The sequence below is a fragment of the Hordeum vulgare genome, chromosome 3H (genome assembly GCF_904849725.1).
Source record: "Hordeum vulgare subsp. vulgare chromosome 3H, MorexV3_pseudomolecules_assembly, whole genome shotgun sequence".
Lineage (NCBI taxonomy): Eukaryota > Viridiplantae > Streptophyta > Magnoliopsida > Poales > Poaceae > Hordeum > Hordeum vulgare.
In genome coordinates, this window is record NC_058520.1 from 389,328,212 (window position 1) to 389,400,300 (window position 72,089).

The 72,089-nt window shown below is 45.8% G+C and overlaps 1 protein-coding gene across 1 annotated transcript; it reads right to left on the reverse strand.

Moving 5' to 3' along the window:
- Window positions 1-42,089: 42,089 nt before the first annotated feature.
- On the reverse strand, window positions 42,090-48,505 carry LOC123443944 (cinnamoyl-CoA reductase-like SNL6). Its single transcript, XM_045120511.1, has 4 exons — window positions 47,958-48,505; window positions 45,742-45,917; window positions 43,041-43,241; window positions 42,090-42,954 (listed from the first exon to the last, which is right to left on the reverse strand). Exons 1-4 carry the CDS (start codon window positions 48,223-48,225, stop codon window positions 42,475-42,477), a joined length of 1,125 nt encoding a protein of 374 aa, XP_044976446.1. The 5' UTR covers window positions 48,226-48,505; the 3' UTR covers window positions 42,090-42,474.
- Window positions 48,506-72,089: the final 23,584 nt, after the last annotated feature.

The window sequence follows — 72,089 nt, forward strand, 5'->3', positions numbered from 1 at the left end:
AGGTTAATCATAAGTGGGATGCTTGTCCAAGTAAGGGAAGTACCCAAGCGCCGGTCCAACCACATATCAAACTATCAAACTAACGAACGCGAATCATATGAACATGATGAAACTAGCATGCATGACAGAAATTCCCGTGTGTCCTCTCGAGCGTTTTTCCTCCTATAAGACTTTGTTTAGGCTTGTCCCTTGCTACAAAAGGGATTGGGCCACTTGCTGCACCGTTGCTACTACTTGTTACTTGTTACTTTTTGCTTGCTACGTTTCACCTCGCTACACCATCACTTGTTACCGCTACTTCGAGTGCTTGCAGATATTACCTTGCTGAAATCCGTTTATCAGAGCCTTCTGCTCCTCGTTGGGTTCGACACTCTTACTTATCGAAAGGACTACGATTGATCCCCTACACTTGTGGGTCATCAAGACTCTTTTCTGGCGCCGTTGTCGGGGAGTGAATCGCCTTTGGTAAGTGGAAATTGGTAAGGAAACATTTATATACTGTGCTGAAATTTATTGTCACTTGTCACTATGGAAACTGTTCCTTTGAGGAGTTTGTTTGGGGTATCTTCACCATGAACGGAAGCACGAGGAGTTGTTCCTCGACCTGAGGTACCTACTGAAAATATCTTTTATGAAATTCCTTCAGGTATGCTTGAGAAACTGCTGGCTAATCCTTTCACATGAGATGGATCTTCACATCGAGACTTGCATCTGATCTATGTAGATGAATTTTGTGGTTTATTTAAGCTTGCAGGTTTGCCCGAGGATGATGTAAATAAGAAAGTCTTTCCTTTATCTTTGAAGGATAAGGCGTTGACATGCTATAGGCTATGTCATGATACTCGATCATGGGGCTACAATCAGTTGAAATTGGAATTTCATCAAAAGTTCCATCCTATGCATTTAGTACATCATGATCGGAACTTTATTTATAACTTTTGGCCTCGTGACAGGGAAAGCATAGCCCGAGCTTGGGGGAGGCTTAAATCAATGCTATATTCATGCCCTAATCATGAGCTCTTGAGAGAAATCATCACTCAAAACTTTTATGCTCGGCTTTCTCATGAAGATCGTACCATGCTTGACACTTCTTGTACCGGTTCTTTTATGAAGAAGGATATTGATCACAAGTGGAATTTATTGGAGAGAATCAAACGCAACTCTGAAGATTGGGAGCTGGAGGAAGGTAAGGAGTCAGGTATGAATTTCCAGTTTGATTGCGTTAAATCTTTTGTTGAGACAAACACTTCTAGAGATTTTAGCGCTAAGTATGGACTTGACTCTGAGATAGTAGCTTCTCTATGTGAATCTTCTGCTGCTCATGTTGATCTTCCCAAAGAGAAATTGTTTAAGTATCATCCTCCTGTAGAAAGCAACATAGCCAAGACCAATCTAGTTGAGGAGAAAGTCATTACTTTTAGTGATCCTGTTGTTCCTTGTGCTTACACTGAGAAACCACCATACCCTGCTAGGATAAAGGATTATTGTAAAGCTCCAACCGTGATACGTAGGGGTTACATTAGACCACTTGCACCCCCTGAGGAGATTAGAGTTGAACCTAGTGTTGCTATTATCAAAGATCTCTTAGTGGAAGACCTAGATGGGCACTTTATCAAATTCTGTGAGGACTCCGCTAGAATTGCTAAACCTCACGCGAAAGACAAATACGGACCTGTAGTTGGCCTGCCCGTTGTTTCTGTCAAGATAGGAGATCATTGTTACCATGGTTTATGTGATATGGGAGCTAGTGTTAGTGCAATACCCCGTTCCTTATATGATGAAATCAAAGATGAGATTGCACCTGCTGAGTTAGAACCCATTGATGTCACTGTTATGCTAGCTAATAGAGACACTATCTGCCCTCTGGGAATTGTGAGAGACGTGGAAGTCCTGTGTGGTAAGCCGAAGTATCCTACTGATTTCCTCGTCCTTGGTACTGCACAAGATAGCTTTTGTGCCATCATATTTGGTAGACCCTTCCTCAACACTGTCAATGCTCACATTGATTGCACTAAGCAGACCGTAACTGTTAGTTTCGAGGGTGTGTCTCATGAATTTAACTTCTCCAAGTTTGGAAGACAACCCCATGAAAGAGAGTCGTCTGGTAGGGATGAAATCATTGCTCTTGCCTCTATTTCCGTACCTCCTACGGATCCTTTAGAGAAATATCTGCTTGAGCATGAAAATGATATGCATATGGAGGAGAGAGATGAGATAGATAAAATTGTCTTAGAACAATATCCTATTCTCAAGAATAATCTGCCTGTTGAACTGCTTGGGGATCCTCCCCCACCAAAGGGTGATCCTGTGTTCGAGCTTAAACAGTTGCCCGATACTCTTAAGTATGCCTATCTTGATGATAAGGAGATATATCCTGTCATTATTAGTGCTCTCCTCTCAGAGCACGAAGAGAAGAAGTTACTAAAACCTTTGAGGAAGCACTGTGCTGCTATTGGATATACTCTTGATGATCTTAAGGGTATTAGTCCCACTCTATGTCAGCACAAGATTATAACTGATCCTGACTTCAAACCAGTTGCTGATCATCAAAGGAGATTGAATCCTAAGATGAAAGAGGTCATTAGAAAAGAAATATTAAAGCTTCTGGAAGCAGGAATCATTTATCCTGTTGCTCATAGTGATTGGGTAAGTCCAGTACATTGCGTACCTAAGAAGGGAGGTATCACCGTCGTTCCTAATGATAAGGATGAACTAATCCCACAAAGGATTATTACCGGCTATAGGATGGTGATAGACTTCCGCAAACTGAACAAGGCCACCAGGAAATATCATTATCCTTTGTCGTTTATCGACCAAATGCTAGAAAGGCTATCAAAACACACACACTTCTTCTTTCTAGACGGTTATTCAGGTTTCTCACAAATACCTGTTGCACAATCTGATCAGGAGAAAACCACTTTCACCTGCCCCTTTGGTACATTTGCTTATAGACGTATGCCTTTTGGCTTATCCAATGGACCTGCCATCTTTCAAAGATGTATGATCGCTATATTCTCCGACTTTTGTGAAAAGATTGTCGAGGTTTTCATGGATGACTTCTCCATTTACGGGTCTTCCTTTGATGATTGCCTCAACACCCTTGATCGAGTCTTACAGAGATGCGAAGATACCAATCTCGTCTTGAACTGGGAGAAGTGCCACTTTATGGTTAATGAAGGTATCGTCTGAGGACACAAAATCTCTGAAAGAGGCATTGAAGTTGATAAGGCTAAGGTTGATGCAATTGAGAAAATGCCTTGCCCCACAGATATCAGAGGTATACGAAGTTTCCTAGGTCATCTTGGTTTCTATAGAAGGTTCATTAAAGACTTCTCTAAGATTTCTAGGCCTCTTACCAACCTCTTGCAGAAGGATGTTCCTTTTGTTTTTGATGAGGATTGTGAGGAACCTTTGAAATAGTTAAGAAGGCTTTGATAACCACACCTGTTGTTCAACCACCTGACTGAACTTGCCCTTTGAAATCATGTGTGATGCTAGTGATTATGCTGTTGGTGTTGTTCTAGGACAAAGAGTTGACAAGAAGTTGAATGTTATTCACTATGCCAGTAAAACTCTAGACAGTGCCCAAATAAACTATGCCACTACGGAGAAGGAATTTTTAGAAGTCATGTTTGCATGTGAAAAGTTCAAATCTTATATAGTTGACTCCAAAGTCAATATTCACTCTAATCATGCTCCTATTAAGTACCTTATGGAGAAGAAGGACGCTAAGCCGAGGTTGATCAGATGGGTTCTCCTGCTACAGGAATTTGATTTGCACGTCGTTGATCGAAAGGGTGTTGATAACCCTGTAGCAGATAACTTGTCCAGGCTAGAGAATGTCCTTGATGACCCACTACCTATTGATGACAGCTTTCCTGATGAGCAATTGAATGTCATCTGCACTTCACATAGTGCACCGTGGTATGCCGATTATGCAAATTATATCGTAGCCAAATACATACCACCCAGTTTCACCTATCAGCAAAAGAAGAAATTCTTCTTTGATTTGAGACACTACTTTTGGGATGATCCTCACCTTTATAAGGAAGGAGTGGATGGTGTTATTAGACGTTGTGACCTGAACATGAACAAGGACAAATCTTGCAGAAGTGTCATTCCGAAGCCTATGGAGGACACCACGCTGGAGATAGAACTACCCATAAGGTCTTGCAATCAGGTTTCTATTGGCCCACTCTCTTCAAGGATGCCCGTAAGTTTGTCTTGTCTTGTGACGAATGCCAAAGAATAGGGAACATCAGTAAGCGTCGGGAAATTCCTATGAACTATTCACTTGTCATTGAACCATTTGATGTCTGGGGCTTTGATTATATGGGACCCTTCCCGAGTTCCAATGGGTACACTCACATCTTAGTTGCTGTGGATTACGTCACTAAGTGGGTAGAAGCTATCCCCACTAAAAATGTTGATCACCACACCTCTATTAAGATGCTTAAAGAAGTCATTTTCCCAAGATTTGGAGTCCCTAGATATTCGATGACTCATGGCGGTTCACACTTCATTCATGGTGTTTTTCGCCAGATGCTCGCTAAGTATGATGTCAACCATAGAGTTGCATCTCCTTATCATCCTCAGTCTAGTGGTCAAGTGGAGTTGAGTAATAGGGAGATCAAATTGATCCTACAAAAGACCGTCAATAGATCTCGAAAGAATTGGTCTAGCAAACTTGACGATGCACTATGGGGTTACAGGACTGCTTATAAGAATCCCATGGGCATGTCGCCGTATAAAATGGTTTATGGTAAGGCATGTCATTTACCTCTTGAGCTGGAACACAAAGCTTATTGGGCAATCAAAGAGCTCAACTTTGATTTCAAACTTGCCAGTGAGAAGCGGTTGTTTGATATCAGCTCGTTAGATGAATGGAGGGCCCAGGCATATGAGAATGCCAAGTTGTTCAAGGAAAAGGTTAAGAGATGGCACGACAAACGAATACAGAAACGAGAGTTCAATGTAGGTGATTATGTCTTGCTATACAATTCTCGTTTGAGATTCTTCGCACGCAAGATTCTCTCTAAATGGGAAGTTCCTTATGTTATCGAGGAAGTATATCGTTCCGGTGCCATCAAAATCAATAACACAGAAGGAAATTTTGCTAGAGTGGTAAATGGCCAAAGAATCAAGCATTACATCTCTGGTACTCCCATAAATGTTGAGACCAATATCATCAATGTCATAACTCCAGAGGAGTACATAAGGGATGTTTATCCGCCTGTTTCAGACCCTGAAAACGAAGAGGTATCTGTTTCGATAAGAAATTGGACTCCGATGCTTTTCCAATAGGAAATTTCCTCCGTTATGGAATTTTTGGAAAATTAGAAAAATAAAAAGCAGTCCGGAGAGCGCACGAGGCGGCCACAAGCCCTGCCACCGCCCCCTACCCCCCTGGTGGCGGAGGGCAAGCTTGTGGGCACCTCGTGTGCCTCCCGGACTCCATTTTCTTGTGGAGCACTCCTTCTGGTCCAGAAAAAATCAATATATATTCGCCCGAAGGTTTTGATCTCCGTATCGTGCAGTTTTCCTCTGTTTTCGTTTCGAGCCTGTTTTTGTGACAAATCTAGATCATCATGACTTCCCCAAACGCTCCTAAGGACAAGATCTTCGAGAAGGTCATCAATCCCTACCTCACGGAAGTGCTGAGACACCCTCAATCTATCAAGATGAGCGAGGGGATGTTGCACATCCATGATGTTGAGGGGCCTAAGAAGACCGGAAGCATGGAGACGAGGCTCGAAGCAATGGAGCAACAAGGCAAGTGCCAAGGGATGGTGGAGCGTGGACTCAACGCCAACCACATGATGATCACGGAGTTCACTAGCAATCACAAGATGGATGCCATTGACATTGGGAAACACCTCTCCAGGCTCTATGACAGGGTTGATCAACTTCAAGGCCAGATCTATGATCTGCAGAACCAAAACTGTGAGTATGAGTACAGATTTAAATCAATAAGGTTGGCTGCAGATTTGAGGATTCTGGCTACTCGTTCATCCTGCCATGATGGAGCACCTATGCCTTGGAAGACGGAGGATCAGACTACTCCAACAACTCCACCACCTTCACCACCAAAGGAAGACAACTAAGCATTGGTATGGGCAATCCCCTTGGCTTCTGCCAAGCTTGGGGGAGTTGCCCTGGTATCGTATCACCTTTATATCTTTTGCTTTTACCTTTGTTTTAGTTATTTCCTTTTCAGTTTTATTTCTTCTCTTGGAGGAATAAGTCTTTAGTGTTTAGTTTGAGTCTTTTGCTTTTGTCTCTCCCCCGATGTATTCGAGCTTGCGAGCTATATAATAAAGAGTATCTTAGTCAAGGGCTTTGCTTTGTGCCATGATCAAAAGTATGAAAAGAACGATAGCATGAAAGATCATGAGACGATCTTATGGAAAGTGATAACTTCACTTATGACACGTATGATGATTGAAACTTGTTGAGAATAAATCAACATAGACCTCAGTCATTGTTGCAATTAATAAGAAGTAATAAGGAAAGAGAGGTTCACATATAAATATATCATCTTAGACACTTTTTACAATTGTGAGCACTCACCAAACTATTACATGCTTAGGAGTTGATGTTGGACAAGGAAGACAACATAATAAATTGTGTTTGCTTGGTTCCAAACAATGTTATATGATTAGAGATCCCTTAGCATGTGACGATTGCTTCCACCTCATATTAGCCAAAACTCTCGCACCAAGTAGAGATACTACTTGTGCATCCATAAACCTTCAACCCAGTTTTGCCATGAGAGTCCACCATACCTACCTATGGATTGAATAAGATCCTTCAAGTAAGTTTTCATCGGTGCAAGCAATAAAAAATTCTCTCTAATATGTATGATGTATTAGTGTGTGGAAAATAAGCTTTATACGAACCTGCGATGAGGAAGACATAAAAGCGACAGACTGCATAATAAAGTTCTTTATCACAGGAAGCAATATAAAGTGACGTTCCTCCACACTAAAAGGACACGCATTCAAACCTCAAAAGCGCATGACAACCTCTGCTTCCCTCTCTGAAGGGCCTATCTTGTACCTTTACTTTTTACCCTTGTAAGAGTCATGGTGATCTTCACCAATTCCCTATTTTGCCTTCGTCTTGGCTACCGTCACATGCTTGGGAAAGATCTATATTCATATATCAACTTGGAGTTGAGTACTCATGCTTTATTATTGTTGACTTTACCCTTGAGGTAAATAGTTGGGAGGCAAAACTATAAGCCCCTATCTTCCTCTGTGTCCAGCTGAAACTCTGACACCATGAGTACCACGTGAGTTGTAACAATTGTGGTAAACAAAAGAGATGATTGAGTATGTGGGTTGGCCTTACAAGCTCTTATTTGACTCTTTCTGTTGTTGTGATAAATTGCAATTGCTTCAATGACTATGGACTATTGTTGGTTACTTCTCGATAAGGTTTTTCTTCATGCTTTGCTTTGTGAAGGAATTGTTACTTTCCAATAAGAATCTTTATGATGTATTGTTGTTCTATGTGTGATCATGATGCCCTCATGCCCGTATTATGTTTTTTTCGGCACCTTCGTCCCTCAACATGTGGACATGTTTATGGAACTTGGTTTTCGCTTGAGGAGAAGCGAGGTCTAAGCTTGGGGGAGTTGATACGTCCATTTTGCATCATGCTTTCATGTTGATATTTATTGCTTTATGGGCTGTTATATTACTTTGTGGTACCATTTTTATGCCTTTTCTCTCCTATTTTGCAACGTTTATTTGAAGAGGGAGAATTCAGGCAGCTGGAATTCTGGACTGGAAAAGGAGAAAATCTTAGTCCACTATTCTGCACATCTCCAAATGCCCTGAAAAGTTACGTGGATTTTTTTGGGATTATATAAAAATACTGGGCGAAAGAAGTACCGGAGGGGGGCTGCCAGGGCGCCACAAACCCTGCCACCGCCACCCCCTGGTGGCGGAGTGGGGGCTTGTGGGCTCCCTAACGGCCCACTAGCTCCCCCTTTTTCTATATGAAGGGTTTCGTTCCAGAAAAAAATCAATCGGGAGCTTTTTCGTGGTTTCGCCTCCGCCACGAGGCGGAACTTGAGTAGATCCAATCTAGAGCTCCGGCAGGACGATCCTGCCGGGGAAACTTCCCTCCCAGAGGTGGAAATCGTCGCCATCGTCATCACCAACACTCCTCTCGTCGGAGGGGAGACATCTTCATCAACATCTTCATCAGCACCATCTCCTCTCCAATCTCTAGTTCATCTCTTGTAACCAATCTCCGTCTCACGACTCCGATTGGTACTTGTAAGGTTGCTAGTAGTGTTGATTACTCTTTGTAGTTGATGCTAGTTGGATTACTAGGTGGAAGAGTTTATGCTCAGATCCTTGATGCTATTCATTACACCTCTAATCATGAGTATGATTATGCTTTGTGAGTAGTTACTTTTGTTCCTGAGGACATGGGATAAGTCATGTTAATAATAGTCATGTGAATTTGATATTCGTTCAGTATTTTGATATGATGTATGTTGTCTTTTCCTCTAGTGGTGTTATGTGAATGTCGAATACATAACACTTCACCATATTTGGGCCTAGAGGAAGGCATTGGGGAGTAGTAAGTAGATGATGGGTTGCTGGAGTGACAGAAGCTTCAACCCCAGTCTATGCGTCGCTACGTGAGGGGCTGATTTGGATCCACTAGGAAAAATGCTATGGTTAGACTTTGTCTTAATTCTTCTTTTGTAGTTGCGGATGCTTGCGAGAGAGGTTAATCATAAGTGGGATGCTTGTCCATGTAAGGGCAGTATCCAAGCGCCGGTCCAACCACATATCAAACTATCAAACTAACGAACGCGAATCATATGAACATGATGAAACTAGCATGCATGACAGAAATTCCCGTGTGTCCTCTCGAGCGTTTTTCCTCCTATAAGACTTTGTTCAGGCTTGTCCCTTGCTACAAAAGGGATTGGGCCACTTGCTGCACCGTTGCTACTACTTGTTACTTGTTACTTTTTGCTTGCTACGTTCCACCTCGCTACACCATCACTTGTTACCGCTACTTCGAGTGCTTGCAGATATTACCTTGCTGAAATCCGTTTATCAGAGCCTTCTGCTCCTCGTTGGGTTCGACACTCTTACTTATCTAAAGGACTACGATTGATCCCCTACACTTGTGGGTCATCAAGACTCTTTTCTGGCGCCGTTGTCGGGGAGTGAATCGCCTTTGGTAAGTGGAAATTGGTAAGGAAACATTTATATACTGTGCTGAAATTTATTGTCACTTGTCACTATGGAAACTGTTCCTTTGAGGAGTTTGTTTGGGGTATCTTCACCATGAACGGAAGCACGAGGAGTTGTTCCTCGACCTGAGGTACCTACTGAAAATATCTTTTATGAAATTCCTTCAGGTATGCTTGAGAAACTGCTGGCTAATCCTTTCACATGAGATGGATCTTCACATCGAGACTTGCATCTCATCTATGTAGATGAATTTTGTGGTTTATTTAAGCTTGCAGGTTTGCCCGAGGATGATGTAAATAAGAAAGTCTTTCCTTTATCTTTGAAGGATAAGGCGTTGACATGCTATAGGCTATGTCATGATACTCGATCATGGGGCTACAATCAGTTGAAATTGGAATTTCATCAAAAGTTCCATCCTATGCATTTAGTACATCATGATCGGAATAGGACTACGATTGATCCCCTATACTTGTGGGTCATCAGGAGGCATTACCGTTGTCCCTAATGATAAGGATGAATTGATCCTACAAAGGATTATTACTGGCTATAGGATGGTGATCGATTTTAGGAAACGAAATAAAGCCACTAGGAAAGATCATTACCCTTTGCCTTTTATCGACCAAATGCTAGAAAGACTTTCTAAACACACACACTTCTGCTTTGTAGACGGTTATTCTGGTTTCTCCCAAATACCAGTTGCACAATCTGATAAGGAGAAAACCACTTTCACCTGCCCTTTCGGTACATTTTCTTATAGACGTATGCCTTTTGGCTTATGTAATGCACCTTCCACCTTTCAAAGATGTATGATGGCTATATTCTCTGACTTTTGTGAAAAGATTGTTGAGGTTTTCATGGATGACTTCTCCGTTTATGGGTCTTCCTTTGCTGATTACCTGAGCAAACTTGATCGAGTCTTACATAGATGTAAAGATACCAATCTTGTCTTGAATTGGGAGAAGTGCCACTTTATGGTTAATGAAGGCATCGTCTTAGGACATAAAATTTATGAAAGAGGTATTGAAGTCGATAAGGCTAAGGTTGATGAAACCGAGAAAATGTCATATCCCACAGATATCAATGGTATAAGAAGTTTCCTTGGTCATGTTGGTTTCTACAGAAGGTTCATTAAAGACTTCTCTAAGATTTCTAGGCCTCTTACCAATCTCTTGGAAAAGGATATTCCTTTTTTTTGACGATGATTGTGAGGAAGCCTTCGAAATACTTAAGAGGGCTTTGATAACCGCACCTATTGTTCAACCACCTGATTTGAACTTGCCTTTTGAAATCATGTGTGATGCTAGTGATTATGATGTTGGTGTTGTTCTAGGGCAAAGAGTTGATAAGAAGTTGAATGTTATTCACTATGCTAGTAAAACTCTAGACAGTGCCCAAAGAAACTTTGCCACTACGGAGAAGGAATTTTTAGCAGTCGTGTTTGCATGTGAAAAGTTCAGGTCTTACATAGTTGATTCCAAAGTCACTGTTCACACTGATCATGCTACTATTATGTACCTCATGGAGAAGAAGGACGCTAAACCTAGACTTATCAGATGGGTTCTCTTGCTACAAGAATTTGATTTGCACGTTGTCGACAGAAAGGGTGTTGATAACCCAGTAGCAGATAACTTGTCCAGGTTGGAGAACGTTCTTGATGACCCACAACCTATTGATGTTAGCTTTCCCGATGAGAAACTGAATGTCATCAATGCTTCACGTAGTGCACCGTGGTATGCTGATTATGCAAACTATATCGTTGCCAAATACATACCACCTAGTTTCACGTACCAGCAAAAGAAGAAATTCTTCTTTGACTTGAGACATTACTTCTGGGATAATCCTCACCTTTATAAGGAAGGAGTAGATTGTGTTATTTGACGTTGTGTACCTGAACATGAACAGGGACAGATCCTACAGAAGTGTCACTCCGAGGCCTACGGAGGACACCAAGCGGGAGATAGAAATGCACACAAGGTATTGCAATCAGGTTTCTATTGGCGCACTCTCTTCAAGGATGCGCGTAAGCTTGTCTTGTCTTGTGATGAATGTCAAAGAATAGGTAATATTAGCAAACGTCAGGAAATGCCTATGAACTATTCACTTGTCATTGAACCATTTGATGTCTGGGGCTTTGATTATATGGGACCTTTCCAAAATCCAGTGGGTATACTCACATCTTAGTTGCTATTGATTACGTCGCTAAGTGGGTAGAAGCTATCCCCACTAGTAGTGCTGATCACAACACCTCTATCAAGATGCTGAAAGAAGTTATCTTCCCTAGATATCTAATGACCGACGGTGGCTCACACTACATTCATGGTGCTTTCCGTAAAATGCTTGCTAAGTACGATGTCAACCATAGAATTGCGTCTCCCTACCACCCTCAGTCCAGTGGTCAAGTAGAGCTAAGCAATAGAGAGATTAAACTGATTCTGCAAAAGACTGTGAACAGGTCTAGAAGAAATTGGTCCAAGAAGCTCGATGATGCACTGTGCGCTTATAGAACTGCCTATAAGAATCCCATGGGCATGTCTCCGTACAAAATGGTGTATGGTAAAGCATGTCATTTACCTCTTGAGCTAGAGCATAAATCTTATTGGGCAATCAAAGAGCTCAACTTTGATTTCAAACTTGCCGGTGAGAAGAGGTTGTTTGATATTAGCTCGCTTGATGAGTGGAGAACTCAGGCATATGAGAATGCCAAGCTGTTCAAAGAGAAGGTTAAGAGGTGGCATGATAAGAGGATACAAAAGCATGAGTTCAATGTAGGTGATTATGTCTTGCTATATAACTCTCATTTAAGATTCTTTGCAGGCAAGCTTCTCTCTAAATGGGAAGGTCCCTATGTTGTTGAGGAAGTATATCGTTCCGGTGCTATCAAGATCAACAACACGGAAGGTAATTGTCCCAGAGTGGTAAATGGGCAGAGAATCAAACATTATATCTCAGGTACTCCCATTAATGTTGAAAGCAATATCATCAATACCATAACTCCGGAAGAATACCTAAGGGATATTTATCAGCCTATTTCAGACCCCGAAAACGAAGACGTATGTGATTCGGTAAGAAAACAGAGTCCAAAACTTTTCTAGTAGGAAATTTTATCCGTTTTGGAATATTTGAAAAAATACAAAAATTGGAAGTAGTCCGGAAAGTGTGCGAGGAGGCGACAAGCCTGCACGGCGCGGGCCCACCCCCTGGTCGCGCCGTGAGGGCTTGTGGCCACTTCGTGCGCCTCCTGGACTCTGTTTTCGTGCGGGGTACTCCTTCTGGTCTGAAAGAAATAATTATATATACTTCCGTTTGGTCTGACCCCTGCATCACACAGATTTCCTGTGTTTTTCGTTTCGAGCATGTTTCTGTTGCAGATCTAGATCGCTATGACCTCCCCAAAAGCTCCGAAGGAAAAAATCTTCGAGAAGGTCATCAATCCCTACCTCACGGGAGTGCTGCAACACCCTCAATCTATCGAGATGCGTGAGGGGATGTTGCACATCTGTGATGTTGAGGGGCCTAAGAAGACCGAAGCATGGACACGAGGCTCGAAGCAATGGACCAACAATTCTTCAAATGCCAAGGGATGGTGGAGCGTGGACTCAACGCCAACCACATGATGATCATGGAATTCACCAACAAGCACAGGATTGATGCCAATGACATTGGGAAGCACCTCTCTAGGCTCTATGATAGGATTGATCAACTCCAGGCTCAGATCTATGACCTACAGAACCAAAACTGTGAGTATGAGTATAGATTTAAATCAATATGGTTGGCTGCAGATTTGAGGATTCCGGAGACTCGTTCATCTTTCCATGATGGAGCACCTATGCCTTGAAAGACAGAGGATCAAACTCATGCTGCAACAAATCTACCATCACCACCAAAGGAAGGCAACTGAGCATTGGTATGGGCAATCCCCTTGGCTTGTGCCAAGCTTGGGGAAGTTGCCCCGGTATCGTATCACCATCACATCTTTTGCCTTTACCTTTGTTTTAGTTTTCCTTTTTAGTTTTATTTTTCTCTAGTAGTCTAAAAGTCTTAGTGTTTCAGTCTTGAGTTTTCCTTTGTGTCACCCCCCCCCCTATGTATTCTTGCTCGTGAGCCATGTAATAAAGAGTGTCTTAGTTGAAAGGCTTTGCCTCTTGCCATGATCAAAAGAGTGAGAATAGAACAAAAGCATGAAAGATCATGTAATGATATTATGGGAAGTGATGTCTTCACATATAACAAGAATGAGGATTGAAACTTGTTGAGGGTAGGCAAACGTAGACCTTGCTCATTGTTGCAATTAATAGGAAGTGATAAAGAAGGAGAGGTTCACATATAAATATATCATCTCTGACACCATATATGATTGTGAACACTCGCTAAACTATTACATGCCTAGAAGTAGATGTTGGACAAGGAAGGCAACGTAATGAATTGTGTTTGCTTGGCTCTGAACAATGTTATATGATTAGAGATCCCTTAGCATGTGACGATTGCTTCCACCTCATATTAGCCAAAACCTCCCGCACCAAGTAGAAATACTACTTGTGCATCCATAAACCTTCAAACCAGTTTTGCCATGAGTGTCCACCATACCTACATATGGATTGAATAAGATCCCTCAAGTAAGTTGTCATCGGTGCAAGCAATAAAAATTGCTCTCTAATATGTATGATCTATTAGTGTGTGGAAAATAAGCTTTGTACGAACCTGTGATGAGGAAGACATAAAAGCGACAGACTACATAATAAAGTTCTTTATCACAGGAGGCAATATAAAGTGACGTTCCTCCGCACTAAGAGGACACGCATCCAAACCTCAAAAGCGCATGACAACCTCTTCTTCCCTCTGCGAGGGGCCTATCTTGTACCTTTACTTTTCGCCCTTGAAAGAGTCATGGTGATCTTCACCAATTACTTATTTTGCCTTTGTCTTGGCTACCGTCACATGCTTGGGAAAGATCTATATTCATATGTTAACTTGGAGGTAAGTATTCATGAATTATTATTTTGACATTACCCTTGAGGTAAGCAGTTGGGAGGCAAAACTGTAAGCCCCTATATTTCTCTGTGTCCAGCTGAAGCTTTGATCTCATGAGTACCACGTGAGTTGTAGCAATTGTAGAGAACGAAAGAATGATTGAGTATGTGGATTTTCTTTAAAAGCTCTTATTTGACTCTTTTTTATGGTGTGATAAATTGCAATTGCTTCAATGACTAAAGGCTATCGGTTGTTACTTCTCGGTAAGGTTCTTGATCCATGCTTTACTTTGTGAAGGAATTATCACTTTAGCATGAGCGATTATATGTTGGTATTGTTGTTCTGATCTTGATCATGATGCATGCATGTTTGTATCTTGTTTTGTCGACACCTCTCTCCCTAAACATGTGGACATATTTATTGAGCTCGGCTTTCGCTTGAGGACAAGCGAGGTCTAAGCCCGTGGGAGTTGATACGTCCATATTGCATCATGTTTTCATGTTGATATCTATCGCTTCTTTGGCTGTTATTTCCCTTCACGGTACAATTCTTATGCCTTTTCTCTCTTATTTTGCAAGGTTTACAAGAAGAGGGAGAATGCCGGCAACTGGAATTCTGGCCTGAAAGTGGAGCAAAGTTGAGATACCTATTCTGCGCACCTCCAAACGCCGTAAAAATCAACGAGGATTTTTTTCCCGATTTATCAAAAATACTGGGCCGAAGAAGTGCCGGAGGGGCACCAGGGGGTGCCCACAAGCCTGCACGACGCGGCCACCCCCCAGGTCGCGCCATGAGGGCTTGTGGGCAGCCCACTGGCCCACTTGCGCCCCTCTTTTGCTATATGGAGGGTTTTGTCCAGGAAAAAATCAAGGAGGAGCTTTTTCGTGGTTTCGCCGCCGCCACGAGGCGGAACTTGAGCAGAACCAATCTAGAGCTCCGGCAGGACGATCCTGCCAGGAAAACTTCCCTCCCGGAGGGAGAAATCGTCGCCATCGTCATCACCAACACTCCTCTCATCGGAGGGGACTCGTCACCGTCAACATATTCATCAGCCCCATCTCATCTCCAAACCCTAGTTCATCTCTTGTAACCAATCTCCGTCTCGCGACTCCCATTGGTACTTGTAAGGTTCCTAGTAGTGTTGATTACTCTTTGTAGTTGATGCTAGTTGGATTATTTGGTGGAAGAGTTTATGTTCATATCTTTGATGCTACTCATCACCTCTCTGGTCGTGAATATGATTATGCTTTGTGAGTAGTTACTTTTGTTCCTGAGGACATGGGATAAGTCATGCTAACAGTAGTCATGTGAATTTGGTATTCGTTCGATATTTTGATGTGTTGTATGTTGTTTTTCCTCTAGTGGTGTTATGTGAACATCGACTACATAACACTTCACCATTATTTTGGCCTAGAGGAAGGCATTGGGAAGTAGTAAGTAGATGATGGGTTGCTAGAGTGACAGAAGCTTAAACCCTAGTTTATGCGTTGCTTCGTAAGGGGCTCATTTGGATCCACTAGTTTAATGCTATGGTTAGACTTTGTCTTAATTCTTCTTTCGTAGTTGTGGATGCTTGCGAGAGGGGTTAATCATAAGTGGGATGCTTGTCCAAGTAAGGGCAGTACCCAAGCGCCGGTCCACCCACATATCAAATTATCAAAGTAACGAACGTGAATCATATGAGCATGATGAAACTAGCATGACAGAAATTCTCGTGTGTCCTCGGGAGCGTTTTTCCTCATATAAGACTTTGTCCAGGCTTGTCCCTTGCTACAAAAGGGATTGGGCCACTTTGTTGCACCATTTCTACTTTTGTTACGTGCTGCTTGCTGCGAATCATCTCACCACACAATCACTTGCATATATTGGGCCAACAATTTCAGTGCTTGCAGATATTTCCTTGCTGAAAACCACTTGTCAGATCCTTCTGCTCCTCGTTGGGTTCGACACTCTTACTTATCGAAAGTACTACGATTGATCCCCTATACTTGTGGGTCATCAAGGCCACAAAGCTCCTAGACAATATCATGACGAACTACTCTCAGTGGCACACTGAAACGTCACCTACTAGTAAGAAGGTACATGCTATAGAAGAAATTAACTTGTTGAGTGCTAAGATGGATGAGTTAATGAATTTGGTTGCTAGTAGAAGTGCTCCTTTATATCCTAATGATATGCCCTTGTCTTCTTTGATTGAGAGTAGCAACGCTAGCTTGGACGTTAATTTTGTTGGTAGGAATAATTTTGGCAACAACAATGCTTTTAGAGGAAACTATGTTCCTAGGCCTTTTCCTAGTAACTCCTCTAACAACTTTGGCAACTCCTACAACAATACTCATGGAAATTACAATAGATTACCCTCTGATCTAGAGAGTAATATCAAAGAGTTTATCAACTCACAAAAAAAATTCAATGCGTCCATAGAGGAAAAACGACTCAAAATTGACGATTTGGCTAAGAGCGTTTATAGAATGTCTAGTGATGTTGATGCTTTGAAAGTTAGATGTGCTCCTCCCAAGATCAATATGGATGAAACTTTGAAAGCTATGTGTGTTTCCATGATTGAGAGCAAAGAAAGAACCGCCCAAATTCGTGCTAGACATGAATGGCTTAATAAGGCGTGTTCTCGTGATAAGAATCACGAAGATCTTAAAGTGCTTGGTGTGACTCCCATTGAATCTTTCTTTTCTTGTGTCAAACCTAATGATTATGGGGCTGGATATGAATCCACTTTGGTTGAAAAGTGCCCCAATGATTTGGAGTCCATCTATCTTGATGCTAAAAGCATTGAAAGTGGAGTAGAAGATATTAAAACTTTGAGCAGTAATGAAACTACTACCATGGATTTCAAGGAATTAAATTATGATAGTTGCTCCTTGATTGAATGAATTTCCTTGATGCAATCCATGTTAAACTCTCCACACGCTTATAGCCAAAACAAGGCCTTTACCGATCATATCATCGAAGCTATGATAAAGTCTCTTGAAGAGAAACTTGAATTGGAAGTCTCTTTCCCTAGAAAGCTTCATGATGAGTGGGAACCTACTATCAAAATCAAAATCAAAAACTATGGATGCAATTCTTTGTGTGATTTGGGTGCTAGTGTTTTCGTGATTCCAAAGTCTTTATGTGATGTTCTGGGTTTTAATGAGATTGAAGAGTGTTCTCTTAATTTGCATCTTGCGGATTCTACTGTCAAGAAACCCATGGTAAGGATCAATGATGTTCTTATTATTGCAAATAGGAACTATGTACCCGTGGATTTCATTGTGGTTGACATTGATTGCAATCCTACATGCCCTATTATTCTTGGTAGACCTTTCCTAAGGACTATCGGTGCTATCATCGATATGAAGGAAGGGAATATTAGATTTCAATTTCCTTTAAAGAAGGGCATGGAGCACTTTCCTAGAAAGAAAATAAGATTGCCTTATGAATCCATGATGAGGGCCACTTATGGTTTGAGCACCAAAGACGACGATACGTGATTCTATCACTTTTATGCCTAGCTAAGGGCGTTAAACAATAGCGCTTGTTGGGAGGCAACCCAATGAATTTGTCCTTTTCTTTCTATTTTGTTGCGTCCACACTTTCATAATTCTGTTGTGATTGTGTTTTTTGTGTTTCTTTTTGTGTTTGAGCCAAGCAAAACCTTTATGATTAGTCTTGGTAATGGTTGTTTGATCCTGCTGGAAAAAGACAGAAACTTTTCGCTCACGAGATGATTTTTCATTTTTATTCAGAGAGATCGTTTTAGTTCATTCTTTTTGCTGCTCGTTGATATGCCTTTTTCCCAGGCATTCGTAATTTTTCAGAATTTTTGAGGTACCATAAGTATACGAAGTATACAGATTGCTACAGACTGGTCTGTTTTTGACAGATTTTGTTTTTTTTAGTTGGTTGCTTGTTTTGATGAAACTACGGTTAGTATCGGGGGTTACTAGCCATGGAAAAGTGATAATAGAGTATCCCAACACCAATATAGATAGAATTCAAGTTTGCTACAGTACCAAAAGAGGTGGTAGTTTGTTTTCTTATGCTAATGTTATCACGAGCTTCTGTTTAAGTTTTGTGTTGTGAAGATTTCTAGTTTTGGGTGATGTTCTCATGGCCAAAGAGATAAGGAATGGAAAGAGCTCAAGCTTGGGGATGCCCAAGGCATCCCAAGCCAAATTCAAGGATACCAAAAAGCCTAAGCTTGGGTATGCCCCGGGAAGGCATCCCCTCTTTCGTCTTCAATCCATCGGTAACATTACTTGGATCTATATTTTTATTCACCACATGATATGTGTTTTGCTTGGAGCGTCTTGTATCGTAGGAGTTTTTTCTTTTTTTGTGTCACAATCATCCTTGCTGCACACCTTTTTTGAGAGAGAGAGAGAGACATGCACTCATCGTGATTTTGCTAGAATGCTCGCAGTGCTTCACTTATATCTTTTGAGCTAGATAATTTTGCTCTTTGTGCTTCACTTATATCTTTTAGAGCACGGCGGTGCGTGACTTGGTAGTTTGCTGATGCTATGAAAGCAGTACCAAAGGTGATAGGTACCCCAAGAGGATACAAAAACCTCCATCTTCATGTGCATTGAGTAGAAAGAGAAGTCTTGATTCCTCTCAATTAGTTTTGAGACGTGGATTCGGTAATATTAAGAGTTATGTTAGTAGGGTGTTGTGAATCTAGAAATACTTGTGTTGAAGTTAGTGATTCCCGTAGCATGCACGTATGGTGAACCGCTATGTTAGGAAGTCGGAGCATAATTGATCTATTGATTGTCATCCTTTCTGTTGAGGTTGGGATCGCGCGATGCTTAACACCTACCAACCCTTCCCCTAGGAGTATGCATTTAGCACTTTGTTTCGATTAATAATAAAAACCTTCGCAACAAGTATGTGAGTTCTTCATGACTAATGTGAGTCCATGGTATAGATGCACTTTCACCTTCCACCTTTGCTAGCCTCTCTAGTGCCGCGCAACTTTCGTCGGTACACAAACCAACCATATGCCTTCCTCAAAACAGCCACCATACCTACCTACTATGGCATTTTCATAGCCATTCCGAGATATATTGCCATTCAACTCCCACGTTCCGTCTCATGACTTGTGCCGTCACTCTCATATTTCCATTGCATGATCGTAAGATAGCTAGTGAGATGTTTCAACGTCATACGCCAAGCTAGATCGTTGCATATGCCGGTACACTGTCGGAGGCATTTCCTATAGAGTCATTTCTAAGCTTTGAGTTGTGAGTAAAAAAAAGTGTGATGATCATCATTATTAGAGCATTGTCCCATGTGAAAAAAGAGGCCAAAGAGCCCAAAAATAAAAATAAAAAGAGAAAAGAGAAAAGAAAAAAAGGAGGCCTAAGAGCCCAAATAAAAAAAGAGAGAGAAAAAGAGAGAAGGGACAATGCTACTATCTTGTTTCCACACTTGTGCTTCATAATAGCACCATGTTCTTCATGATTGAGAGCTTCTTGCTTTGTCACCACCATATGCTAGTGGGAATCTTCATTATATAACTTGGCTTGTATATTCCAATGATGGGCTTCCTCAAAATTGCCCTAGGTCTTCGTGAGCAAGCAAGTTGGATGCACACCCACTAGTTCTCCTTTTGAGATTTCACATACTTATAGCTCTAGTGCATCCCTTGTATGGCAATCCCTACTCATTCACATTGATATCTATTAATGGGCATCTCCATAGCCCTTTGATACGCCGAGTCAATGTGACCATCTCCTCCTTTTTGTCTCACAACCACCACCACACTCTATTCCACCTATAGTTCTATATCCATGGCTCACGCTCATGTATTGCGTGATAGTTATAAAAAGTTTGAGAAAGTAAGAGTGCGAAAACAATTACTTGGCCAATACTGGGGTTGTGCATGATTTACATTAGTTGTGTGAGGATGATGGAGCATAGCCAGACTATATGATTTTGTAGGGATAACTTTCCTTGGCCTTGTTATTTTGAAAGTTCATGATTACCTTGCTAGTTTGCTTGAAGTATTATTGTTTTCATGTCAATAGAAAATTATTGTTTTGAATCTTACGGATCTCAACATTCATGTCACATGAAAGAAGTTGCAAGGGACAACTATGCTAGGTAGCATTCCACATCAAAAAATCATACTTTATCACTTCCCTACTCGCGGACGAGCAGGAGTTAAGCTTGGGGATGCTTGATACGTCTCCAACATACCTATAATTTATGATGGTTTCATGCTATTATCTAGTCAAACTTTGGATGTTTTTTATGTCTTTAATATATTTTTTGGGACTAACTTATTAACTCAGTGTCGAATGCCAGTTCCTGTTTTTTTCCATGTTTTTGACCCCTTTCAGAGGAGGATTTTTGAACGGAGTCCAAACGGAATGAAACTGCCAAAAAGATTTTTTTCCAGAACAGAAAAGATCGGGAAGCCGGAGAATCGGGGGAGGGGGCCACCAGGGACCCCACAAGCCCTCATGGCGCGGCCAGGGGGCCCGCGCCCCCTGGCTTGTGGGCTCCCTGAGGCTCCTTTGCCCTAGGTTTTGCGCCTATATATTACCTAAAATTCCATAAAAAATCAGGAGATCATCGAAAGTACTTTTTCGCCGCCGCAAGCTTCTGTCTCCGCAAGATCCCATCTGGGGCACGTTCTGGTGCCCTGTCGGAGGGGGGATTCGGATACGGAGGGCTTCTTCATCAACACCATGACCTCTCCAATGATGCGTGAGTAGTTCACCATAGACCTACGGGTCCATAGCTAGTAACTAGATGGCTTCTTCTCTCTCTTGGATCTTCAATGCAAAGTTCTCCATGATCTTCATGGAGATCTATCTGATGTAATCTTCTTTTGCGGTGTGTTTGTCGAGATCCGATGAATTGAGGATTTATGATCAGATTATCTATGAATCTTATTTGAGTTTCTTCTGATCTCTCTTATGCATGATTTCGTATCCTTTTAATTCTCTTCGAGTTGTGGGTTTTGTTTGACCAACTAGATCTATGATTTTTGCAATGGGAGAAGTGCTTGGTTTTGGGTTCATACCGTGCGGTGATCTCACCCAGTGACAGAAGGGGTAGCGAGGCACGCATCGTGTTGTTGCCATCAAGGGTAAAAAGATGGGGTTTCCATCATTGGTTTGAGATTATCCCTCTACATCATGTCATCTTGCTTAAGGCGTTACTCTGTTCGTCATGAACTCAATACACTAGATGCATGCTGGATAGCGGTCGATGTGTGGAGTAATAGTAGTAGATGCAGAAAGTATCGGTCTACTTGTCTCGGACGTGATGTCTATATGTATGATCATTGCCTTAGATATCATCATGACTTTGCGCGGTTCTATCAATTGCTCGACAGTATTTTGTTCACCCACCGTAATACTTGCTATTTTGAGAGAAGCCTCCAGTTTACACTATGGCCCCCGGGTCTACTCCACACCATATTTTCAGCCTTACACTTTTTACTTCGTTGCACTTTCTGCCTTCAGATCTCACTTTGCAATCAATCCTGAAGGGATTGACAACCCCTTTATAGAGTTTGGTGCAAGCTCTTTTGTGTTTGCGCAGGTACTCTGGACTTGACGAGATTCTCCTACTGGATTGATACCTTGGTTCTCAAACTGAGCGAAATACTTACTGCTCCTGTGCTGCATCACCCTTTCCTCTTCAAGGGAAAAACCAACGCAAGCTCAAGAGACGACAGAAGGATCTCCGGCACCATTGCCAGGGAAGTACTTTTGTTGACGTAGCAAGGTGGTGTCGCAAACTTACTCATAACTGAAGGTGAATCAAGTGCAGAGCTAGATGGCAGTTCCTTACCTGTCCTCGTAGTTGAGGGCAAGACTTTAGTTTTTGGATCTCTCGGATTCCTCATAGTGATCAGCACACGTAAATCCCAAGTGACTCACAGAATATAGCTATGCTTCCCTGGTAACGGCCCCAAAAGAGGTCTTGATAACCCACAAGTATAGGGGATCGCAACAGTTTTCGAGGGTAGAGTATTCAACCAAAATTTATCGATTCGAGACAAGGGGAAGCCAAAGAATATTCTCAAGTATTAGCAGTTGAGTTCTCAATTCAACCACACCTGAAAGATTTAGTGTCTGCAGCAAAGTATCAGTAGCACAGTAGTGTGATAGCAACAGTAGCAAGAGTAACCAGTAGCAACAAAGTAACAGCAGTAGTGACAGAGTAACAGTAGCAGCAGCGACAGCAATAGCGATAGAGTAAGAGTAGCAGAAGTGACAACAGTAGCGGAAAAGTAACGTAGCAAGGACCAATAGGAAAAACTCGTAGGCATTGGATCGGTGATGGATGATTATGCCGGATGGTATTCATCATGCAACAGTTATAAAATGGAGAGATAAGTAACTAGCTCGAGCTCGTCAATGTAATATAGGCATGTATTCTGTATGTAGTCATAAGTGCTTAGGGAAAAGAACTTGCATGACATCTATTGTCCAACCCTCCCGTGGCAGCGGGGTCCTAATGGAAAGTACAGGATATTAAGGTTCTCCTTTTAATAAATAACCGAACCAACGCATTAACACTTAGTGAATACATGAACTCCTCATACTATGGTCATCTCCGGGAGTGGTTCCGGCTATTGTCACTCCGGGGTTGCGGGGTCATAACACATAGTAGGTGACTACAACTTGCAAGATAGGATCAAGAACACACATATATGGGCGACAACATAATAGGTTCAGATCTGAAATCATGGCACTCGGGCCCTAGTGACAAGCATTAAGCATGGAAAAGTAGTAGCAACATCAATCTCAGAACATAGTGGATACTAGGGATCAATCCCCGTCAAAACTAACTCGATTACAAGATAGATCTCATCCAACCCATCACCGTCCAGCAAGCCTACGATGAGATTACTCACGAACGGTGAAGAGCATCATGGAATTGGCGATGAAGGAAGGTTGGTGATGACGATGGCGACGATCTCCCTCTTTGGAGCCCAGAACGGACTCCAGATCTGCCCTCCAGAGGAAGAACACGTGGTGGCGGCGCCTCCGTATGGTAAAACGCAATGAACTCTTCTCCTTGATTTTTTTTCCGGACGAAAGGGACTAAATAGAGCTGGAATTGGAGGTGGTGGAGCAACGTGGGCCCCACAAGCCTGCCAGGCGTGACCAGGGGGGCCCGTGCCTGGTGGGCTTGTGGGCTCCATGCTCCACTTCTCCGGTTGATTCTTGCGCCAGTATTTTTATATATTCCACAAAAAATCCCCGTAAATTTCCAGGTCATTCCAAGAACTTTTATTTCTGCGCAAAAACAACAACATGGCAATTCTGCTGAAAACAACGTTAGTCTGGGTTAGTTCCATTCAAATCATGCAAATTAGAGTCCAAAACAAGGGCAAAAGAGTTTGAAAAAGTAGATACGACGGAGACGTATCATAGGCCCATGGGTACCGCACCCTTAGTGGTCTGGTGAGGCCCGCCCAATAAGCCTATTTCGGCCAAAGCAAAAAATAAAGGAAAAAGAAAAGAAAAAAAGGAAGGGGGTGGACAAGAAGGAAAGGACTCCTCCACCAAACTGAATTGGAGGAGGAGACCTTCCTCCTTGGCTCGACCGAGCCCTCCTACTTGGAGTAGGAGGCAAGGCAGCCTCCCACTTGTTCCTCCTATATATAGTGGAGGTTTGAGAGGGTTTTTGCACCAAAAGCCTTTGTGCAAACCTCTCTCCCTCCACTACTTCGTGGCACCTCGTAGCTAGATCGGTACGGCATGGCGAGGCCCTGCCTGAGTAGCTCCTCCAACATCACCGCCACGCCATCGTGCTGCCGGAGAATTCAGCTACCTCTTCGTCTCTCTTGTTGGATCAAAAAGGCGGAGATCGTGATCGAGCTGTACGTGTGCTGAACGCAGAGGTGTCGTCCATTTGGTGCTAGATCGGGACGGATCGTGGGACTACAACTATTTGGATCACGAAGACGTTCTACTACATCAATCGCGTTTCTTAACGCTTCCCGCTTAGCGATCTACAAGGGTATGTAGATCCAATCTCCCTCTCGTAGATGATCATCACCATGATACGTCTTCGTGTGCGTAGGAAAATATTTGTTTCCCATGCAACGTTCCCCAACACGCCTATCTCCCGTCTCCAGGTCGGGGATCCCTCCAAAGGCAATAATCTCCTCGATGGTGGGCCTACTCAGACCATGGCCTCCTGCATCCTGTCTGACAGGACTAGCATGTGTAATGCCGGCACACGCGATCGTCCATCACCTGCCCGACAAGGCTATCTTTCCCACCTCCACCGCTCCCAGCAAGCACGCCCATCGCTGGGTTGTGGTCAGCTACCACGCACCCAGTAGAGTGCCTCGTCGCTGAAGCTGTTCGAGTATGGCCACATGCCAGCATCCCAACCGCATCTGTAGCCCTAAAGCCACCATGAGGTGTAGTAGTAGCCCTACTCATCCCATGCTACCTCGAGGCCGCGATCACATGCCAGGCCGTCCTTCATACCTAACTCCGGTCCCAGGATCATGATGTTCTGCTCACGATCATCCTCGATGAGGCCTCCTCCAACGAGGGCCTCGCGGACGGCACCGGCGTCCTATGTGCCATCGGTGTCACCGGTGGGGAGAGTGGTGGCAGCTCGTACTCCACCGGATCGTCCATCTCCGCTGTGACACTCGAGAGTCGGCCAGGTGCCAAAGAGACCCAAAGGACCCAAACCTTAACTGATTCATCGAGGTGGATACATGTGATTACTCCTTCATAAAGCCAGTCTCAGTTGGTTTGGCCAACGGTGCCGAACCTCTATCAGTATCATCCCCCTAATATGAACCATTATCCTGGTTCCCATCTCTACTATGATCATCCTCGGTATCCATATCGGTATGTTGAGCCATCTACTCAAAGTGAGCACTCTCCTCTATCTCAATATCCAAGTCAAAGCTCCTGCCGTCATATGTCCATCTCACAATATCCAGAATATGCTCAATGCTAATCACGCTAACAAGGAGGCGAGCCACACCCTGCGCACGCGTGAAAGGCATACCCACCTTCTCTGTTTTACCAATCACAGAGCCAAGACTCCAAGTCACCATAAAATCATCTAATGTTGCACGTGGAGCTCCTAGGAACCTGGCCCAAAGCTGAGATAAAGGAGTTCCTCCGTGCTCCTTCTGACTCCAAGCATCAATATCAAGAATACAATTGCTGTTTGGAACCCTCCTCATCCCAAACTTCAGTAGCCTCGCAAGATCCTCCTTAGTAGGAAAGTCCATCCTGAATACTTCCTCGTCGAGTCTGATTGGATCCTACTAGAAGCTAGCAGACACTAACTCGCACAAGCACTGAACAACCTGGTCCAATGTCATCTTCCACGAGTGACCATAACAACACCCGTCCATGAACTCTCTAGAGTCGATGTAGTCGAAGTAGAGAGAGGAGACTCAAAGAACATAAGCTCCAAGCAGCAAGCCCCATGAATAGTAACCACGAGCTTCGACTTCAGGAGTAAGGGACACTCTCCCATCTCATGCCTCGACTTAGGGCAAATGTCACATAGCTCTACCGAGCACTCAACCACAAAATGCCCCGGTCCTCCAGATCGGTAGCAAATCATCTTTTCTTTTTTCTGTTCCCACTTCGTAGCTCTCTCACCATCATACTTATCACTGGCTTTATCACACACTGCAACCCGACTAGCAGCAGCCTTGGCATCGGACACATTAACCACCGCGAGAGCATGAACCGCCTCCGTGGCCGCGCCCGAGAGAGGTGTAGAACTAGTGGGCATACCATCAGCGTAAGCCGTCAGCTATGAACCAACCTCCGCGCCCTCCAATGGATTAGGGCAAGGGTCAATCCGAGTGGGAATTGGGTCCCGGCGCGGTGGTGGAAATCTTCCACCCCCAATCACCATGATTAGGGCGGTACGACAGCCGGTTGCGGCGCAGCGGACCTGATGCTCCCTCGACAAACAGGCCAAGGGGGCATCGAAAACCCAGCCATCTCCATCACCATGACCATCGCCGGTGGAGGAGGACCCTGGGTGCACCCTATTGCCATAGGCATTGTAGCCATTGTCACCCCAGCGTCCATGCGTAAAGTTCCGACTATCGATGTGCATGTGCAAACTCCGCGCCCACGAGCACCCATCTATCCACTGTTCTGCGCCCCATGCCCTGCACCTCTACCCGCCCCAGACCCCGCGGGACCGTCTGTTTAGGCGGCAGCTGCTGGTTACCGCGCCGCCAGATTCACAGGGGAATGCAACGTACAAATTCTGGTCGTCGTGCCCGCATGCAAGACAGGGAACCGAGGATGATTCCTTCGCCAATCAACCCTAGTTACAGCCATCGAAGAACCAGTCCAGGTCGAAGTCCATATACATATGGAGGACGATGGATCAGAGTTGGTAATGACACCGGCTTGTGCTCCAGACTGGGACAAATACCCAGCCTCCACAGAGCCCACCACTGGCACGTTATGTTCCGGCACAAGGGGGCAGCGGATCCGATGCGCTCTCAACAAACGAGCCAAGCAGGCATTGAAACTCAAGCCATATCCGTCACCACGACCACCGCCGGTGGAGGCGGAGCCTTGGTGCACCCCATCGCCATAGGTATTGTAGACATCGTCACCCCAGCGTCCACGAGCAAAGTTTTGACCGTCGATGTGCGTCTGGAAACTCCGCCCGCCGCCATATTCCCCGCACCCATGAGCACCCGTCTGTCAGCCGTTCTGCGCCCCACGCCTGCACCTCCGCCGGCCCAAGACCCCACCGGGGCTGTTCGTTTGGACGGCGGCTATTGGTTACTGCGCCTAGCCATGGCCGGATTCATTGGAGAAGGCAACGCACGAATTCTGGCCGCCCTGCCCTCATGCAAGACACGCAACCCAGGATGATTCCTTCGCCAATCAACCCTAGTTATAGCCGTCGAAGAATCAATCCAGGTCGAAGTCGATATACGTATCGAGGACGCTGGATCAGAGTCGGTAATGACACCGTCTTGGGCTCCAGACTTGGCCAAATACCCAGCCCCGACAGAGCCCACCACTAGCGCTTATGTTCCGATCCATCTAGGCCCAAGAGTGAGCTCAAACGTGTCGATTGCATCTCAGATGTCGTTCTCGCCGGCGTAGCCACCGTCGCCACCCGACGGCGCCTATTGTTTTTGTTCCGGACGAGGAAGAGTTCAAAAAATCTGACAAAGTCAACTTTGGGAGCCGTACCTTGGGAAGTGGACCTTGCCATGGCCGGATCGCCATCGCCGCCGTCCTACGATGCACCACACGCCTCGCCTCCCCGATCTTCCGACGATTGATGTCCTTGTCTCGCCGGATCCTCCTTCGGGACCATCGAGTCCACCAAGCCGGCGACCTCCTCCTGAGAATAGCCAACCTGGAATGCCTTGCAAACAAGGTCAGATGGGGTAGGTAATGCAACCTGCATCCGCACAGATCCAGTGGCATCCTCTTCGTCGTCCTTCTCATCGATGTTCTCCGCCAGCACACAGAAACGCCCGCTCGGCCTCGTGTTTAAATTGGAGCAAGGGCCTTGGACAAGGGCGCTAGCGATCGCCGGAATTGCCTCCCCCATCGTCAGTCCCCTTTTTCGCTCATTTTCTCTCTGGCCGATGGTAGACATGTCTTCCAATGTGATCTAATGAAATGTGAGAAATCCTTTTAGCAGCAAAAAATGTACTCCCTTCGTCCGGAATTACTTTTTTGAACTGAAGGGGTTTCCCCCTGCCCCATTTTATTCAAAATGAAGCAACAGAGTCTTACAGAACCAACAACCAGCTAAAACGAACTTAGCAAAAGACTACCTAAGTAGATTAGGTGAACCAGGGAGTGCAGTTTAGCCAATACAATGAAGAGGCAAGCATAAATCTTTTATTACAGACAGAAACTCAAACTACTAATCCCCCCTGCTCCCTCCCAGCATCATCTCCATGCGATCCAAAGCAATTTCCCACGTCCCTTGTTCAGCAGCCTGATGAAGTCCCATAGTAGAGTTGCCTGAGCATCGGTGAACAAAATCTTCCATTGATTTAGATAGATGTCCAACTTTGCAAGAATGCATTTTACACTTCTACAGGATCGGCCCTGAAAACATAATTCATTTCTCAGTTTCCACATGCTCCACAAGGAGGCAGCAATCATCATGTTAATCACATCATTAGCCTTAGGATTCTTCCACAGCAATGTAATATCATCAAAATTTAAAATCTCTGGTTTGTTAAGCGCTTCAGATAGGAAAGACCATAGTTTTTTAGCGACTACACAGTCAAAAAACAAATGTTGCACTGATTATTTACATCTACAGAACAAACAAGTATCATCTTCCATCGGCCTATGCTTTTCCAGGTTATCCCTAGTGAACACCTTGTTATGCACACATAACCAAAGGAAAATGTGGGTTTTTTGTGGACAGATCATTTTCCACAAATTATCTCCAAAGGTAGAAACCACACCCCCAAAATTAATTTGGCCATAAAATGATTTGACTAAGTATGACCCATTTGACTCTAACTTCCAGATAGGAAGATCAGGATCATTTGATAAAGTTTCTTGGCTCACCACCCCAACAAGGTGGTCCTAGAGAGCTAAACCTGCCCGATCCACACATCTTCAGAATGTCAATCTCAGTATACTACCATCCTAGACCTGGGCTACCGTACAGTCAGTTTGATTGCAAATTTCAAATAATTTCCAGAATTGGACTTTCAGGGAACAATCCCCAACCCAGATATCATGCCAAAAATTAATTGATTCTCCATTACCCAGTTTCCATTTATAAAAGACTTTGGCTCTAGGTAAATCCCATGAGACGCTCTTCCAAAAGGTTGAGCCACTACCACCCCGACTCCAGAGGATGTTTGAGGAGTTTACCATGTATTTGTACTTAATAACTTTCTTCCAGTATCGTTCTAAATCATCCAAATAATGTTTACCCCAAGAAGCCAACAAGGCCATATTAAATTCTTTCAGATTATGGATCCCTAAACCTCCATATTCTTTCTTCCTCAAAATCCTCCCCAACCTAGCTAGGTGATATTTATGCTGGTCATCTAAATATCCCCAAAAGAAATGCGCCATTTGGGCATTGATAGCATTAGTCGCCCATTTTGGGAATCTAACCATAGACATAAGATAAGCAGGAATACTTATAATAGAGGCATGATACGTCTCCAACGTATCTATAATTTTTTATGGTTCCATGCTATTTTCTTGTCAACTTTGGATGATTTATATGCATGAATATGCTATTTTATATCTTTTTTGGGACTAACCTATTAACTCAGTGCCACGTGCCAGTTCCTATTTTTTCGCGTGTTTTTGACGCTTTTTCAGACGGAGTCCAAATGGAATAAAACTTTGCGATGATTTTTTTGGACCAAAAGAGACCCCCGGAGGTTTGGAAGAAGGCCAGAAGAGCCACGAGGGAGTCACAAGCCCAGGAGGCACGACCCCCCCCCCCCCAGGCCGCACCTACCAGGCTTGTGACCTCCTCGTGGGCCCAACCGATGTAATTTCACCGCCATAAATTCCTATAAATACAAAAACCCCAAAAAGAAACCTAGATCGGGAGTTCCGCCGCCGCAAGCCTCTGTAGGCACCAAAAACCAATCGGTAGCCCGTTTCGGCACCCTGCCGGAGGGGGAATCCATCTCCGGTGGCCATCTTCATCATCCCGGCGATCTCCATGACAAGTAGGGAGTACTTCTCCCTCAGGGCTGAAGGTATGTACCAGTAGCTATGTGTTTGATCTCTCTCTCTCCCGTGTTCTTGAGATGTCATGATCTCGATGTACCGTGGGCTTTGCTACTATAGTTGGATCTTATGATGTTCTTCCCTCTCTCCCTTCTTGTAATGAATTGAGTTTCCCCTTTGAAGTTATCTTATCGTATTGAGTCTTTGAGAACACTTGATGGATCGAACGGAAAGAATAGCTTCGTGTTATTTTACTACGAACTCTTGAATAGATCGATCAGAAAGAATAAATTTGTGGTGGTTTCGTGCCCGACAATAATCTCTTCGTTTGTTCTCCGCTATTATGACTTTGGAGTGACTCTTTGTTGCATGTTGAGGGCTAGTTATATAATCCAATCATGTTATCATTGTTGAGAGAACCTCACTAGTGAAAGTATGAACCCTAGGCCTTGTTTCCACGCATTGCAATACCATTCGTGCTCACTTTTGTTACTAGTTACCTTGATGTTTTTGTAATTTCATATTACAAAAACCTATATCTACCATCCATATCGTACTTGTATCACCATCTCTTCACCGAACTAGTGCACCTATACAACTTACCATTGTATTGGGTGTGTTGGGGACACAAGAGACTGTTTTTTATTTGGTTGTAGGGTTGCTTGAGAGATACCATCTTCATCGTACGCCTCCCGAGGATTGATAAACCTTAGGTCACCCACTTGAGGGAAAATTGCTACTGTCCTACAAACCTCTGCACTTGGAGGCCCAACAACGTCTACAAGAAGAGGGTTGCGTAGTAGACATCAAGCTCTTTTCTGGCGCCGTTGCCGGGGAGGTTAGCGCTTGAAGGTATATCTTTAGATCTTGCAATCGAATCTTTTTGTTTCTTGTTCTTTCTCTAGAAAACAACAAAACAATGCAATTGAGGATGCCTCATATGCTCCATCTTTTCAATGTCTTTCGTGAGCATGATGAGAAGGAAAATTGTGCTCAAGTGCTCAAAGAAGAATTACATAGAATGCTTGGCATAGAATATGTGAATGATGAGCATGATTGCAATGTTGTTAGCATGAATTATTTGAATACCCATGATGCTAATGATATGCAAAGCCACAAGCTTGGGGATGCTATATTTGATGAAGATGATCTTTTTAGTTCTTCCACTTTGAATGATCAAAATCATTTTGATGAAAGCATGCCCCCTATATATGATGATTATTATGAGGATACTTATGCTATAAAGAAGAGGGATGATAAAAATTGTCATACTCTCAAGAACCCCTTTGCTAAACCTTGCTAATTCATTGTGGACACAATTTGTAGTGCTCAAGTCTTTTACGATACTCCCACTACTATTCTTGAGAATAGATTTCCTTATGTGGAGAGTAGTAAAATTCCTATGCTTGTATATCATGAAAAGAAAGCCTTAGGTGCTGGTTATATTGTTGAATTCATTCATGATGCTACTGAAAATTACTACGAGAGAGGATCATATGCTTCTACTTATTGCAATAGTATCAAGCTTCCTCTCCATGTGTTGAAATTTTTGAAGCTATGCTTGTTTTGCCTTCCTATGCTAGTTGATTCCTGCTCCAACAAGTTGTTTGTTCACAAAATACCTATGCATAGGAAGTGGGTTAGACTTAAATGTGCTAGCCATATGCTCCATGATGCTCCCGTGGTGCTTCAATCCTTATCTTTTATGTGAGCATCACTGAAATCATCATGCCTAGCTAAGGGCGTTAAACAATAGCGCTTGTTGGGAGGCAACCCAATGAATTTATCTTTTTATTTTCTGTTTTGTTGCGTCCACACCATCATAATTCTGTTGTGCTTGTGTCTTTTGTGTTTATTTTTGTGTTTGAGCCAAGAAAAACCTTTATAAATAGTCTTGGTGATGGTTGTTTGATCCTGCTGGAAAAAGACAGAAACTTTTCGCTCACGAGATTATTTTTCATTTTTATTCAGAAAGAGATTTTGAGTTGATTCTTTTTTATGCTGGTTGATATGCCTTTTTCCCAGGCAGTCGTAATTGTTCAGAATTTTGGAGGTACCAGAAGTATACGAAGTATACAGATTACTACACACTGGTCTGTTTTTGACAGATTCTGTTTTTGTTGAGTTGGTTGCTTGTTTTGATGAAACTATGGATAGTATAGGGGGGTACTAGCCATGGAAAAGTGAGAATACAGTAATCTAACACCAATATAAATAGAAATCAAGATTGCTACAGTACCTAAAGAGGTGGTAGTTTGTTTTCTTGTGCTAATGTTATCACGAGTTTCTGTTTAAGTTTTATGTTGTGAAGTTTTCAAGTTTTGGGTGATGTTCTCATGGAAAAAGAGAAACGAGTGGAAAGAGCTCAAGGTTGGGGATGCCCAAGGCATTCCAAGCCAAATTCAAGGACACCAAAAAGCCTAAGCTTGGCGATGCCCCGGGAAGTCATCCCCTCTTTCGTCTTCAATCCATCGGTAACATTACTTGGAGCTATAAAAGCCAAATTCAAGGACACCAAAAAGCCTAAGCTTGGGGATGCCCCGGGAAGTCATCCCCTCTTTCGTCTTCAATCCATCGGTAACATTACTTGGAGCTATATTTTTATTCACCACATGATATGTGTTTTGCTTGGAGCGTCTTGTATCGTAGGAGTCTTTTCTTTTTGTTGTGTCACAATCATCCTTGCTGCACACATTTTCAAAGAGATATTCACTCATCGTGAATTTGCTAGAATGCTCATCATGCTTCACTTATATCTTTTGAGCTAGATAATTTTGCTCTATGTGCTTCACCTAGATCTTTTAGAGCACGGCGGTGCGTAACTTGGTAGTTGTCTTGTTCTATGAAAGTATTCCCAAAGGTGATAGGTACCCAAAGAGGATACAAAAACCTCCATCTTCATGTGCATTGAGTAGAAAGAGAAGTTTTGATTCCTCTCAATTAGTTTTGAGACGTGGATTTGGTAATATCAAGAGTTATGTTAGTAGGGTGTTGTGAATCTAGAAATACTTGTGTTGAAGTTAGTGATTCCCGTACCATGAACGTATGGTAAACCGCTATGTTAGGAACTCAGAGCATAATTGATTTATTGATTGCCATCCTTTGTGTTGCGGTCGGGATCGCGCGATGGTTAACACCTACCAACCCTTCCCCTAGGAGTATGCGTTTAGCACTTTGTTTTGATTACTAATAAAAAAAATTGCAACAAGTATGTGAGTTCTTCGTGACTAATGTGAGTCCATGGTATAGATGCACTTTCACCTTCCACCATTTCTAGCCTCTCTAGTGTCGCGCAATTCTCGCCGGTGCATAAACCCACCATATGCATTCCTCAAAACAGCCACCATACCTACCTACTATGGCATTTTTATAGCCATTCTGAGATACATTGCCATGCAACTCCCACCGTTCGTCTCATGACTTATGTCGTCACTCTCATATTGCCATTGCATGATCGTAAGATAGCTAGCGATATGTTTTAACGTCATACGCCAAGCTAGATCGTTGCACATCCCGGTACACTGCCGGAGGCATTTCCTATAGAGTCATCATCGTTCTGAGCTTTCAGCTGTGAGTAAATAAAAGTGTGATGATCATCATTATTAGAGCATTGTCCCATGTGAGGAAATTAAAAGAAAAAGAGGCCAAAGAGCCCAAAAATAAAAATAAAAAGAGGCCCAAGAGCCCAAATAAAAAAATAAAAAAAGAGAGAAGGGACAATGCTACTATATTTTTCCACACTTGTGCTTCATAAAAGCACCATGTTCTTCATGATTGAGAGCCTCTCGTTTCGTCACCACCATACGCTATTGGGAATCTATTATATAACTTGGCTTGTATATTCCAATGATGGGCTTCCTCAAATTGCCCTAGGTCTTCGTGAGCAAGCAAGTTGGATGCACACCCATTAGTTCTCCTTTTGAGCTTTCACATACTTATAGCTCTAGTGCATCCTTTGTATGGCAATCCCTACTCGTTCACATTGATATCTATTAATGGGCATCTCCATAGCCTTTTGATATGCCGAGTCAATGTGACCATCTCCTCCTTTTTTTGCCTCACAACCACCACCACACTCTATTCCACCTATAGTGCTATATCCATGGCTCACGCTCATGTATTGCATGACAGTTGTAAAAGGTTTGAGAAAGTAAGAGTGCGAAAACAATTACTTGGCCAATACCGGGGTTGTGCATGATTTAAATTCGTTGTGTGGGGATGATGGACATAGCCAGACTATATGATTTTGTAGGGATAACTTTCTTTGGCCTTGTTACTTCAAAAGTTCATGATTACTTTGCTAGTATGCTTGACGTAGTATTGTTTTCATGTCAATAGTAAACTATTGTTTTGAATCTTACGGATCTGAACATTCATGCCACAAGAAAGAAGTTACAAAGGACAAATTTTTTAGGTAGCATTCCACATCAAAAATTCAGTCTTTATCACTTCCCTAGTCGAGGACGAGCAGGAGTTAAGCTTGGGGATGCTTGATACGTCTCCAACGTATCTATAATTTTTGATGGTTCCATGATATTATCTTGTCAACTTTGGATGTTTTATATGCATGAATATGCTATTTTATATCTTTTTTGGGACTAACCTATTAACTCAGTGCCAAGTGCCAGTTTCTGTTTTTTCTCGTGTTTTTGACCCTTTTTCACACAGAGTCCAAATGGAATAAAACTTTGTGATGATTTTTTGGATCAAAAGAGACCCCCGAAGGTTTGGAAGAAGTCCAGAAGATCCACGAGGGACTCACAAGCCTGGGAGGCACGACCCCCCCCCCCCCCTAGGCCGCACCTACAAGGCTTGTGACCTCCTCGTGGGCCCAACTGACGTAATTCCACCGCCATAAATTCCTATAAATACAGAAACCCCCCAAAAAACCTAGATCGGCAGTTCCGCCGCCGCAAGCCTCTGTAGCCACCAAAAACCAATTGGGAGCCTGTTCCGGCACCCTGCCGGAGGGGGAATCCATCTCCGGTGGCCATCTTCATCATCCCGATGATCTCCATGACGAGGAGGGAGTAGTTCTCCCTCGGGGCTGAGGGTATGTACCAGTAGCTATGTGTTTGATCTCTCTCTTTCGTGTTCTTGATATGTCATGATCTCGATGTACCGCGGGCTTTGCTACTATAGTTGGATCTTATGATGTTCTTCCCCCTCTCCCTTCTTGTAATGAATTGAGTTTCCCCTTTGAAATTATCTTATCGGATTGAGTCTTTGAGAACACTTGATGTATGTCTTGCACGTGTCTATCTGCAGTGATCAACTTGCGGGTTTGTGACATTGGGAACCTATGCATATGGGTTGGCACACGTTTGATTCATGTGAGTACTCGATGTATGTTTTGGTGATCAACTTGCGGGTTCGTGACATTGGGAACCTATGCATAGGGGTTGGCACACGTTTTGACTCTCCGGTAGAAACTTTGGGGCACTCTTTGAAGTTCTATGTGTTGGTTGAATAGATGATTCTGGAATTGTGTGATGCATATCGTATAATCATGCCCACAGATACTTGAGGTGACAATGGAGTATCTAGGTGACATTAGGGTCTTGGTCGATATGTATCTTAAGGTGTTATTCTATTACGAACTCTATGATGGATCGAACGGAAAGAATAGCTTCGTGTTATTTTACTACGAACTCTTGAATAGATCGATCAGAAAGAATAAATTTGTGGTGGTTTCATGCCCGACAATAATCTCTTCGTTTGTTCTCCGCTATTAGTGACTTTGGAGTGACTCTTTGTTGCATGTTGAGGGCTAGTTATATGATCCAATCATGTTATCATTGTTGAGAGAACCTCACTAGTGAAAGTATGAACCCTAGGCCTTGTTTCCATGCATTGCAATACCGTTCGTGCTCACTTTTTTTACTAGTTACCTTGCTATTTTTGTAATTTCAGATTACAAAAACCTATATCTACCATCCATATTGCACTTGTAACACCATCTCTTCGCCGAACTAGTGCACCTATACAACTTACCATTGTATTGGGTGTGTTGGGGACACAAGAGACTCTTTGTTATTTGGTTGCAGGGTTGCTTGAGAGAGACCATCTTCATCCTACGCCTCCCGCGGATTGATAAACCTTAGGTCACCCACTTGAGGGAAAATTCCTACTGTCTTACAAACCTCTGCACTTGGAGGCCCAACAACGTCTACAAGAATAAGGTTGCGTAGTAGACATCAAGGCACAAAGCAGAACAATTTTCCCTCTGTATGTTAAAAACCTACCCATCGAGCTAGATAGATTTCTAATGATCCTATCTATTATTGGTTGGATGTCTTCACGTCTGAGGTTATCATAATACAGGGGAAGTCCAAGGTATTTTATAGGGAAACTACCAAGCTTACAACAGAAAATATGTGCAAACTCCTTAGTTAGATCTTCTTCCACATTAATGGTCATAAGATCACTCTTGTGGAAGTTGATCTTCAGCTCCGATAGATTTTCAAAACAGGACAACAACCATTTGAAATGTCTAGCCTTATCAACAGAATTCTCGAGAAAGAGAATGGTATCATCAGCATACTGCAAGCTAATCACTCCCCCAGGAATGATGTGAGGTAAAAGCCCCACAGTTATCCCCTGATTAGCAGCTTTTTGAAGCATTTTAGTAAACACATCAACAACCAAGTTAAAGAGCATTGGAGAAGATGGGTCTCCCTGCTTAAGCCCCTTACCCCCAACAAAGTGAGGCCCACTGTATCATTAATCTTCACACTAAAGGTGTTGTTAATTAAAATACTTTTAATCCAGGAGATCCATCTATTCCCAAACCCTCTAGACCGAAGCATATCAAAAAGAAATTCCCAGTTCACCCTATCATATGCCTTCTCATAATCAAGTTTAAGAACTAGGCCTTGTGTCCCAGTCTTTTTAACTTCATGAATGACCTCATGAGCCATAACCACACTCTCCAAAATTTACCTCCCTTTAATAAACGATGTTTGGTTGGTGGAGATCAGTCTATGTCCAATAGGAGCCATTCTATTGGTCATAGCTTTGGAGAAAATGTTATCTGCACAATTACTCGGGCTGATGGGTCTAAATTTTTTCATGTCTTTGGCATTTTTCTATTTAGGAATAAGAACAATCAAAGCAAAGTTCAATCTGTGAATATCAAGTTCTTCATGTTGAAAATTTCTAACTAGGTCCATCCATTCCCCTTTGATCACATCCAAAAGGATTGATAAAACAGGAATGATAACCCATCAGGGTGAGGAGCACCATTGGCATAGCTGCCAAAAATGGCAGTTTTGATCTCCTCCTGTGAGAAGTCTCTCTGGAGGGTATGATTCTCCGCTTCAGTCACCAGTTCCTCCTCCTCCCAGAAGGAAGCCCCCAAATTAATGTTATGTTTTGGTTCAAAGCTAAAAAGCTTCTTATAAAAGGAAGTTGCAACTTCCAGCATCCCCTCAGTGGACTGAACTGGGCCATTGTCACCATTTAGCATAGAGAGGTGATTTTTCCGGTGTCTATGATTAGCCATAGCATGAAAGTAGGCATTATTTTTATCCCCGTCAATAATATTACGATCTCTAGATCTCTGCCACAAGGCAGTTTCTTCCTGTTTCCAAATAAGGTCAAGCTCAGATATAATCTCATTAAGCCTACATCTATCCTCCGCATTTAACTGATTCTTCTGTGAGAAAACATCCAAAATATCATACTCCACCATAAGCTCTCTCTTCTTTTTCTTAAAACCAGCTTCCATACTAATACTCCATCCTTTGATTTTTTTTGTAAAGGAGTCTAGTTTTGTTCATCCATCTATCCATGGGGTTCTCTCCTTGGACAGAGGTATTCCAAATACTAGCTACTAATTCTCTGAAGCCAGGTTGGTCAAGCCACCACTTCTCAAATTTAAACATCTTAGGGGAGGTAACCCTCCAGGCCCCAGTATCAAGGATCGATGGGGTATGATCACTCCCCACATTGGGCAAGGCTGTCACTACTGACAGAGGGAAATGACCATCCGAAGAGGTAGAAACCAGCACACAATCAATGGCTGCAAAGACAGGATTCTCCTGATTGTTACCCCAAGTGTAACACCTATTAGCAATGTTAATCTTCATCAAAGCCCATTTATTAACCCAATTATTGAACAAATACACTAAATAATGATTAACAACCCCCATTATTTTTATCTGCAATAGAGCGAACCAGATTAAAATCTCCCCCAAGGATGACTGGATAGGTGAGCCCAGCCATCACATCATGAAGCTCGGCTATAAATTCTAGCTTAAGCTCATTATGATCCGTGCCATAAATCGCCACTAGATTCCAAACAAAACCATCTTTTTTATTCTTAAGAGTAGCAATACAACAAAATTTCCTATCCACAAAACCTATGATCTCAAACAATTCCTTGTTAAGACCCCAAAGGATCCCCCCTACTGTGTTAACAGCAGGAAGTGAGTGCCACGCAAAGTCCCTGCCACCCGCAATCTTCGTCAAAATACTATCCTCAATAATCTCTTTTTTAGTTTCAAAGAAACCAACAAAATTCACCTTATTGGTTTTCAGAAATTAACACAGGCTTTACCAGGTTTACCTAGGCCTCGAATAGTCCAAAAGGCCCGAATCATTTAATCTTAAAAGGGTGTGACAAGTCACAAGGCTTATTTTTAGTTCTAAGTTTAGGACTCTCCATTTCTACATCAGCAGTGCCATTTGATGTAAAAGATCAATTTTGCCTATCATCATTTTCACCTAATCCACAACCCATGTCGAGGTTATCAGGGAGAACAATCTCCGGGTTATTATTCGCAAACTGGATACCCCTAACTTTTTCCTCATAAATCATATTAGAAATAATATCTAACTGCTCCACCTCATTCTCTCCTATGCATATATCAACCTTATATGTATAAGAAACTAAAGTTTCAGGAGAAAAGGTAGAAAAGGATTTACATTTGAAACTAGTTGGAATTTCTAGATTCTTCTTGTGCATGTAAGCAGCAGCTTTATCCATGATCTTGATCCCTCCATGTTCTCTGGTTCTTGGTTTGTTACTCAGGACAGGGCCCCACCTCCCCTCCTTACTAGTGTTGATCTTCTTCTTTTTCCCTGCTTCTTTCTCCAAGGTGTCCAGCAAAAGATCTTTTGGTAGACCCCAGTGTAGTAGATATCTCTTTAGCCAGACATTGCATCTCAGGCATCACATCGTATTCCTCCTCATCAGATTCCAGCATATCAAATTTACGGAGCTGTTCAGAGCAACAATCCAGATGGACTGACATAGGCACATCACTGGTACAATTGGGAGAACCCATATCCACATCCAGCTCCTCCCTTACATTTGTCTCCATCTCCAACACCTTTTCCTCAGGTATTTTTTCTCTAGTTTCCTCAACAAAATATTCATGGATCTCATCTAACAAAATACGGGGATGAAAATCATCTCAGAAACGGCACCCACTGGAACACACTTGTTACTACTCACAGTTTCCAAATTCTTCGACAGAAAATTGGCCTTATCAATCTCATCAATTGCTTCATCATCTCCATCATCACCCGTGTCATCTCCCTCCTCTTCTCCCCTTTGTTCTTCATCATTCACCTCATGGTTATCTTCATCAGGATCAGCATCATCTCCATCAGTCTCTTCACAAAATCTGGTCAAAGCCTTCCACAGTGAAAAACAGGATATAGAGTTTTATTTTCATCTCCACCAACCTTTCAAAAGGAATTTTTTTTGGGGTCCCTGCAGGCAACTTTGATCCTCACTACTTCATAAAATCTCTTAAAAATCCCATTCCAATCTACATCCACAAGGATGCCAAAACATGCAGCAACTTGAGAAAATACCTTCCAAGCACACCATTTTAGAGGGATTCCTTCAGTCTGAACCCAAGCCTCAGTTAGTTCTCCAAAAGGGTCTAACATGCCTTGTCATTCACATATTTTCATAGACACACCATCAATTTCCAACTCAAAGGCAGGAAACTCAATTAGGTCATTAACATTTTTTCAAGGTGGAAATCTCAGCAAGAACTTCTTCTCCTCCAGCTCTCTGATTTGCCATGGCCATTATTTATTATTACAAAAGATCCCATTCAACTGAGTTAGCAGCTCCGAAATAGAAACTTCTCCTTTGATCACCTTAAGGATGGCACAATTTTTATAGTTAAGCCAGCTTGATTTTGCAGCCATAGGAATATCCATATGGTAGAAACCCAATCCAGCAGGTGCACTACCAAAATAGGTAGCAGTGAGTTGAGGTTTAGCCCAGGCAACACAATTGTTCACATTATAGTTGCCCACACATATGAAACATCTTTTTGCCTCAACGCAGTTCCCCACATAGTGACCTGGCCACCTACAATTAAAACAGATCATGTCCTTGTATCCGGGATCAAGGGCGTGCACCACAGGGATCTGAGGTGGCACAGGAGGTTTGTCAGTAGGGGCTCGGGCAGGTGAAGTGATCGGCTTCCCTCCAGTCGCAGCTTTGGCCACTGGCGCTGGTTTTGCTTGATTTCCAAGAGGGGCAACCTTAGCCTCCTGAAGGTTCTTCTTGCCAAGAGGAGGGCGACGGTTCCTCATCTGGTTACCCTGCCCTTTGTTCTCCATCTCTCCCCTCACCACCTGAGCAAAAGATCTAGATCCAGGGGCAGCCCCCTTAGAAGAAACTTTGAAGACAGTGGGAGATGGGTCAAAACGACCAACATATCTCACGGGGAAGCAATCTTGTAGAGTGAATTTCCTAGCTATGAACAGATCTTTCCTCACCCAAAAGAGTTTGGGGGAATGAGGAGCTAGGGTTTGGAGGGTTGGGCTCCTTTTTATACTGTCTCGGGCGGCGGCACGGGGATGGAACCACCCATAGTTGTCCAAACAAATCCACCACCTCTTCTGAAACTTCACGAGCTAAGTGAGAATACATCTTTTTCTTCTCCGCTTTCTTCCTGACCACACATTCCTGGATGATTGGATTAGGAGTGATCGGATGGCTCCGAGGGATCATAGGCCAAATCAAATCATGTTCCCCCTGAATGCAGAAGCAATCTCATGATTATCCTATGATGCTTCCTCAATTGGAACCTTGTTAACACCAAAAGCCAGTTCTAAATCATCCGTAGGGACAACCCCCAAATTACCATCTACAAGCTCTCGAATATCCCCTGGTAATTTCTCAATTGGAATTTCGCTAAGGCCAGCATCTATTCCTAAAGCACTCACAGGGACAACCCCCAAATTACCCTCTTATCATCTATTTTCCTATCAATCTTCACCATGAACCGAACTTTTCTTCGAATGATAACGAGAATGAGATTTAGTTTGACGTACCTGAACAGACGAAGCAATTTCTCCACGATCCCCCGGCCAGGGAGGCGGCTCCAACTTGCCCTACCGCATCCTCCTGTCGGGGTTAAATCTCTTCAGGGGACCCGAGGGAGCACCGTCCCCGACGGCAAGAACTCCGGGGGGATCCCTGCAATCTCCACCACCGGAGGAGGGCGGATGTTGAGCCTAGACGGATTCCTTGTTCTGAATCGCATCCATCTCTCTGCCTGCACCGGATCCGCACACTCTGCCTCTTGAATCGCCCAGAACACCATCGCATAGTCCATCGCCTCGTCGTCCCCGACGAACCTCATCCTCTCGGCGAACTCCGAGCACCGTATGATCTCGACGCAGATCTCGGGCCACCTTGAGCGGTCGGGGAACCTCTCCTGCACCACCTGCACCATCTATGCCCTAGCCTCCGGAGTCGACGATTCCACCCACGGTAGCTCCGTCGATCGGAATGGCCGCAGCGACGCCGTTAGCGGCTCCGGTAGTGGATCCTCCACCATCAGAGGTAGAGCTGTGCGGCGCCACCATATGCACGGGTCGCGCTCGCCTCAATCTCGCCTTGCGCCCTCCAGCCATCTCGAACTGGACGAACTGAGGGAGAAGAGAGAGTGTGCGCTGCGTCGGGTATGCGAGCTGATGCGGTAGGTGGCTGCGAGGATAGCGCGAGCCCCTTGATGGCTGAAGCGGCGCCATTAATGGGGGTAGGTAGGGCGCTGAAAATCGCCTCGCACGGGGGTAGGTGAGGTGCCGGTTCGGTCTCCATCCGTGAACCCTTTTGACCAAGTTTCGCTGTCCGGAATTACTTGTCATAGAAATTGATGTATCTGGATGTATTTTAATTCTAGATGACAAGTAATTCCAAACCGAGGAGTATATTACGCAATCATCATCAGACAATCACTTGTTCCAAACAGTACTTCTGATTTGACAAACAGACAAGAATGGCTTTTCAGTAATGTTGGTATCACTGGACAGCGGACAGCACAAAGAAAATCTGCGTGAAATAACCTACAAGATCACACTATGACTATATACATCATCGCACTCGCGCACATTCTACGTCTCTACTCCTCTTTGTCCAAAGGGACAATCAACAATCAACTACTACTACTACTCTTTTCACCCGCTTCCATTCAGGTTTTGACCTCATCAAGCAGCATGTGTTACTCAGGGGATCCTCTTCCGTCCTTCATCCTTGCTGCAATGGGTGCTCGATTGAACTGTCGCCTGCCGTGCGAACCCAATACAAACTTCAAATCCACCAGCAGCGTTGTGTTTGCACTTGCACCCTATTCGAACGTAACAGGGCAGTAATAGTCATCGTACGTGCACCTCCTCCTGGAAGACATGAGCCTCCCCAGCTTCCTTTTGCAGAGCTCGAACCTCGCCGGACGGTCGTCGCCGACGCTCTGCGTTGCCACCGTCCTGCTCGGGATCCCCAGCTGCCGCTCCAGCTCGGCGAACTCCTGGGCACTCTGGATCACATGGTCGTAGCAGATGTACCTCCCGCCGGCCGTGTTATCGCCCATCGCCTCGTACGCCCGGACGTGCGCCTCGGCCACCGTCTCCACGTTCGCCGTCGCGAGGACGCCATCCGCGAGCATCACGCCAGATCCTTTGAGGTACGCGATGGATGCCGTAGAGTTGCGGCGCCGAAACCCCGGTCCCGTGACCAGCGCAGGGCAGACGGTGACGAGTTTCAGGTCTCTCCCCCTGGCTGCCCTCCAGGCCGCCTTCTCTGCTGCTGTCTTGCCGAGTGCAAACCATAACTGAAAACAAAAAAAACCACCTCGCATCATTACAATGCCTCCATGCAGGAAATCATAATGGATTCAGATTGCTCGAGATCACCCACCTTGTTGTTGCGGCAGAAGCTCTCGTCGCTCCAGCAGTTCTCGTCCACGATAGTAGGACCCCGTCTTTCATGAGGGTAGCTTTGCCTCCACACGCAGGCCAGCAAGGACGAGGTGAAGACACACTTCCTCACGGATTCTGTCCTCACGCATGCTTCGATCACCCGCTCCGCTGCTTGGGCTTCCAAGCTAGCCATATGTTTCTGTTGGAACAAGATCGATGGTGAGAAGGTTAAGTTCATGTTGTTCCAGTGAGATGGATGCATGGTAAACCTGACCTGGTTTTTGTTGTATAGCCATTGATGTGGCCGAATTAAGATATTGGTGCAGACCAGACTAAACTGATGGCATTTTCCTAGACTCCAGAAGATTACCAAACCACCCACGTAATTGGAGGACCTTGTACTTCACAGTTCCGATCACTCGTTAGCGTGTTCTTTATTTTAGGTTAGGTCAGAAGGAACGGCAAAGTGTCGACTTAGGACACGTCAGGAAGGTGCACTTTTCAGAGGAAGCGTTTTGTTTTTTGGGAACTAACTAGTGCAGCCACCGATTTTTTTTCAAAAATACTAGTACATATTTTATACCAAGTTCGAAAAGCGTATGCCGGAATTGAAAAAAAATCAAAAATAGCACCCCGTCGGCCTGCGGTGGGCCGAAGAGTGGCCCGTCGGCCTCCCGTTGGCCGAAGAGTGTCAGGGACACAAAACATAATTAAGATGACCTTAAATGAAAAAGTTATCAACATGATTTTGATATAAAAATTGTCTTAATCCGAGGTCGTATGCAACCTGTAGAGCCAAAGCAAGGTCAGGGACAGAAGCTGCAGAGTTACTTCAGACAGACCGAATGAATGTCATAAAATCTGTCACGGGGCACCCTGTGCATTCGGTGAGACCGCGTGAAATACAGAAGAATACACAAATTTGGTCACGTTCACTCGGTGAGACCGAACCAAACCTCTCGGAGGCTCTGAATGGATCCAAAAAATTGCCAAAGATTTTTGATAGAATTTTTAGTCCTTTATTGTACGGGAAGTCCAGCCGCCTCATAAATCGATGTGGACATTGTTCGTCTGCACGGGGAAGACACATGTGGGCATTGAAGAAATGTCTCTCTTGCGATGGCAGGAATTGAGACCAAAATTTTCGGCGGTGGTGTCATCCACCATGCAAAGTAGAGGCAATGGTCACCTCTCAGGCCTGTCACCGTGTACCCTCGACGCCGGGGGTGATGCACACAAAAACGTCACCGTGTACCGGCCGGAAACGCGGTACACAAGCAGTCTTCTCGGTGCAGACGAACAATTTTTTGGATCAAAAATCCTAACTTTAATTCCATATTTCCATTTTCCTTCTAATAAACAACTAATCACTTATTGCATGGAATAAACACCTAATTATCTTTTTTTTTACATAAAACGCATTCAGTCTGTCTGAATTAACTCAGGGCCTGCACCGGGTGTCCCGTGACAAATTTTCTCACATCCATTCGGTCTGTTCGAAGTAACTGTGCAGCTTTTGCCCTTGACCTTGTTTTGGCTCTACAGGTTGCATACGACCTCAGATTAAGACGATTTCTATATCAAAATCAACCGATTCGACGAGAGAAGATTTTTCATGTTGATAACCTTTTCATTTAAGGCCATCTTAATTGTGTTTTGTGCCTCTAACACTCTTCGGCCAATGGGAAGCCGACGGGCCCCTCTTCGGCCTCCCGTCGGCCGATGGCCCCTCTTCGGCCCACCAAAGGCCGACGGGATGCTATTTTTTTATTATTATTTCTACATACGCTTTTCGAATTTGGTACAAGGTAGTACTTTTAAAAAAAATCGCAGCCACCGGCTCCTAAACAAAATGAGCATGTGCTCCTACTTCCAAGAGAAGATGCATCTATCAGAATGTCTATTGGTACTTCCAAGTAGGGGTATGTAGGAAAGGAAGGCAAGAACAAACCAGGCACTTACACATGTTGAAGTTTCTCCAACAAGATGTCAGTGTCTCCACGGCACAAGGTGCAGTGCTTGTGGCAGGCAATGATACTGAAAATGACTCATCTACGCTCATTGTTTTTAAGATAGCTCAGCACTCATACAGAATGGTTGACTTATCAATGCTGTCCTCAATAGTTTCACAAAAGGTCGTCTTATGCCGACGCTTTGTTAACAGAATCATTTTAGCTGTTACTACCAAACATAACCACATTGGTCCATTTCATCCGCTACTAGCCACAATCTTTCTTCCATCCTCCACCAACCATTCAGTTGCGTACTTGCGCCTTGAGATAGATAGATACACCCCGCCTTCTACTAGACTTCAACCCATCGCCGTGTCCTGCTTACTACTAGGTCCTGTCTACTTTTTGTTCCCATTATGATTTTCGTCCTCGTCAGTTTAACAATCAGTAGTAGTATTCATTTCAAATCACCATCTTTAGAGATTCCTTTCCTCGTCGAAACTTCCGGGGTCAAGAAACTACAAATCCTAGACGGCTTGACTTTGTGATGTGTTAATATGTGCACGTGCCAGCTTGTGTCACCCATGTTTCATGTTCTTCTTTTGCTTATAGGAAACTAGTTAACAAAATAAAATAAAGCAGGTCCTCTTGCTTCCCTGTTTTTTTTTTCTCGACGTGACGACGATGTAGGGAGCAGACCCAAAAGTTATGGAGATTGTAGCAGCGAGGAGTGGTATGTTGACTCACCGTGTAGCCGGACATGCCCCCGGGATCCACGAACGCCGATGTGTGGAAGACGCCGGCACAGCCGTCGAACGCCCGGTGCAGGCTCTCGGGTTCCATAACGTTCGCCATCACCGTCCACACCCCGTCCCGGCCGTCCTCCCCGAACATCTCCATCTCCCTCAGCTTATCCAGGTCCTCTGCCAATAAAAAAAGACATATCAAGATCCATCACGCAAATACCCTCTTGTCATGTCGTAATTGATTCTGCAAATGATGTGCACTAGCTGTAGCCTAACAATTTGTTGGCTGATGACTTACAAAGAACAATTTGTTAGCTGATGATCGAACAGAACACGTATATCTCTTGTGCACAATAATTTGATCCGCCAATCAAATGGACATTGACCGGTTGACTAGTACTCCCTCCGTTTTATATTAAGTGTTGCTGATTTTAGTACGGAACGAGGGGAATAACACATTGTACAAATGGGTGGCGGCATTAGAGCATGGTTAATAGTATAGCCAACTGCTGGCTATAAGCATCTTTATAGCTCATCTTATAGCTGGCTTGTACAATAGTTAGCTGTAAAAGAGTACTACTTTTATCATATATGGCCTACCTTTCATTCTCACAAAGCACCTAGGAGCACGTGCTAGAGCCGGCTCTTCACGAAGAGCCCGCTTCCCTTCTCTCTCCTCTTCTCTCTCATCCAACTCAGCAAAAATATAGTATTTTAATCCTTACAGCCTGCTGACTGTACCTTATTGTACTTGCTCTTAGAGCACTCCCAAGAAAAGAATACCAATCACGATGTAGTTGACCTAGTAATTTCCATCATCACGTCAAGAGAATACGGTTCTGCCGTGGAAAATACCATAGTACTCCTTCCATAAATAAATATAAAAACATTTAGCTTACTAATTTATTAATCTAAATGTCTTTATATTTCTGTACAGAGAAAGTATATTATTGTGGTGTCTGATTTGCAGGCCAGTTCATCACCAACCGGATCAACTTGAAAGAAAGCGGTTGACCAGGAGGAAGGCGCGGAACGGAAAGCAGGTTTTCTTTTCTAGCAAACCCCATATAGTATCTAACTTGTGGGAAACGGCACGAGATCGGATTTGCCAATAACATACTGAGTCCATGTTCAACGTTCAGCAGATAGTCGTTACGTTAATTAGTGGCCACAGGATCAAATCCTCTTTTTCTTTTTTGAAGGAAAAAAAATGAATGGATCATCTTTTATTAGCCAGCTCTTTCGCTTGTTTCGTTCCGTCATTTGTTATTGGCTAGGGAAAGGCAAGCTGATTCGACTTGCATAGCGATGTACAAGTTGGAGTCTTCTAACCTTTGGAAAAGAAAAGAAAACTACGGCTCAGCTGACGATGGTGGCTAGACGAGCAAACAAATCCTAGCTGAGTATTTAAGTTGCAGCAACCGGTCATTCCGGACGTACGTAAAGAAAATGGGGGCGGAACAGTAAGCTAGCTAGTAATAGCGCTAGATAATTAGTGGTCTGAAATCATGAGAGGAAGGAAAGAGTGATGCGATGCACCACATCAACCCCAGTGCACCGGTAGGTTAGGTGGCACAGTACCATCCGCAACAAACTTTTGTTATTGGAGACAGAGACTCGTGAGAGTGTCGGCCTACGAGACGCTCGTTCGGAATGGTAAAATATGCCAACTGCTAACAAGCAAGGCCGTAACGGGTGTACTTTGCTGAGAGAAAGACTAGCCGGAACAAAACAGGCCAATGACTTTCCACGTGTACTGGATGTCTAAGTATAACAGCGTTTCCCTTTTGGTGCAAGGTTGTAAATGTACCCATGGCCTAGATGCGCCAGATTGCTCCGTGGTGACTTGTATGGACGTACGGATGAACTCACATGTACCATAGTGCATAATATACACCTATAAATACTGTACTCCGGATAAAAAATGGAGTGTAAATGTTGCAGCCTGGATTCAGACGTAGGCAGGGCGTGGACAGAAAACGACATGGAGCATTCAACTCAGCTCTGTGCCAAGAAGGTGCGTCGCCCGCCACAAGAACGATACTAAAACAAAATGATGTGAAATGGTAAAGGTTTGGGATTCTTTTCAAGGCGTCGCAGCCGTGGCCGGGAACCCTCAAATCGACCACGGGAAATGGTAAAGAGAGATGAGATGAGCAGTTGGTTCATGGGCGGCCGGCGACGCGCGAGGCTTTGTGGTGGCTGACTGACACTGACCTTGTGTCTCGAGGGCGAGGCGCACTGTGTAACCGTGGCGGAGGAGGCGGTCGACGATGGCGAAGCCGACGAAGGATATCCCGCCGGTCACGCACACGGTGCGCGGGCCCGCCGCGCTTTCGTCGCCGCCGGTGGCGCGCTTGACGTCGTTGTCGCCGGCCGAGGGGCGCCACCCGGCCGCGCCCCCGGCCCCGGCCCCGTGGAACAGCGCGGCGCGCATCTCCTCCACCTCCGCCTGCATGCTCTGCGTGCTCCGTAAGACGCCCATGACGCCGCCTAGTCTCTCGGTGGCGTGGGTTCTGGTGGAGCGATTTGCGACCGTCGGGGCTCTGGGGGTGGCCGGGCTCCGCGAGACGTGGATAATTATAGCAGAGGAGAGGGAGTCTGCGCTCGCAGGAGCAGCGTAGCTTAGGTAGGTTGGTGGGCTCTGTGCCGCGCTCTGCTCTACGGGTCGTCGGAGCGAGCCGTGGACTGGTGGTTACTATACTGTACAGGCGTGGAGCTTGGAGCTTGGATCTGGATTGTCTGTGGGCTCGTTCCATCTCCACGCGCGCCTTGAGGTAGTTGCGTCGGGTGGCTGGGATCGCTCAGCCGCTCTCATCCCACGGTCTAGCTTGCGCAGGTTGAGGGCCGTCCATATAAATGGATTTTCGCTCTAATAAATACTAGTAGTACTAATAAATACTACTACTAGACGGGATGGTGGAATCCGCATGTGTCTGTATAAACACCATGGGATGTGCGCTGCAGGCCTGCAGAAGATGAGTATCGTTGGTGGCATGGCAGGCTCCACCATCTCTTCCTTCTCTTGCAGACTGCCACGCTCTTCGTGGAGGTAATGGAAGCGGTGCCGGTGGTGCACGTACTACTAGTGTTGTGGACTCGTGGTTGGCTTGGCTTGGCTTGGCTTGGCTTGCAATGGGTTTTCCCCCCGGGAGGTATGGCGGTCCAATCTCGTTGTCTGCATTAACAAACAGGGCCCCGGAAACCGCACAGAAAAATATGGATCGCATCGTGGCGATCCCGACGTATAGAAGGTCTCGCCGATGCAGCCATGCCGGATACGACACGACACCCTATTCTCGAGCCGATCCAAGGGCACTGCTCTCGTGGCTCAAAGAAAGCCAGAAACCCCAACGGCCGTCCACCAATCACCTAAGCCCCCTGCGTCCAAGTCTCAGGGTTTTGAGGGGACCACGTACAAAAATTCCTAGAGTAAACGAAAATATGAGAGTTAAATCCAGTACTGGGCGCTGGTCAGCATCTTTTGGAGTCATATCCAGTACTAAATCAGATTTTTTTTATTCTTTTGAATTTTTTTCCCAACTTTACTGTTCGCAGGGCTCGTTTGAGCTCGATCTCAAAAACTTAACTTACCAAATACTCGTATTTTATGAAAACACGATTGCGGATACACGTCGCAACTGAGCTTGGCCGAGTCGGTGAAGCAAAGCGACAACATACACGCGCTGACTCATCACGTGGAAAAAGCCGTCATTCATGCGTGTCAAGTTTTTAAGTTGGCACACGAAGTGTTTACTCAGGTTTGGACCTTCGTCATGAAGATAATACACTACTCCTGTTTGGATTTGATTGATGTATGGGTTGCCTCATGTCACATCCCTGATTTTCTTTTGCTTTGTGCCTAGCTAGTGTGTGCATCATGTTTATTTTTTGCTAAGTTAAAATGGGGATTAAGAAAACCCTAGCACCTCACCCTAAATAAAACAATTCAAATGGTGTGATTTTCAATGAACCCAAAATGGCCTTTAAAAATGTTCATCTTTTCTGTTAAATGTTGGTGTAGAGGATTAGGTTTAGGGCTGCGCAACACTCAATACTGATTGGGTGCACTAGGCACGTATATATAAATACAAAATAGACATCTACCTCAACTATACAAAGGACTAGGAGGAAAACTCAATAACACAATGTACATGCACATATATAATCAACACAACCCCCCCCCCCCCCCCCCCCCCCCGCGCGCGCGCGCACGCAGTCGAAGCGTCGCGGGAGACACAGATACTGGAACGAAACTCCTCAAAGGTGGAAGTAGGTAGTCCCTTAGTCATCACATCGGTGAACTGTTGTGCAGTCGGAACATGAAGGACCCGGATGTGACCAAGGGCGACCTGTTCACGCACAAAGCGGATATCAAGCTCGATGTGCTTCGTGCGGCGATGATGAACTGGGTTGACGGAAAGATACACAACAGAGCCATTGTCGCAGAAGACGACCGTGGCCTTGGTGACACCGTGATGCAACTCCTGGAGAAGCTGTCGAAGCCAGGAACACTCGGCGAAGGTAGTAGCGACTGCTCGGTACTCAGCGTCCACGTTGGAGAGCGAAACTGTCGGTTGTCGCTTGGACGACCATGAAATGAGTGAAGGACCGAGATAGACACACTAGCCGGATGTGGAGCGTCGTGTGTGAGGACACCCGACCCAATCAACATCACAATAGGCTACTAGATCCAAAGAGGGAGACGCCGTGAGGGTGAGTCCAAGGGACATCGTGCCACGGATATACCAGAGAATCCGTTTCTTGAGAGTCTTGTGGGAGTCACGAGGGGCGTGCATATGAAGGTACACCTGTTGCACAACATACTACAAGTATGGTCTGGTGAGCATTAGATACTGAAGAGCACCAACGATGGAGTGATAGAATGGAGCATCCGACGCCAGTGTACCCTCCTGAGCAGAAACCTTGGCCTTCGTGTCAATAGGAGTAGCAACAGGATGATAATTGAGCATACCAGCGTGCTCAAGCAGTTCATGCGCATACTTCTGTTGATGAAGGAAGAACCTGTCGGGTCAACGAACGATCTCAATGCCAAGGAAGTAATGAAGAGCACCCAAATCCTTGATGGAAAACTCGTCACGCAGCCACAGAGTGATCTGTTGAATTAGAGCTGTGGAGGAGGCCGTGAGGATGATGTCATCGACGTATAATAGCAGGTATGTAGTCGTGTCGCCGTGATGGAGAACAGACAAGGAGGCGTCCGAGCGAGTAATGCGGAAGCCGAGTGTTTGTAGAAATCCTGCAATACGTTGGTACCAGGCCCGTGGTGCTTGCTTCAGGCCATAGAGAGACCGGGACAGCAAGCACACATGACTGGGAAGATTGGCGTCGATAAAACCGGTGGGTTGTTCACAGTAGACTTGCTCGGCACGGTGACCATGAAAGAAGGCATTGGAGACATCCATCTAATGAACGGGCCAGCCATGAGAGACCGCTAACTGTAGAACAGTACGAATCGTGCCTGGTTTCACAACCGGTGCAAAGGTCTCGGTGAAGGCAACACCAGCTCGCTGACGGAAACCGCGGAGCACCCAACGAGCCTTGTAGCGCTCGAGAGCGCCATCTGGGCGGGTGATACGTCTCAAACGTATCTATAATTTTTGCTGGTTTCATGCTGTTATCTTGTCAACTTTGGATGTTTTATATACCTTTTATATCTTTTTTGGGACTAACTTATTAATTCAGTACCAAGTGCCAGTTCCTGTTTTTTCTGTGTTTTTGACTCTTTTCATATCTAATTTGGGAACGGAGTCCAAACGGAATAAAATCCCCGAAATAAAATTTTCCAGAACAGAAGAAGATCGGGGGACTTGAGTGCCAAGGCAGGAGGCCCATAGGGAGCCCACAAGCCCTGTGGCCGGGCCAGGGGGGCCGCGGCCACCAGGCTTGTGGCCCCCCTGGAGCTCCCCTGCCCTAGCTCTTTGGCCTATTAATTCCAGAAAATCCCAGAAAAAATCAGGGCGTCCACGAAACCACTTTTCCGTCGCCGCAAGCTTCCGTTTCCGCGAGATCTCATCTGGAGACCCTTCCCGGTGTCCTGCCGAAGGGGACTTTGGAGCTGGAGGGCTTCTACATCAACATCATAGCCTCTCCAATGACTCGTGAGTAGTCTACTTCAGACCTACGGGTCCGTAGTTAGTAGCTAGATGGCTTCTTCTCTCTCTTGGATCTTCACTACAAAGTTCTCCATGATCTTCATGGAGATCTATCCGATGTAATCCTCTTAGGTGGTGTGTTTGTCGAGATCCGATGAATTGTGGATTTGTGATCAGATTATCTATGAATTATATTTGAGCCTTTGCTGATTTCTTATATGCATGATTTGATATCCTTGTAAGTCTCTCTGAGTCTTGGGTTTTGTTTGGCCAACTAGATCTATGATTCTTGCAATGGGAGAAGTGCTTGGTTTTGGGTTCATACCGTGCGGTGACCTTTCCCAGTGACAGAAGGGGCAGCAAGGCACTCATCGTGTTGTTGCCATCAAGGGTAACAAGATGGGCTTTCATCATAGATTTGAGATTGTCCATCTACATCATGTCATTTTGCTTAAGGCGTTACTCTGTTCTTATGAACTCAATACACTAGATGCATGCTGGATAGCGGTCAACGTGTGGAGTAATAGTAGTAAATGCAGAAAGTATCGGTCTACTTGTTTTGAACGTGATGCCTATATGTATGATCATTGCCATAGATAACGTCATGACTTTGCGCGGTTCTATCAATTGCTCGACGGTAATTCGTTCACCCACCGTCTACTTGCTTTCATGAGAGAAGCCACTAGTGAACACTACGGCCCCCGGGTCTATTCACAACTATCATCTCAGCTTTTACTTTTACTTTGCTTTGTTTACTTTTTGCTTTCAGTTCTCACTTTGCAAACAATCTATAAGGGATTGACAACCCCTTCATAGCGTTGGGTGCAAGCTCTTTGTGTTTGTGCAGGTACTTGTGACTTGACGCGATCCTCCTACTGGATTGATACATTGGTTCTCAAACTGAGGGAAATACTTACCGCCGCTGTGCTACATCACCCTTCCCTCTTCAAGAGAACACCAACACAAGGCTCCAAGGCCGCGGGAGAATCCTTTGCATATTTTCCAAGGAAATCCCTATAGGCGTAGCCAGCAGCAGAAGGATTTCTGGCGCCGTTGCCGGGGAGGATCGCTTGCCGAGGAGTATCAAGACAAGAATAATCTCCCATCAACACGCCGATTTCTGGCACCGTTGCCGGGGAGATCAAGTCAAGATCTATCCAAGATCTCTTGCATTTACCTTTTTTGCGAATTGCCTCTCGTTTTCCTCTCCCCCACTTCACATTTGCCGTTTTCATTTGCCTTTCTCCTTTGTCGTTTTCATTTGCCTTTTGTCGTTTTCCTTTGTCAGTTTTCTTGCTTGCTTGTGTTCTTGTTTGTTTGTTGAAGTCATCATGCACTAGTAGAAAACAGGGCTTTTGTCCTGGTTCGTAAGGGCCATTAGTCCCGGTTCTTGAACCGGGACTAATAGGTCGTTACTAATGCCTCCCCCCTTTAGTCCCGGTTCTTACACGAACCGGTACAGATGGGCATCCACGTGGCCGCTGCGGGCAGCCCAGGCAGGGGGGCCTTTGGTCCTGGTTGGTGACATAAACCGGGACCAAAAGGCATCCACGCGTCAGAAACTGGCTGCAGCTGAGGGTTTTTTTTAAAGTGGCTGGTTTAGGGGTTTTGGGGGTTAATTTAGGTTGTTATTAGCTAGCTAATAGAGAGAAGTGTCCTTTCTTATCTTCGTGCTTGGTTTACCAACGCTACTGCTATGTTCATTTCACCCGCTGATATATAATAACTCTTCATGCTCGCATCATACATCATCATATATAATAACAAGTCCTACTAATCATGCATCATCATACATCATAATAACAAGGAGCATCCATGAGCATGCAAAAAATTTCATCAGGCACACCACCATCATACTTAAAAGTGCACTAGCAGTTCAACACTATCGTACTTAAAAGGTTTATACTATAAAGATTAAAGCCATCAGGTTCTTAAGATATTCAGTCCTGCTTCTTCACCTTCTCTTTCATCATCTTGATGCGCTTAGAGCGGCGAAGCCCCAGGCCAGGCTGTGGGATGTACTCCTCTACCACAATTGGCATGACCCTGTCGCCCAGTTGTGGGACATCCATCGCGAGGCCATCGTCGCTGCTACTTTTGCTGTCGCCAGAGTCGCTGCTGCCGTAGACATAGCACCTGTCGCAGTACTCGCTGCTCCTGCTCCCATTGCCTTGCCAAATGCAATTTTTTTTAAAAAAAATGGGTGTGAGAGATAGCCTAATGGAGAGGAAGAAGAGACAGAGCAAACCGGCATCGTCATCGTCCTGGTAGCGCCTCCGACACATAGTCGTGTCGAACACCTCCACGGTGAACGTGGCGTTGCCGTCGTACCTGAAGACAAGGAAGTACCCGATCCCCAGGTCGTAGGCACGGACGAACTGCTTCCAGCCACGATCTAGGTACATGCGGCCATCGGCGTCGAACACTACCTCCACGTCCCACAGCTTGCGAAGCCCATTGCCGGCCTGCCTCAGCTTCATGTTCTGGGGTCGATGGCCGTCCAGCATCTTCACAAAATTGTGCGGCAGCACCAGCCTGGAGGATTTCTCAAGTATAATCATGAAGAACTCCATCTCTGAAAAGCAGCAGAAGAGACCAATTACTACCCTTTACAACATTGTCATACAACATTTACAGCAACATGATCATTAGTATTAGGGAGGACCTAATTAAATACCCTATTTAAGGTAAAATTGCATAAAAAAATATAGACCCTGACTCGAGGTCGGAGGGGGGTCGATGACGGGGACGACGACGCGGATGATGGAGGGGGGCTCCTAGATTTCTGCATAGTGCTCTCTAATGTTAGCATTCAAAGTAGGAGTACTTTTCCAATTTGAGCATTCAATAAGCAAAAAACAAATCGTGAAATAAAGTAGTATTCAAATTAGCATGCATTCAATTATAAGCAAGACTACATCATCGATCTCTTGTGTCCATACATCGTCGAATATTATCACTAATTAATACTCCTCGAATACTATCATACATAAAGCATCATTAATACAGCTAGAACCGTAGCGCCCGATGGGTGTCGTCGCGGGCGGTGGACACCCAAAGAGAAGGAACCATCACAGGATCATAGCTCCAGTGAGATCCCTGAAGAACCTGCCAGGTATTGTCGACCATGCCCTCCAATGCAATTATGTAGCGACGGACGTGCTCGTCCTCCTCGCTGACACGGTGACGTACCACCTCCGCAGTGTCCGGAAGCCTCGACACTGCCATTGGCCCACGCGACCGCCACCAAACAAGGATCGGGTCAATAGCGGGCTGCCTCCTCACCAACCTACGTCCCCCGAAAGGTAGCACCTCCTAATACCAGCCGGGCGGAGCCCAGTCCTGGACATGTCCCCTCTGATCAAGTAGGTGTCCTCCGCCAAGTCGACGACGAGGATGCGGGATAGGCATCGTAAAATGAACTAAAAAATAACATTTCTATAAGGCATGGAAAAAACAAAATCAATACGTTGAATGAAACTATTCTATGCTTTATTATATTTCATTTAAATGTTAAAATTATAAAGCATTTGATTTCCGTTTTAAGATACCCACAAAAATTAGCACTTTGGTTTTCACATTTGTTTTGAAGGAACGACACACATAACAAAAAAATCTGACAAGTATAAGACTAACCACTATTTCCAAAATCAATATACTTTCACGAGACCATTGCTAAGTAACCATGCATTAAAACTAGCCCGTGCAAATGCACGGGTTGTTGACTAGTGGATATTAGTTTGAATCGTCCTTTGCATGTATTTAGATGCATGAATGAGAAAACTAGGGATGGTTGATAGAGTATATTCACTGAACGATCTAGAAACACCATATGAATTACTGGTCACTACACAAAGTGGTTGGGTATATCGGATAACAAACACATGCTCATGATCTATTCATAGCAAGAATGACGAACAATGAAGAACGTGAAAGCATATAAACAAGGGAGAGATAAAAAGGTATATAAATGTAAAAACTGGTTGATTGAATATTTTGCTATGTGTTGTTCAATGCATCGTGACCTCACATCTATTTATGATGTTGTTGGACTTCCCATAAAATGGAAGTATTCCAAATCCTTTAAACATTCTTTAAAAATTAACCGAACTCGGATTTAAGTATGGTTGAGACAACAATTTCATTTTTTGGTACCACAGTCCACATATGATTTCGGATGGAGGTGCGCCCAATTTCAAATTTATATATATGGGTGATACAAACAACTTTATTGTTGAACCTTTTTTGATTTGAGGCCATATTTGTGCCAAATATCGCGCACAAAGAAGGCAACGACTCATGCTACCCATCAGACGTTGGTCATATGGGTATATTTTGTTTGAAAAGGAGGCTAAGACCCCCGGTCTCTGCAAACATACATATATGAAAAATGCAAACATACATGCATGAAATGATCATTCTACAACTATATATGTATATAGAAATCAAATGTTACAAATCGAAAATTAAAAACAATAAATAAAAAAAACAGAGCCATGGCGGCGGCTCACATTGGGGGCGGTCGGGGCGACGACGTGGGCGGCGACGGCGACGACAATGGCAGCGGGGGGTGGAGGGCGAGGGCGGCGGTGACTGGCGACGGCTCGGGGGCGGCGGAGGGCGAGGGCGACGGCGACGGCGGCGGGGGGCGGAGGGCGACGGCGTCGGGCGACGGCGTGGGCTAGGGGGCGGAGGGCGACGGGCGACGGCGACGGGGCAGCCTGGCGGCGCCGCGGATGAGCTCGCGGCGTCGTCGGGCGTGGATGAGCTCGCGGCGCCGTCAAATCTGAAAATTTCCAAAGTGTTGGCTTATATAGCAGAAGCATTGGTCTCGGTTCGTGGCACCAACCGGGACTAAAGGGTTGCATTGGTCCCGGTTGGTGGCACCAACCGGTACCAAAGGCCTCTTTTCGGCAGCCCAAAGGGCAGGAAGCAGAGGCCTTTGGTCCCGGTTGGTGCCACCAATCGGGACCAAAGGCCTCCGGGACTAAAGAGGGGCATTAGTCTCGGTTGGATCCACCAACCGGGACTAAAGGCATGTGCCTGCCACAGCCGCGGTGCGGTTGGATGTTTAGTCCCACCTCACCAAGCGAAGGGCTGCCGAGACTGTTTATAAGCTCCGCCGCGGCTGCAATGTCGAGCGGTACGAATTTAGAGACAAAATTCAACCTAAATTCAAACAGCTAGTTATGCTAGCTAGCACTTTAAATTCAAAGAGCTAGTTAGGCTAACTAGCACTTTGAATTTAGGTTGAATTTCTCTCTAAATTCGAATCTATTTTTTTTTATTTTTTTCCATTATTTTTGTTTTGTTTTTTGTTTTGTTTCTACTTAAATTCAAAGTGCTAGTTAGCTTATTTTGTTTTGTTTCTACTTACAACTAAATACTCATTTTTTTTATTTTATATTGTTTCTAATTACTTATCTATTTTCTTTTATGATAATTCTTTTTGCTATTAAGTTTGTAACAAAATTCTATAGAATTTTAGTTTCAATAATACTAGAGGTTTATAAAAAAAATTTAGTTGATTCCTTTATTTTAATTTTTTCCTAGTTTTTGTGCTTTCTTTTTTGTTTGTAATTACTTATTTATTTTCTTTGACGATAATTCTTTTTGCTATTAAAGTTTGTAACAAAATTCTAATTACTTATTTATTTTCTTCTATGATAATTATTTTTTGCTTTTAATGTTTTGAACAAAATTCTATATAATTTTAGTACAAATGCATTTTATTTGGTACAGATTTTAAGGCTGGGCCGCACGAGCACCTTTTAGTACCGGTTCGTGGCATGAACCGGTAAAAGAGTTTTTTAGTTGATTATTTCTGCAGCTGTTTTTTAGTCCCACCTCGCCAAGCGAGAGGCACTCGCAGCGGTTTATAAGCCCTGAGTGTAGAGACGATGAAGGGAGAAGCGCAGTGCTCACCTGTCTGTTACAACATGCATTTCAAATGAACTACAAAAAGGTTAAAAGTTGGCATGGTATCATTATAATAGTTGTGGAGAAAGTCTTCACTTTTTCTTCGCTTGTGTCCTTTCCTTATTGTGCTGTAATCATGGATAATCTTCATCATTTATCAGGATGCTTGGGTCAAGCATTGACTTTGAAGGGAGGAATTTCATGAAACTTTTCATAATCTTCGGACATGTGTGTCTTGCCCTCCACTCCCATGATGTCCCTTTTTCTTGAAAGAACTATGTGGCGCTTTGGCTCATCGTATGATGTATTCGCTTCCTTATTTTTTCTTTTTCACGGTTTGGTAGACATGTCCTTCACATAGATAACATGTGCCACATCATTGGATAGGACGAACGGTTCGTTAGTGTACCCAAGATTGTTCAGATCCACTGTTGTCATTCCGTACTGTGGGTCTACCTGTACCCCGCATCCTGACACATTGACCCATTTGCACTTAAACAAAGGGACCTTAAAATCTACTCTGTAGTCAAGTTCCCATATGTCCACTATGTAACCATAATATGTGTCATTTCCCCTCTCGGTGCTGCATCAAAGCGGACACCGCTGTTTTGGTTGGTGCTCTTTTGATCTTGGGCGATCGTGTAAAATGTATTCCCATTTATCTCGTATCCTTTCCAAATCCTAACAGTCGAAGATGGTCCCCTGGACAACGAGTACAACTCATCACAAACAGTGTTTTCATCTCTGAGACGTGTTTCCAACCAACTGTTGAAAGTCCTGATGTGTTCACATGTAATCGAGTCGTCGCACTACTCCGGGTGTTTGGAGTGCAGACTGTTCTTGTGTTCATCGACAGAAGGGGTCACCAAGGTAGAGTTCTGTAGAACTGTGCAGTGTGCTTGAGACCAAGAATATTCGTCCCTGCATATTATTGTCTCCCCTCCAGGCGTGCCTTTTCCAGTCAGTCTCCCCTCATACCGCGATTTAGGGAGACCTATCTTCTTAAGGTCAGGAATGAAGTCAACACAAAACCCAATGACATCCTCTGTTTGATGGCCCATGGAGATGCTTCCTTCTGGCCTAGCACGGTTACAGACATATTTCTTTAGGACTCCCATGAACCTCTCAAAGGGGTACATATTGTGTAGAAATACGGGGCCCAGAATGACAATCTCGTCAACTAGATGAACTAGGACGTGCGTCATGATATTGAAGAAGGATGGTGGGAACACCAGCTCGAAACTGACAAGACATTGCACCACATCACTCCTTAGCCTTGGTATGATTTCTCGATCGATCACCTTCTGAGAGATTGCATTGAGGAATGCACATAGCTTCACAATGGCTAATCGGACGTTTTCTCGTAGAAGCCCCCTCAATGCAACCGGAAGCAGTTGCATCATAATCACGTGGAAGTCATGAGACTTTAAGTTCTGAAACTTTTTCTCTGCCATATTTATTATTCCCTTTATATTCGACGAGAAGCCAGTCGGGACCTTCATACTAAGCAGGCATTCAAAGAAGATTTCCTTCTCTTCTTTGGTAAGAGCGTAGCTGGCAGGACCTTCATACTGCTTTGGAGGCATGCCGTCTTTTTCGTGCAAACGTTGCAGGTCCTCCCGTGCCTCAGCTGTATCTTTTGTCTTCCCATACATGCCCAAAGAACCTAGCAGGTTGACGCAAAGGTTCTTCGTCACGTGCATCACGTCTATCGAAGAGCGGACCTCTAGGTATTTCCAGTAGGGTAGGTCCCAAAATATAGATTTCTTCTTCCACATGTGTGCGTGTCCCCCCAGCGTCACTCGGAACAGCTAGTCCGCCGGGACCCTTTCCAAATATTACGTGTAAATCATTGACCATAGCAAGTACGTGATCACCGGTACGCATGGCGAGCTTCTTCCGGTGATCTGCCTCACCTTTGAAATGCTTGCCTTTCTTTCGACATTGATGGTTGGTCGGAAGAAATCGATGATGGCCCAGGTACACATTCTTCCTGCAGCTTCCCACGTATATACTTTCGGTGTCAGCTAAACAGTGCGTGCATGCATGGTATCCCTTGATTGTTTGTCCTGAAAGGTTACTGAGAGCGGGCCAATCGTTGATGGTTACAAACAGCAACGCGTGCAGGTTAAATTCCTCCTGTTTGTGCTCATCCCACGCACGTATACCGTTTCCATTCCATAGCTGTAAAAGTTCTTCAACTAATGGCCTTAGGTACACATCAATGTCGTTGCCGGGTTGCTTAGGGCCTTGGATGAGAACTGGCATCATAATGAACTTCCGCTTCATGCACATCCAAGGAGGAAGGTTATACATACATAGAGTCACGGGCCAGGTGATGTGATTGCTGCTCTGCTCCCCGAAAGGATTAATGCCATCCGCGCTTAAAGCAAACCATACGTTCCTTGGGTCACGTGCAAACTCAGCCCAATACTCTCTCTCGATTTTTCTCCACTGCGACCCATCAGTGGGTGCTCTCAACTTCCCGTCTTTCTTACGGTCCTCACTTTATCACCGCATCAACTTGGCATGCTCTTTGTTTCTGAACAGTCGTTTCAACCATGGTATTATAGGAGCATACCACATCACCTTCGCAGGAACTCTCTTCCTGCGGGGCTCGCCGTCAACATCACCAGGGTCATCTCGTCTGATCTTATACCGCAATGCACCACTTACCGTGCATGCGTTCAAATCCTCGTACGCACGGCGGTAGAGGATGTAGTCATTAGGGCATGCATGTATCTTCTGCACCTCCAATCCTAGAGGGCATCCGACCTTCTTTGCTGCGTACGTACTGTTGGGCAATTCATTATCCTTTGGAAGCTTCTTCTTCAATATTTTCAGTAGCTTCGCAAATCCTTTGTCAGGCACTGCATTCTCTGCCTTCCACTGCAGCAATTCTAGTACGGTACCCAGCTTTGTGTTGCCATCTTCACAATTGGGGTACAACTTTTTTTTGTGATCCTCTAACATGCGATCGAACTTTAGCTTCTCCTTTTAACTTTCGCATTGCGTCCTTGCATCGACAATGACCCGACGGAGATCATCATCGGCCACATCATCTGGTTTCTCTTGATCTTCAGCAGCTTCCCCCGTTGCAGCATCATTGGGCACATCGTCTGGTTCCTCTTGATCTTTAGCAGCTCCCCCCGTTGCAGCATCACCGTATTCAGGGGGCACATAGTTGTCATCGTCCTCTTCTTCTTCACCGTCTTCAATCATAACCCCTATTTCTCCGTGCATCGTCCAAACATTATAGTGTGGCATGAAACCCTTGTAAAGCAGGTGGGTGTGAAGGATTTTCCGGTCAGAGTAACACTTTGTATTCCCACATTTACTGCATGGACAACACATAAAACCATTCTGCTTGTTTGTCTCAGCCACTTGGAGAAAAATATGCACGCCCTTAATGTACTCGGAGGTGTGTCAGTCACCATACATCCATTGCCGGTTCATCTGCGTGCATTACATATAATTATGTGTGTCAAAATTAAGAAAATCAAACAAATATCCATCTAAAGTAAGAAAATCAGATCTGGTGACGAAGAGCGACATGCTGGAGCTGGTGGAGCAAGGCCTGATCGAGAACAGGACGTGGAGGCTGCCGGCGGAGGGCGAGACGGAGCCGGCGCCCTAGAAGGGGGAGCGCGTCTTGCTGCTCAGTCACGTGTACCGAGGCTTCTCTCTGCCTCCTCATCCCTTTTTCAGAGGTATAGTGAACCACTTCGGGGCGCAGCTCCACCATTTTCCTCCCAACGCAATAGCTCATCTCTCTGCCTTCGTCGTGCTTTGCGAGTGTTTTATCGGTTGTCCTCCTCATTGGGGGCTCTTTAAGCACATCTTCTCCGCTAGATCCCAAACCATCAAAAGACTTAGCCAGTCGGACGACAAAACTCATCTCCTCCAGCTCTGCGGAGGCTTAGGCTTCCAGAAGAAAAGCAAAAGTAACTATCCCGCTCTTCTGTTGTCCGAATCCGTTAGGAACTGGTAGTCGACTTGGTTCTACTGCCAGGACGTCGCTTGTCCGAATGCCACAACTGGACTGCCACCTTTTAGCCTAGACCGACCGGCTCCACCTAGGCAGCTTGCGCTCACGAAGATGGAAAAGATCCAAATTCAGCCTCTGGTCGACGCGCTGGTAGATGTCGTCCGCAAGGGAGTCACCGGCATAGATTTGCTAGAGATTTCCTGGGTCGGCGTATCCAGCCTTTGCAAGCTCGACACCACGCCATGTGGCACTACACGGGGCCTGAGGACTCCACTCGGACTCACCCCTAGTGCGTGACCGGGGAGGTTGCGACGGCGTGGGTCCGCAGCATCACAGGCGCCTGCGATAACCCCAGAGGAGCCCAGCGAGTGAAGCCCTTCCGCGCGGACAACCCCCCTCCGCATGAGGTGAGTATAACTTGTCGAGTGCTCACAATTGTCTTAGATTTATCGCTTTTTCTTGTATCACTGTCTGACGTCTGATGTTGTCGACTGTATCTCGTGTAGGCATGGACTAACTGGTTTTCTCCCATCTCGAACGGGAATCCGGCTAAGGAAGAGAAAGGCAGCCAGGAGGGCAGCGTGGAGAGCGCCGAGTACGTCTCCGACAGTGGGGAGACGGAGGAGGAGTCCGACGAGGAGGAGGGGGAAGATGAGGAGCAGAGCTCGCCACCGCCACCACCAGAGCCTCGAACTAAGAGCCGCCACGAACCTGTGACTCCGTCGGCTCCCCCAGCGGCTCCGAGTGCCCCGCCAGCTCTTCGTGTGGTTCCGGGCGCCTTGCCAGCTACTCTCGTGGCTCCGAGCGCCTTGCCAGCTACTCCCGTGGCTCCGAGTGTTCGGAGCACAAAGAGGACTAGGGACACTGCTGCTGAGCCCGCGGGCCAACCTCCCAAGGTGGCTAAACCGAGTGGATCCAAACCTCGGAAGGCTTTGCCTCGGATGAGGATCGCCGTTCCCGTTGCCTCAGCGTAAGTGTCTTGTTCTACTATCTTCTTTCACTATTTGATTGAACTCATGTTTATTGGTCGAGTGGATTTTAGTCGACAGAGTTGCTACCTCCGCCACTTCTCCGCCACGCCAGGAAGACGATCCCATGGATACGGACAACGTTGCCACATCCCAGCAAGGTACGTGGAGACGACTCCGAGAGCTCAAATTATTGTTTCGCGAATTATGTCTTTGATCTTGCCCTTTTTCCTGTGGTCTCACGTCGTTCGGTCGGGCTTCCTTCAGAGGTGATTCATGTGGAGGAGGACGACCAGAAGAGGTCCGAGCAAGCTGCGTGCCTGTCCTTGAGGCTGTTCCATCTGCTACTACTCCCGCCATGGACGCGCCGCCAACCGAGACGATGCCGTCGACTGAAACGGCGCTCATCGCTGCTGAACCGACTGGAGCAGGACTTGGGATGCCCAAGGAGTCTCTTGTGGTGCCAGGTCCGTCGACCGTCCAGTACGACGCCCAACGCCTCCCGGAAGATCAGGTGGGAGCTGCCAAGGGGGCCATGGTGCAGGCGGAGTTGATGGCGGGTGCTGCCAAGAGTGCGTACAACTCCATCGCGTCTGTGTACAAGCGAAGCTTGGAACTCCGGTACGATATCCGAGTAAGTGGGCTAGTAAGTATTTACTTTCCTCTTGTAACCCAGTGGGTGTTTAAGCAATATACTCGGATGCAGTATGATTATTTTGAAGTGGGTTCACTCTTAGTGAACCCAGTGGGTGTAGTCCCCGAGACTTCTGTCGAGTGCTTGCACCGGCAGTTGTCTTTATATACATTTTCTTTAACTTGATCAGATCAAAACTAATCTGTTCGAATGTTACCGGTGGGGGCACTCCGAGTGCACCTACTGGAAGTAGTCCCCGAGAGTAATTTTACTCAGGTCGGGTAGTAGTAACCTCATAGGCTTGTTTTTGTTATTTACCTCAATAGGGCGGACCTGTTTGAGCTTCATGGCAGTGGGGTCACTCTTAGTGAACCCACTGGGTGTAGTCCCCGAGGCCGCCGTCGACTGCTTGCGTCGGCAGGGGTCTGAAGAATCTTCGAGATTTTATTATTTTCCTTGTTGAATTTGTCTGATCTTCTCTTCGCGCTGATTTGCAGAAGACTTGCGAGATGGGATCAGCGTCTAACGCTCTGAAGGCTGAAAAAATTCAGCTTGCTGCGGAACTGGAGGCAACTGTTCATGACTTGGCTGGTGTGAAGGGCGCTCTGGCTGAACGAGAGAAGTCCTTGGAGGAGTCCCGTGAGGCAAACAAGGCATTGGTGGCTGAAATGGAGAAAATGGGGAAACAAAGAACCGAGCTGATGGGACAGATGAAGGTGATGAACAGGCGGTGCATATCACAAGAGAAGTACGTCAGTGACTGGGCAAGGAAGATGATTGCGCTTCTGAGTGGTAAGTTCTGTTTTTCCGAGTGCTTATTGACTTTGTATTTCATGATGCGCTTACTGTCTGCTCATCTTGTCTTTGCAGATTTTTGTATGGACGCTGAGGCTGAAGCAACTGACGTTGAGCGGTCGGTTATTCCGAACGTTCCACTCGGCGACGACGTCAATCGAGACATGCTCCGAGCGCACATTTGCCTTGGCAAAGTGGGTCCTTTTGTCGGTCGCCTGAGAGAGGTCGTCGGCCGAATCGACAAGGAGCTGTGGCCTGAAGACGAGTCCCGGCGGGAGATGGAAGGGTTGATGATTCGGCTGGAGGACATCCCGAACCGAGTGTAGGCATGGAAGAAGTCTGCTGCTCGCTGTGGTGCGGACGTGGCGCTGTCGCTGGTCCGAGTGCACTACAAGGAGGTTCGCGAAGAGAAGCTGAAGGCGTTGCAAGTTGCCAACACCAAGAAGCTTCGATTCGAAGATTTCATGGAGACCTTCCTTGAGAGCGCCACTTGCATCGCAGACGGGATCGACCTCGACACTTTCGTGGAGCCTGCCAGTCCCAGTGCCAGGCCTGACGACGCTTGAAAAAACTTTACCTCGGTATGCCGAGTGGTAGTTGTATCAAACTTTGGCCACTACTGTTGGCCGTCACGTGTGTGGTTCGGTGTGGATAAGCTTGATCTACACCGAACCGACTATCTTTAAACCAACTTTGAATTTGAATCTAATATTTTGCTCTTCCTTTGCCAAATAATTGTTGACACGATTTTGGCTCATGGTTTTTGTTTGGCGTTTCTTGGTGAAGCTAGTGGCAAACATGCGGAGCATGTAGTTGTCAGTTGTCTTGACATCTGCATGAGCCTCAATGAGGGTCTGCTAAGTCTCCGAGTGGATCTCTAGGATACACTCGAAGGCAATTGTTTACTTAGGCGATTCGTGATAGCAGCTAAGTCTTCGAGCGTGATTGTGAAGTCGTACTCGGAGCGAGTTGCTACTCATGTAATTGTCAGTTGTCTTGACATCTACATGAGCCTCGATGAGGGTCTTCTACTCATCTAATTGTCAGTTGTCTTGACATCTACATGAGCCCCAATGAGGGTAGTTGCTAACCTCCGAGTGAGAAAGTTTGTACTTAGGCGATTCTGGATCGCAGCTAAGTCCCCGAGTGCGACGGTTAGTGCACACTCGGAGAAAGTTTGTAGTTAGACGATTCTGGATCGCAGCTAAGTCCCCGAGTGCGACGTTTAGTGCACACTCGGAGAAAGTTTGTACTTAGGCGATTCTAGACCGCAGCTAAGTCCCCGAGTGCGACGGTTAGTGCACAGTCGGAGAAAGTTTGTACTTAGGCGATTCTTCATCGCAGCTAAGTCCCCGAGTGCGACGTTTAGTGCACACTCGGAGAAAGTTTGTACTTAGGCGATTCTGGATCGCAGCTAAGTCCCCGAGTGCGACGTTTAGTGCACACTCGGAGAAAGTTTGTACTTAGGAGATTCTGGATCGCAGCTAAGTTCCCGAGTGCGACGTTTAGTGCACACTTTTTTTTTGAGACCGGAGTCTGCGAACGCGGAAGAATTTTGCATCTGCAAAAACTCAATCTGCTTTGTATTACTTCAACGATACTTGTTCTTTACATTACTTCAGTCGACGGTCACGTGTAGAAGCGCTTCAGGAGATCTCCGTTCCGTGCTCTCGGCTCGTCCGTTTCCCTGTCGAGGTTGTAGAGTCGATATGCTCTATTGTTGAGCACCTTGGAGATGATGAAGGGTCATTCCCAGGCGGGAGCCAACTTGTGAGGTCTCTGCTGATCCACTCGGAGCACCAGGTCGCCTGCTTGGAATGTACGACTCCTGACGCGTCGCGCGTGAAAGCGCTGCAGATCTTGTTGATAAATGGTTGAGCGAGTCAGTGCCATCTCGCGCTCCTCCTCTAGAAGATCCACTCCGTCTTGCCTTGCTTGCTCAGCTTCAGCTTCAGAGAAGAGTTCAACTCGTGGAGCATTGTGAAGCAAGTCACTCGGAAGGACTGCCTATGCTCCATAAACGAGGAAGAACGGGGATCGCCCTGTAGATCTATTTGGGGTTGTGTGGAGACCCCACAGCACCGAAGGCAGCTCGGTGACCCATGCACCGGCAGCATGTCCCACTTCTCGCTGGAGTCGAGGCTTCAAACCATGCAGAATAAGTCCATTCGCCCGCTCTGCTTGCCCGTTTGTTTGGGGATGCGCCATAGATGCAAAATCCACTCGGATACCTTGGCCTGTACAGAAACCTTTGAATCTGTTCGAGTCAAAGTTTGTGCCGTTGTTAGTGATTATGCTGTGCGGTACCGCGAATCTGGAGATGATGTCCCTGACAAACTTGATGGCTGTAAGGGCGCCGAGCTTCTTAATGGGCTTGGCTTCAATCCACTTTGTGAACTTGTCGACTGCCACCAACAGATGTGTGAATCCCCCTTGGCCTGTCCTGAATGGACCGAGTGTATCTAATCCCCACACTGCAAACGGCCAAACAAGAGGGATTGTCTTCAACGCAGATGTTGGCTTGTGGGACTTGTTAGAGTAAAACTGACAGCCTTCGCATCGGTCGACCATATCCTTTGCCATTTCATTCTCCTGCAGCCAGAAGAAACCGGATCTAAATGCTTTGGCGACGATTGCCCTTGAGGAGGCGTGATGACCGCAAGTTCCCGAGTGAATTTCTTCCAGGATTAACTATCCCTCCTCAGGGGAGATGCATCGTTGAAGGACGCCTGAAACGCTTTCCTTGTACAACTGGCCATCAATGACAGTGAACGACTTTGACCTGCGGACGATCTGTCTGGCTTGGACTTCGTCTTCTGGTAATTCTTGCCTCAGGATGTATGCAATGAACGACACAGTCCAATCGGGGATGATAGCAGAATCTCCATGATCAAATCAACCACAACAGGGACTTCGACTTCAGTCGGATCTGTCGAGCTCTTTGGTTGTACTGGTTCCTCTGTGAAAGGATCTTCTTTAACTGAGGGAAGGTGAAGGTGCTCGAGGCAGACGTCACTCGGGACTGGTCTCCGAGTGCATCCAAGTTTTGCCAATTCATCAGCTGCTTGGTTTTTCAGTCGCGGAACATGGTGGAGTTCCAGACCTTCAAACCTTTTCTCGAGCTTCCTCACTGCATTGCAGTATGTGGTCATGGTGGGTTTCCTTACGTCCCACTCCTTCATCACTTGATTAACTACCAAATCTGAATCGCCGTAGACCATCAGGCGACGGACGCCGAGTGCGATGGCCATGCGCAATCCATAAAGGAGAGCCTCATACTCTGCCTCATTGTTGGAGGAATCGAAGTGTATCTGCAACACATACTTGAGTTTGTCACCCTTTGGCGATATGATCACAACGCCAGCGCCGGAGCCATTCAACATCTTGGACCCATTGAAGAACACTGTCCAATGAGTCGAGTAGATGTGGGTCGGTTGCTGTTGTTCTACCCATTCTGCTATGAAGTCAGCCAGAGCTTGAGACTTTATAGCTTTCTTGGCCTCGAAATTGATGTCGCAGTATAACATCTCCATCGCCCACTTCGCCACTCGGCCCGATGCGTCCCGATTGTGGAGGATTTCCAACAACGGAGCATCAGAAACGACAGACACCGAGTGGTCTTGGAAATAATGAGCCACCTTCTTCGCAGTCATGTAAATCCCGTAGATAAGTTTTTGATAGTGGGGATACATCTGCTTGGAAGGAGTCAGGACTTCGGAGACATAATACACTGGCCGCTGAACCTTGTATGCTTTGCCTTCTTCTTCGCGTTCGACTGTGAGAACAGTGCTGATGACTTGATTTGTAGCCGCGATGTACAGAAGAAGGGGTTCTTTACTGAGCGGAGCAGTAAGAACCGGCTGGGTGGAAAGTAGGACTTTGAGGTCGTCGAATGCGATTTGGGCTTCGTCTGTCCACTTGAAAGTATCTGATTTCTTCATGAGTCGGTACAGAGGAAGTGCCTTCTCGCCGACTCGACTGATAAACCTGCTCAAAGCCGCTAGGCAACCTGTGAGCCTTTGAACATCGTGTATTCTGACCGGCCGCTCCATTCGGACGATGGTCCCGATCTTTTCGGGGTTGACATCGATCCCTCGTTCGGAAACTAAGAAACCGAGTAACTTTCCGCTGGGAACACCGAATGAACACTTGGCTGGGTTGAGCTTAATATCGTACCTATGAAGGTTGGCGAATGTTTCCACCAAGTCAGTCAGCAGGTCGGAACCTTTGCGTGACTTGACTACGATATCATCCATATACGCCTCCACATTTCGACCGATCTGGTCAAGGAAGCATTTTTGGATCATGCGCATAAAGGTTGCTCCTGCATTCTTCAAACCAAATGGCATAGTGATGTAGCAGAAGCACCCGAATGGGGTGTTGAAGGCTGTTTTTAATTCATCAAGGCCATACAGACGGATCTGATGATAGCCCGAGTAGGTATCGAGGAATGACAAACGCTCGCAACCCGCAGTCGAATCGACAATTTGATCGATGCGGGGGAGCAGGAAATGGTATTTCGGGCAGACCTTATTGAGATGCTTGAAGTCGATGCACATTCGGAGAGACTTGTCCTTCTTGGGCACCATGACAACATTGGGGAGCCAATCAGAGTGGTGTACCTCGCGAATGAAGTTGGCTGCCAAGAGCTTAGCCACCTCTTCTCCGATTGCCTTCCTCTTGTGCGCGGCGGACCAACGCAGGTGTTCTCGGACAGGCCGAGCAGCAGGATCCACACGCAGTCGGTGCTCAGCCAACTCCCTGGGTACACCTGGCATGTCAGCGGGCTTCCATGCGAAAATGTCCCAGTTCTCACGGAGGAATTGGATGAGCTCGGCTTCCTATTTAGGATCGAGGGTAGTGGATATGTTCGTCGGGGCAGCGGCGTCGTCTGTCGGGTGGATGCTGACCTTCTTTGTTTCTCCCGTCGACTGGAATGCGGATTCCGAAGCTGGCTTCTTCGAACGCATCAAGTCAGCAGGGTCGACTGTCTTCTTGTACTCGTCAAGCTCGAGGACAGCCATCTGCTGATCGGCGATCCTCGATCCCTGCTACAGACACTCCCCGGCCCGCTGCCGATTGCCTGTGATAGTGATCACACCTTTTGGGCCTGGCATCTTCAGCTTCAGGTACACGTAACATGGACGGGCCATGAAATGCGCATACGTCGGGCGGCCCAGAATCGCATGGTACGCACTCTGGAAGTCCACCACCTCGAACGTCAGTTTTTCCTTGCGGAAGTTCTTGTCGGAGCCGAAGACGACGTCCAACGCGATCTAGCCGAGTGACTTGGCCTTTCATCCAGGGACGACTCCATGGAACTGCATGTTGCTCTCGCTAAGTTTGGACATCGGAATGCCCATCCCCTTGAGAGTGTCAGCATACATGATGTTCAAGCTGCTGCCGCCGTCCATGAGGACTTTGCGCACTCGGACTCCTTCCACCACCGGGTTGATGACCAGGGCCTGCCTCCCTGGGGTGGGTACGTGTGCTGGATGATCCGAATGGTCAAAGGTGATCGAAGTATGAGACCATTTGAGGAACGTGGGGTTGGTCGGGGTAGCCATGTTCACCTCCGTGTTCACCAACTTCTGTCGACTCTTGGTTTCAACGTCAGCAAAAATCATCAGTGTGGCATGGACTTGGGGGAACGGATCCTCCTTGTCCTCCTCATCCTGTTCATTGTCCTTTTCACTTGGTTGCCCTTCGCCGAACCCCTGGATCAGGAGGCGACATTGCCGAGTGGTATGCTTCGGAAATATGGCGTTGCCCTCTTCATCCATCTTCGTGTGGATTGGACATGGCTGGTCCAGGATGTGGTTTCCGAACTGCTTCTTCTTGGGGGTGAACTGAGCCTTCCCCTTGCCCTTGAACTTGGCATTGGTAACGGCTGCGGCCTGTGCCTGCGGAGTGGACAGAGCTTTCTACTTCTGCTTCCGAGTGCTGTTCCCATCTCCATCGGCGACTGCTTTGTGCTTGCCGCTACGAATGCGGTCCTCCTCTTCGCCATTTGCATAGCGTGCCGCTATCTCCATCATCTTGCTCATGGAGATGTCGCCTGTTCGACCGAACTTCAGGTACTGATCTCTGTACCGCACGCCTGCCTTGAAGGCGCAGACTGCTTGGTGCTCTGTGACGTTCTCCACCGTGTGGTAGAGGGTTGTCCAACGCTGGATGAAATCGCGCAGGGGCTCATTCTACTTCTGGACACAGTGCTGGAGCTCCACGAGACCAGCAGGGCGTTTGCACGTCCCCTCGAAGGTCCTGATGAAGACTCGGGCCAGATCTGCCCAACTATAGATGCTTGAAGGAGCCAACTGGTTCAGCCACGCTCGTGCCGAGCCATCGAGCATCAGGGGGAGATGTTTCATGGCGACCTGGTCGTCTCCACCACCGATCTGGACTGCCACTCGGTAGTCGTCCAGCCACGTTTCTGGCTTGGATTCTCCTATAAACTTGCTGATTCCCGTCGCCAATCGGAAGTTAGGAGGGATGTCAGCCGAACGGATGGTTCGACTGAAACACTCGGGGCTAGAGACAATGGTCCTGCTTCCACTCGGACGGTCTATATCATGACCATCATGGTGGGCCCAGCCCCTGTCGACCCTCCTCTGGGCGATATATCCTCTTGCGTCGAGACTTGGATTATAAGTGTCACCGACCGAACACCGATCATCGTGATGTCGGGGCCCGTAGGGCCCACCCCGCACAGGGGTGCGTGAATGGCGACGATCTTCGGGATTCATGGAACGGCTACCTCCCCTGTGTCGCTGATGAGAACCGGGGCTGTGAACTGACCGATGCGTGTTCGCGTGAACAGAACTATTGTGGATCCTGTTGTGCGACTGGGAGACCGCCGAATTTTGCTGCTGCGCCGTGTGCAGCATGGCACGGATCTGCTCGATCCCTCTACCAGCCTCTGAATCAGTCGGCTGGAGGGAATCAGCTATCTTGGTAGTGGCAGCCAGGTTGAGGACGGGTGTGCGGAACACCTCCACGTTGCTCTGACGAGTGCACCGACTGGCAGAACGGCGAGGCTGACGGCGAGCGCCGGATGTTTCGCCGACCTCGTGCTCGTTCCGGCCGGTTTGGCGGGGACTTTCATGGGAGTTGGCCATGTGCACTTCGGCTGCAGGCCCGCGACCCAAGTACTCGGAAGGAAACTCAGTCGGAACTGAGTCCGAGCGCTGGGACGGCGGCGCAACTACAACCGACTCGAGGACCGCCACTTGTGAAGACGCGCTCTGGCGTGCCTCGGTGTGTTGCACCCAACGCTGGAGCCGCGGACGGCGAGACCGCTTGTTGCGGCGCGTGACGGGGGCAAAGGTCGACACCAGAGCCGACTGCTAGAGAAGAAGGATGCCGCGGGCGCCGGCATGGAAGTGCGTAGCCCCGCGACTGGGGAGCGCCTCGACGTCGAGAGGAGCATCCCGAAGCCATGCCGAATCGTCGATGATGAAGGAGAGAGCGCCGAAGTGGATCTCATGACCCATGCACAAATCTCCACCGGACGACATGATGAAAAGATGTAGTCGCAAACTCGCCGAAAGTCGCTTACACGCCTGCCCCACGGTGGGCGCCAACTGTCGTGGGTATAAGTCTGACAGTAGATGTGTAGGGTACGAAAGGATGGGCAGAGCCTTAGCTACGGCGAGGTTGTATGAGTTCAGGCCCCTCTACGGTTGAGGTAAAAGCCCTACGTCTCAGTGCTCTTGGGAGCTTGATGTCGAGTGGAATATGGATTACAGTGAATTTCTAACCCCTGCACCAGTGGGGAAGGGCGACTTATATAGAGTGCGCTGCCCTTAACAACGGTTCCGTGCACAGGGGTGGAGTAGTGGCGATTAAATGTCTACGTTACAGGTAACGTATGCCTTAAATGCTAATAAAGGTACACGAAAACGTACGACCGTTGCCCTCCAGGGGGGT

What these genes read in the sequence shown, in the direction of transcription:
- LOC123443944 (XM_045120511.1), bottom strand. Translation starts at nt 48,225, where the DNA reads ATGGGCGTCTTACGGAGCACGCAGAGCATGCAGGCGGAGGTGGAGGAG. An exon ending in CCTCGCCCTCGAGACACAAG is followed by an intron (nt 45,918 to 47,957) that starts GTCAGTGTCAGT and finishes TTTTATTGGCAG; the next exon opens with AGGACCTGGATAAGCTGAGG. An exon ending in GGGGCATGTCCGGCTACACG is followed by an intron (nt 43,242 to 45,741) that starts GTGAGTCAACAT and finishes TTGTTCCAACAG; the next exon opens with AAACATATGGCTAGCTTGGA.